The sequence below is a fragment of the Cebidichthys violaceus genome, unplaced genomic scaffold (assembly GCF_023349555.1).
Source record: "Cebidichthys violaceus isolate CVI_PGR_0920_01 unplaced genomic scaffold, fCebVio1.0.p SCAF_1, whole genome shotgun sequence".
Lineage (NCBI taxonomy): Eukaryota > Metazoa > Chordata > Actinopteri > Perciformes > Stichaeidae > Cebidichthys > Cebidichthys violaceus.
Genome location: NW_027176262.1, coordinates 25,158,488 through 25,218,292, shown reverse-complemented (window position 1 = coordinate 25,218,292; position 59,805 = coordinate 25,158,488). Strand labels below are relative to the sequence as shown.

At 46.3% G+C, this 59,805-nt stretch overlaps 6 protein-coding genes and 5 non-coding genes across 13 annotated transcripts; 1 reads left to right on the top strand and 10 right to left on the bottom strand.

Annotated features, from left to right (window-relative positions):
- Positions 1–3,748: 3,748 nt before the first annotated feature.
- On the bottom strand, positions 3,749–3,912 carry LOC137877096 (U1 spliceosomal RNA). Its single transcript, XR_011103508.1, has one exon. It is a non-coding gene; the product is annotated as a U1 spliceosomal RNA (small nuclear RNA).
- Positions 3,913–6,017: 2,105 nt separating this feature from the next.
- Positions 6,018–7,878, top strand: aamdc (adipogenesis associated, Mth938 domain containing). Of its 3 annotated transcripts, XM_068716663.1 has the most exons (4): positions 6,019–6,127; positions 6,690–6,847; positions 6,941–7,036; positions 7,396–7,878. In XM_068716663.1, the coding sequence occupies exons 2-4, from the start codon at positions 6,710–6,712 to the stop codon at positions 7,534–7,536; spliced, it is 375 nt and encodes a 124-aa protein (XP_068572764.1). In that variant the 5' UTR covers positions 6,019–6,127; positions 6,690–6,709; the 3' UTR covers positions 7,537–7,878. The 3 variants fall into 3 exon arrangements, with proteins under 3 accessions (XP_068572756.1, XP_068572764.1, XP_068572763.1); XM_068716655.1 differs by having other exon boundaries at positions 6,018–6,127; positions 6,690–7,036; XM_068716662.1 differs by lacking the exon at positions 6,019–6,127 and adding an exon at positions 6,158–6,317 and having other exon boundaries at positions 6,690–7,036.
- On the bottom strand, positions 7,735–19,765 carry ints4 (integrator complex subunit 4). The gene is made up of 24 exons (XM_068716645.1): positions 19,656–19,765; positions 18,757–18,951; positions 18,525–18,642; positions 18,115–18,221; positions 17,866–17,980; positions 17,468–17,553; positions 16,344–16,394; positions 15,939–16,027; positions 15,525–15,645; positions 14,659–14,730; positions 14,370–14,544; positions 14,034–14,239; positions 13,701–13,843; positions 13,180–13,295; positions 12,125–12,258; positions 11,804–11,958; positions 11,389–11,482; positions 11,194–11,274; positions 10,242–10,372; positions 10,037–10,096; positions 9,196–9,355; positions 8,965–9,108; positions 8,394–8,514; positions 7,735–8,242 (listed from the first exon to the last, which is right to left on the bottom strand). The coding sequence occupies exons 1-24, from the start codon at positions 19,707–19,709 to the stop codon at positions 8,043–8,045; spliced, it is 2,928 nt and encodes a 975-aa protein (XP_068572746.1). The 5' UTR covers positions 19,710–19,765; the 3' UTR covers positions 7,735–8,042.
- A 430-nt stretch (positions 19,766–20,195) lies between these two features.
- LOC137876840 (uncharacterized) lies at positions 20,196–24,531 on the bottom strand. The gene is made up of 3 exons (XM_068716640.1): positions 23,805–24,531; positions 22,870–23,338; positions 20,196–21,609 (listed from the first exon to the last, which is right to left on the bottom strand). The coding sequence occupies exons 1-3, from the start codon at positions 23,857–23,859 to the stop codon at positions 21,267–21,269; spliced, it is 867 nt and encodes a 288-aa protein (XP_068572741.1). The 5' UTR covers positions 23,860–24,531; the 3' UTR covers positions 20,196–21,266.
- Positions 24,532–25,868: 1,337 nt separating this feature from the next.
- Positions 25,869–28,927, bottom strand: kctd14 (potassium channel tetramerization domain containing 14). Its single transcript, XM_068730579.1, has 4 exons — positions 28,816–28,927; positions 27,589–27,813; positions 27,303–27,437; positions 25,869–26,464 (listed from the first exon to the last, which is right to left on the bottom strand). The coding sequence occupies exons 1-4, from the start codon at positions 28,867–28,869 to the stop codon at positions 26,153–26,155; spliced, it is 726 nt and encodes a 241-aa protein (XP_068586680.1). The 5' UTR covers positions 28,870–28,927; the 3' UTR covers positions 25,869–26,152.
- Positions 28,928–29,964: 1,037 nt separating this feature from the next.
- rps3 (ribosomal protein S3) lies at positions 29,965–34,393 on the bottom strand. The gene is made up of 7 exons (XM_068716636.1): positions 34,335–34,393; positions 33,353–33,483; positions 32,859–32,952; positions 32,151–32,245; positions 31,015–31,202; positions 30,661–30,863; positions 29,965–30,041 (listed from the first exon to the last, which is right to left on the bottom strand). The coding sequence occupies exons 1-6, from the start codon at positions 34,362–34,364 to the stop codon at positions 30,664–30,666; spliced, it is 738 nt and encodes a 245-aa protein (XP_068572737.1). The 5' UTR covers positions 34,365–34,393; the 3' UTR covers positions 29,965–30,041; positions 30,661–30,663.
- Positions 30,301–30,438, bottom strand: LOC137877057 (small nucleolar RNA SNORD15). Its single transcript, XR_011103501.1, has one exon. It is a non-coding gene; the product is annotated as a small nucleolar RNA SNORD15 (small nucleolar RNA).
- Positions 31,384–31,530, bottom strand: LOC137877044 (small nucleolar RNA SNORD15). The gene has a single exon (XR_011103499.1). It is a non-coding gene; the product is annotated as a small nucleolar RNA SNORD15 (small nucleolar RNA).
- On the bottom strand, positions 32,427–32,572 carry LOC137877109 (small nucleolar RNA SNORD15). Its single transcript, XR_011103511.1, has one exon. It is a non-coding gene; the product is annotated as a small nucleolar RNA SNORD15 (small nucleolar RNA).
- LOC137877050 (small nucleolar RNA SNORD15) lies at positions 33,131–33,278 on the bottom strand. Its single transcript, XR_011103500.1, has one exon. It is a non-coding gene; the product is annotated as a small nucleolar RNA SNORD15 (small nucleolar RNA).
- Positions 34,394–39,844: 5,451 nt separating the features above from the next.
- sb:cb81 (mRNA decay activator protein ZFP36L1-like) lies at positions 39,845–57,626 on the bottom strand. Its single transcript, XM_068705189.1, has 5 exons — positions 57,601–57,626; positions 57,379–57,470; positions 57,121–57,172; positions 43,433–43,652; positions 39,845–42,793 (listed from the first exon to the last, which is right to left on the bottom strand). Exons 1-5 carry the CDS (start codon positions 57,624–57,626, stop codon positions 41,570–41,572), a joined length of 1,614 nt encoding a protein of 537 aa, XP_068561290.1. The 3' UTR covers positions 39,845–41,569.
- Positions 57,627–59,805: the final 2,179 nt, after the last annotated feature.

Here is a 59,805-nt window from a genome sequence, read left to right as displayed (position 1 = left end):
AGGATCCAGCACCGGATTCTGGTGGAGGATCCGATCCTGTGCAAAGCAGGCATTCTTCTCCCTAAAATCAACATTAAAACAGTACGGGACTTCATCAGTCATAAAGAGCGCCTTCTTAACCTGCATGCCACTAAACAGTTCTTCACTATAATGAAAACGACCTCCATCTCATCTGCTGACCTCCCTCCAGCACCTCCCTCCACCTCTCTACCCTCTGATGGAGTATGTGCCCACACCCAGCACGGCCTAAAGTGTTGAAGGGAAGGACGGACATAATCAAGCCACTCTCCCGGCCTCAACCACCACTGCCACTTGTGCTACCGGCAGTTAGAAAACCTCTACCATCAGCAGACCTGTGCCCTCCCTCTCTGCATCCACAGCAACCGCTGAGACTGCTGGCCCCTCCACACGGCCATACTGCCTGCTCCTCCTACTACATCAGTCCCTACAACTCTGCCCACAATGTCTGCTCCTCGTGATTTAAGCCCACCGTCCTGCGAGATCTACGCAGCACAAGGTAAAGAGTCTGGAGCAGCCCTCTGCAGTAGGAGTGAAGGTGTCGCGGTGCATCATCTCCCCGTCTGTACATGCTGTGACCAACCGACCCAGGGACATAAAAAGTACAACAGAAAGGCTTTCTGGCTGTAAAGATGATGTCAGCATCAAAAGGTCTGGACAACACAGTGTACGACAGCTACGAACACTTCACTTCTGTTGTGGACAAGGTGGAGTGATGAGCTGTGGACACCCTGAATATATCAACAAACACAGATCAGAGGTAACGAACCCACAGAGAAAGAGAAAGGTGGAGAACCAGTGGGTGGAGGACTACCTCACTGAGTACGCAGAGAGCTTCTCACAAGTCTCCAGTCTCCTATGGAGGTCTCACTGAGAGTTACAGAAATCACTTGATTGCAGCGAATGCCTCAAAAGGTTGTGCAAATATTAAGTTACAGGGACCATCATTTTTGTCGTACGTATACACAATATATAATAATAAAATATGTACTTTAGGTACTTCTGTGATGTGTCCAGCTGCAACTCCAGCTACTCCATCCTACAAGGTGTGGAGGCAGATACAGGAGAGTCACGTCGAGAAGTACCTTCAACGTCAGGACCTGTACACCACACTCATGATGGTAGTGGAACCGGGAGGGATCGTCTCTGCATCAGGACACTTGTTCCAGGCTCCACCTCCTCCAGAGAGCTTCCCTCCACTTCCTGCTGCCAGAGGCCAACAATGTGCAGGATTACTGGAGCCAGATCCTCTCCACCGGCACCATGCTGAAAATGGATTCCACCAAGAAAGTATTAATCAAAACACATACTTCACATGCATACATATGCAAACTCAACATATTTTTTAGGTGGTGAAGAGGCTGTCTGCGGAAGGTCGAGGCTCGAGTGTTTCACCAGCATCGGGAACGAGCGCTCACAAATAGATTAATTTGTGCTGACCTGTGAACAGTCTGGAGAAGCTGGAGCCGATGTGCCATGGAGTCACGGAGAGGTTCTCGGTGGCCGATCAACTCGTCCCCAAGATCCTCTATGTGGACCGTGGGCGTTGCCGGTCTCAGGGCCCAACAGCGGTGGAGACTTTGTTCCAGCCTTGGGTGGACAAGCAGCCGCAGCAGTTCAACCAGCTGTACAGAACACACTGGGGCATCAGCCTCTACTGCCGCACACAGAGGGACCATCTTGTTAAAGCTGCTGTGATCCAGAGGCTAAAGATGGCCAAGCGCTACGCACCAGCTCAACAGGACGTCAGTGCTCAACAGGCTGATGCACACGCTGGTGAAACTGCTGCCTAACTCGTCCCTGTAGTGGACAGTGGCTCAATCTCCCGTCTCTACGACTACCTGTGCTACTCACTGAAATTCCACACGCACGTCAGAAAAAGTTGTGAAAGGAAAAATTGTTGACAAAAATCTGTGGAGAGATCTTATCTTGAATTTAAAAGTTCAGTCTGGCATCCTTAAAATTAAAAAAATATATAGAAACGATTTAAAACAAATTGTCTTGAAAAGTGGTCCCAAAGAGCTGTACATATGGTATGTTTGATTGTACTTATAATAGTCTTCATTTTTGTTCCATTTGAGTCATAATTATGTTAATTAATACGGTTTAAATTGTCTTAACTGTGTGAAAGTGCTGTGGTGTGTGTGTGTGTGTGTGTGTGTGTGTGTGTGTGTGTGTGTGTGTGTGTGTGTGTGTGTGTGTGTGTGTGTGTGTGTGTGTGTGTGTGTGTGTGTGTGTGTGTTTAGAGTTAGTTCATTGGTTAAAGAGCTCTTCTAAGTCCATAGCTGTGCAGGAGTGTAGTGAGTCCCTACAGAGTAACTCATTCCTCTCCCCCAAACAGATCGGGTCTCTGGATGCTGTCGTGGTGCTCAGAGGAGCGCGACACACAGCACCAGCTCAGTCCACACAGCACCAGCTCAGTCCACACAGCACCAGCTCAGTCCACACAGCACCAGCTCAGTCCACACAGCACCAGCTCACTCCATACAGCACCAGCTCACTCCACACAGCACCAGCTCAGTCCACACAGCACCAGCTCAGTCCACACAGCACCAGCTCACTCCACACAGCACCAGCTGTCCTGTGAGGACCTCCCCTGCCGGCAAGTACGGGAATAGCAAGGAGCCACTGGTGTAGGTGTAATGGACGGCAACATGGTGGTAAAACATATAGTCACTGACCTCAGGAGAAGGACAACTATTGATTGACCCTCCCGTGGCATTTGTTGGACTTTTGACCAAAGCACACAGCACTCTTTATGTATCCGTCTTTGTGTTTCTATATGTCTGTATACTCGTGAATCAAGTATGCATTTGTGGAACTGTAGATCTGGTATAAATTAAATAAAGTTTTCTCAAAAAGGAAAAGGAGGAAAGGGACTCATTAAAAGGAGGCGCTAAGCACCACCGTAACAAAAAGAAGAATGGTTGCTAACGGGGATCCAGACTAACAAACAAACACTCCTCACATTAAATGGCAGAGAAAGAAAAAGAAAATAGAACTCTCAAAGACTAATACAGATGTTTCAATGTTTAAATGGTGAATGAATGAAAAGGTGACGGGGTGGAGCTTCATTTCCCCGTTGGACTCTGACTCTCGTTAAGAAAGAGCTCATCAGGAGACTTGGAGGGATCCTCAACAGAAGAACTGTCTGAGAAGTTCACAGCTCTTCACAGGAGACTACGAGGACAATCCTGATAGATGCTGTACATTGTTAAGCCAGCCTACAAGTAAAAAAAATAAGTTTGAAAACGTAGCTCCGACAGTCTCTAGTGGACGTAAGATCTAACTACAGTTATTACACAGAAAAATACAAAAACACACATTCTGCACATTCCAGTTGCAGAGATAAAACATTGTATATTTATTACTACAGATAAAACACCATAAAGCTTTGCAACGCCATAACAAAAAATAAAATGCACAACATTCCTTTCTTTTGATACGTCAGCAGAAAGCAGACTGGGAGCTGACGGTTCATTTCCAAACTCCAGTGTAATGAAGCTAAACAGCACAATCAAACAAGGCCAGTTTGAGGATCTAACAAGGAAAGAAAACAACGTTGTTCTATCTTGAGACAGTGAACGCAGCACAACAGCAATAGTTTCTAATTTGTATTAAAGTCATGACCTGGTTCACAACATCAGACCCTTTGATTAACTTTCAATCAATCCTCCTCTACCAACTACCTCCCTGAACCAGATCATTAGTTTATTGTTTCACACTTCATCAGGGGAGAGCGCGAACGCAGTCCCCTACTACCAGAAATTATGCAGTCGAGATTCCCACATTTGAGGAATTCGCAGAGGTCAGCTCAGCCGGAGTGCAATGGCAAAGCCTCGCCCTGGGTGAACCACCTTCATGATCATGGTGTCTCCCCTGCCAGGTAAGTATGGGTTGTAAAGATCCGAGGCAGGGGACTCTTTCACAGACACACCATGCCGATTGGTGGTGCCGACAACATAGATATTACCAAAAACCAGATGCTATAAGAGGTCTAGGGACCTACAGAAATGTAATATATAGAGTAAAGTCATGTGTAATAGGGTTGATGAAGAATATTTACATTTTACTTGAAACAGTCACATTTCCCATCATGCAATGCTGCATTTTCATATCAAAGGCCAACCTAAACTCACCAACTGTATCTATTTATCTACAGCTAATGAGCAACAGCTCAACAGAACGTTTAGAAGAGACGAAGATAAATCAAACTGCAATCAAAAGTAGTTTGATCCACATTTTAAATCCAGAATAAAGAATAAAATCACAAATGTTTTCTCCATTGACTGTAGGTTCCCTCACATTCTAACCACTTCCTGTTTCTTTGTTTACTGCTGGTGGCTCCTGACATGCTGACATCTACTGGTCTGGAGTATGAACAACACTAGTCTCTTAAACAGTTATGTGTGTGCTTCACTGTAAGTAACTTACATTACGAAGACATCAGATAATAACATAAAATGTACACAATTCCTTGCCTTTCGTTTGATATGTCAGCAGAAAGCAGACGACACCAACAAACAGACTGAATTGACACTAAACAGCACAATCAAACAAGACCAGTTTGACGATTTACCAAGAAAAGAACACGACGTTGTTCTGCCTCGTGGAGACAGTGAACGCAGCACGTCTCCTTATCTCACTCAACAGTTACTGTTTACAGTGACGCGCGTGTAACGTCGCCTCCTTGCAGCCTCCTGCGCTTAATACGACACTTATAGCATTTGTAAAAAAGTAACTACGAGGTAACCAACAATAAGTAAAGAGCGGTTCATACGTTTTATATTAAACTGATCCAGGAGCGTTAACAGTTACTGGTTTGATTCATTTTACAGTGACGTGCGTTCAACATGTCTCCACTTCTTTCTCTTAAAACGAAAAATATGAAAAACAGTCTAGAACACAATATCTACACCGAGTATCAACAAGTTCACTGATCATGAACGTATTTGCTTTAAACGCCGTTCATCCCATTCACACCCGAAAAACTGTCATTCCACCGTTGGACCACTACGTCAAATGATCTTCAAACCATGGAGCTTCTCCTGGAATAAGTCATCCCAGAAAGTGAAACAAACATTTACAGTCGATGTAAATTCAGGCAAAGACTTATTTTCATAAAATAGGAGTCAAGCAGACTAAAGTTTCTATGACAAAAAATGTCCATAAATGCTAACCTCTAACCTCACAGAGAAGCTAGTGTTAGCTCTGGTGTTAGCTCTGGTGTTAGCTACGGTGTTGGCTAGCGGGGAGCGGCTTCACGTAGCTAACGTCACCACTTTAACTGGAATTGAAACGCAATTGAGCCAAAACACATTTGAACACGCGGTTCAAATTGCGTTTCAATTCCAGGACTATTTTGAATTAGTCCTGTCGATAAAATAACCAACATTAGTTCCTAATTTGCATGAGCTTTGTACCTGTTCGGTGACAACGTAGCCAAAGACACACCTGAAGGTGAAGCTAAAAATCACTGAGGCGACGCCATGAAGGACCCCAAAAAAAACTCGACAGACACTGTTGGCGCGAGACGCATCTGGCATGACAAACGAGATGTGAATTAGTTAATTGACTTACCGAAGGTCGTTCTCATGTCAACAACACAGTTAACCGGATAAAGCCCACCTCTGAGGCCTGGTCGTCCGTCGCGTTGACGGTCAGCGCCATGGTCATCGGTCCCGTTATGCAAATGAGTTCCTCACTGCCCCTAGTGGGTCAGTCCGGTACTTCAGCACGGGATCGTATGACGCAACAGTTCACTCATCAGGAGAAAGCTGATTTCAGCTGATTTCAGCTGATTTCAGCTTCTTTATTGTGATACATGTAATTGCAGTTCATTGTTTCGCTATTTTTCGCCACCACTGTTGTGCTGTACAATACATTTGCTTCCCTGTAGTTGCCACATATGTCTAAATGTATCTGAAATTAATTGAATGGAGTTTTATTTTTTTAAATCTTTAATTACAGGAGGTAGAATCATTTCCGGAGGGGGCGTGTCTAGTCTGTTGACGTCGACGAGGTAAGCAGCAGCAGAGAGAGAGTAGCTCCATGACTTCACTGTAACAGCGTCAGAACCTCCAACGACAGCGTTACTGCGGCTGCAAATGTAATTGTTTTTTAACCTGCTTCGGTTTATTAATGCAACACACACTTTGTCTCGCGGGTTCTTCTTGGTTTGGAGCGTAGTAAGTGTAGTACGTGTGTACTCAGTACTAAAATAGATCCTGTCGCTAGCGGCAGAACTGGCAGTGGATCATTTATTCCGTCTTTGTAGCCGACTAATGTTCACCTCAGCTGTAAGTTATACACCTCTGTGTCTGTAGCAGAAATATTAAGAACATTAAGTAGCATTAATAAATATTGATTCTTGTCACGTGGTGTAAATTTGACTAGAGCTGGTGTTGTCCAGATAACAATGTTTACAAAGGACGTCACGTTCAAGTTCTTCATCTGTCAGACTCAAAAATACTTATTAGATGACACGAGCATCTCCACTCAGGTAGACACACCTTTAAAGGATACTGAAGACAACTTCTTCATAGTTTTATCAGTGGTGGAATGGAAGTACATTTACTCAAGTACTGTAGGCAACTTTAGGACAAATCATAGTAAAGATGTTTTCAAAGCTCTGTTGGAGCCGTATTTAATGACCTGTACATACTCTACAGCCACGTCTTACAGGCCTCACATGGACATGTCCTCTCCAGAGATCGCCTCTCTCTCCTGGGGCCACATGAAGGTGAAGGGATGCCCCTCCAGCTACAAGGACTGTAAGGTCTGGCCCGGAGGCAGCCGGGCCTGGGACTGGAGGGAGACGGGGACCGAGGTGAGTGGAACTGGAACCGCGATACACCCGCGGGACTGCATGTTGACCACAGTGCTCACACTCACACCTACTTTCTTTTTTCCACACACCCAGCATTCCCCGGGAGTCCAACCCGCCGACCTGGAGGAGGTGCTGAAGAAGGGGATAGACTTGTTGGTCATCGGCAGAGGAATGAGTGAAGCTCTGCAGGTGAAACAGACCCGCAGTAAAGGCCCATTTATCCAGGAATACCCATCATCAGTTCATGATGGGACATGTAGTCCAGGCAGCAGTAGCTTCAGCGTTCAGGGCACAGCAGGAGTGGAGCACATTCTCACATCTAGTGCTTCAGTAAAAGTAACATTACTGCAGAGTAGAAGTACTCAGTTACAAGTGATGGATTCAAATCTTTACCTCAGTAAAAGCACCAAAACAAGAAGTACTCTTAATGCAGGATGTCTCATTTAGATTACATTATTAGTTTTTAATTAATGAGCAGTCATTTTGATGTTAAAACCGGGGACGGTGGACATTTCTTTATATTTGTACATGTGGTCGTCTGCTCTCAGGTTCCCTCCTCCACGCTGGACTTTGTGGCGCAGAAGGGCGTCGACGTCAGGGTCCTGCAGACGGAGAAGGCCGTTGCCGAATACAACAAACTGGCTGGCCGGGGCGCCAAGGTGGGGGGGGTCTTCCACTCCACCTGTTGATGACGTCACCTTTAGCCTCGCTGCACCAACTGAGACGGAGGACAGCCTGCAGTGCACCATGTCCCACAGTCTGGGTTTTAGCCCTGCTAGCTTCACGCTCTTCTCAGCGCGACTGCAGATTGAAAACATCTTAATGTCCAATCAGTTATTATGAATCCAAATGCTTCTTTTGAAACAAATTGAAGATGCAACTCCATCTGATTTTACAGGCCAATTTAGTGGAATGTTAAAGCACAACTGTCAGCTGACAGACGTGTGGTCAGGCCACATGATGGTGATGAATGTATAGTTCAGTGCATGCACTTCTGCTTATTTGATACACAAAATAAATTTATAAAATGAGTCATCTCCATCACATGCGTTTGTCTTTATCATAAACTTTTTATCTTAAAGTACAAAAACTTTGCTTGACCATAAATTACGTTAACGCTTCGCCTAATCCTAAAAATGGCCGTGTGTCCGCAGAGTGAGAGCCTCATCTGTGAGTCCTCCGTTACAGAGTCGTGTTAGCGGCGGGCGGGTTTGGGCATGATGTAGACTTTGACGGGCTTGCTGAACGGAATGGTTCCCTCCACGGCGGCCTCCGGCGGCGAGAGGCCGTCGATGCTGTCGCTCCATCCCAGCTTGGAGGCCGGCGAAGGGGAGGAGAGGGAGGCTGAGGAGGAGCTGTAGGCCAGCAGGAGGCGCACCTCGATCTGAGATGGCTCTGAGAGAGAGAGAGAGAGAGAGAGAGAGTGAGAGTGAGAGTGAGAGAGAGAGAGAGAGACACACACCAGACGTTTACCTGTGTGTGTGTGTGTGTGTGTGTGTGTGTGTGTGTGTGTGTGTGTGTGTGTGTGTGTGTGTGAGATACACACCTGTCCACGCGGTGTGTGAGAGGTAAACTTGTGTGATGAGTCTGTGTCGGTCAGGTCCAGGCTTCCTGAAGTCTCCAGGCTTGGGATGGATCACGTGACTCTGGCCGTCTGGATACAGAACCTGAAGGGACACGATGCACAGAAATCAGCTGATTCAGACGGTTCTTTCACATCCAGAGTGAGCCAGTGTGTTCTAGAGAGGTCATGTGGGGTTCAGTAGAGGGCAGTCTCATGGTCAACAGGTTTCTCCACAGACAGCTTTAAGTAAACCCATCTCTTAGGTCCTGAACTCCAGTAGTCAACACTCGTATCATCTCTGGGGCCGGAGCAACAGGAAGCAGAACAACAAACAAGTTACAATCTTATGTGCAAGAAGAGAAGAAATGTTGCCACAGCTTCAGTCCACATTCTGATATCTGAACACCTAACAATTCAACGTTTGCATGTAAAGTACAACTATCACTTAATATTGAACAGCTTGTTGCAAAGGACTGCTGACTGAAGCTGAGCGAAACCCCAAAAGCTCCAGTGAGAAGCTGAGCCTAGTAATATGTCTGTGCAGCACACTGACCTGTACTTTCACAGTGTTCTGGGGATCCTGGACGTGCTCCAGCATCGCATCGATGTCCAGCGCCACCACCAGGCCCGTGGTGAACCTCAGCGGGTTGTCCGACTCCCCCGTCGGCTCTATGATGGTGGCTGTCGCCCGATGGATCTGTCAAAGAAAACAAAGCACTCGGTTCATCAAACCGCACACCGCCGCTGCTGAGTACAAGAACATGTCGCGACAGATTCATCGCACCTGTTCAGGCAGCCGGAGCTGCAGCAGGCCGCTCTGTCTCAGAGTCATCTGGAGGATCTTCACCATCTCCACCGGTTTACAGGACGACAGCCGGGGCATCAGCTCCAACAGCTTGTCCACAAAGCTGTCCTGCAGGTGGGGCAGCTCCGCCAGAAACAGCCTGAGGGATGCAGAAGATATGGAAGGAAGAAACAGTGAGAGGAGAGCATTGAAGCATACATGGACCGACAGTAAGGAGGAGGGACAGGCTACCCAGAGTCCACTGTGCAAACGGTTCATGCAGCGAATTCAACCAGGTTCATTTGTGTCTGCCTCTCCAATAAGACAGAGAATGACTGAGGCTCATTACCCCATTCAGGCTGAACTCAACATGTCAAACAATCCCCAGAGAAAGAGAAGTTAGAAGAGATGACGAGGAGAAGGAAACACCATTCATCAAACACAGAATGCAGGTAGAACAGTTTCAAGGGATCATTCCGGGGAACACTTAAAGGGCCGGTCTGCTTCATTCAGGTCTGTATAAAGACGACTCAAAGAGCTCCATGATGTGACAATGTCTGCAGGGTCAACAATGAAGCATCACACATCTGGAACAAACTCTCAGAAAACTTCATTACTCTCCAATTCCTTTAAATTAAGGCTTCAACCTTTTCTGTTTACCACAGCCACTAATCAGGTCACATGTTTGACTTCTTGCACTGTAGCTTGTATTGTCATGTTCAATTCATTTTAGCTTGTTTTTACTTATTTTATTTGACTCCTGATTTTTCAATCCGTTTCAGCTGAACTATCCTGACAGTTTGGAGAACAGACAGACGGACGTTAACGGATCATTTCTCACCTCTGAAACGACTCGATGTCCTGCAAAAACTTCTCACAGCTGCTGATGAGTGGATCCAACCTGAGAAGGAGAAAGAAACGTCGGCATACAGGTGTGGTCCACATTAAGTGTGTGTGTGTGTGTGTGTGTGTGTGTGTGTGTGTGTGTGTGTGTGTGTGTGTGTGTGTGTGTGTGTGTGTGTGTGTGTGTGTGTGTGTGTACTGACCCTTGTCTGGTGCGAGCGGTCAGGACCAGCTGCAGAGCTTTGGCCTGCAGGCGGACGTGATGTATGGTGGCCACCTGTCTGCTCTCCAAACCACTGTACAGAAACTCCAGCTTGTAGGTTTCCTCTAAGATCTACACACACAACGACACACACAACGACACACACACACACACACACACACACACACACACACACACACACACACACACACACACACACACGGTTAACACAGGCGTGGTAATGCCAACATCAGGGGTGCAACAGATCTTAAACGTTGAGTCACAGACCGGATCAGCACTAACAAGAAAAATGGAGCAAAGGTTAGGGTTATTTTTATATTTTATATATATATATATATATATATATATATATATATATATATATATTACTCATTTCAACCAGTCTGCGGTCAGTGGAAGCCATCAAACGTTCTAAATGTTCTCCTTTCGCTTTGTTTAAGTCATCTAAAGTGATTATAGTCATAAAAAACACAATTCAAAGGATTGAGATAAATAAATATAACTAGTGTTAGAAAGTTAAACTCACTAAAGAAACTACCTTTTGAACACATCAGGATAAGGTTTTAATTTACCTTCTGCCAGTACTCATTTACTCAACAGAGCCTGAACGCAACAGAGGTGAACCTCCGTACGTTAGCCGTTAGCCGTTAGCAGTGCTGCCCACGTCTCCAGCTCTCCTCTTGCTGATTTAAACACAGATTTGTTGTTCACGATGCAACATAATCAGGGAATCAGCGACTACAATAATAATATATGCTGATAACGATCTGCAGTCAAACTTATTTCACACTATGATGATCACACTGTGTTATTAATCCGCAGTTTACATGCATCCCAAACCGTACAGATCGATAGCGCACTAACCAACGTGTGTGTGTGTGTGTGTGTGTGTGTGTGTGTGTGTGTGTGTGTGTGTGTGTGTGTGTGCTGACCTGTTGAGCTGCCGCTGTGGCCGTGACGTTTTGTTTGAGGCAGAGAGGTACGGCCATGTTCCACAGCTTCTCCTGCAGAGCCTGAGGAAACAAACCACCTCCTTCAACTGCTGCTGATGTATTTCTACAACAACAGGGTACACACACACACACACACACACACACACACACACACACACACACACACACACACACCTTCATGAGCAGCAGCTGGCAGCGCAGGTATGTCGCACAGAATTCAGCGGCTCCAGCGAGCTCCGTCTGCAGCTCCCCCAGCCGCCGCAGGTCTCTGACAGACAGACGGGAGGAAAACACATTCAACACTTCAAACTCTTTGGTATGAAGCATATTAATATGAACAATATGTCACGATCACAACAGTAACAGTCTGAGGTACAATCCTCAAAATATGACTTGAGACCATTCAACAGCTGCTGTATACAAAAATGAAAGAGTGACAACTACTATCAGGAAAAGAGTATGAATGAATGAATGAATGAATGAATTAAAGAAGGGCTTCCACATATTGTGTGTGTGTGTGTGTGTGTGTGTGTGTGTGTGTGTGTGTGTGTGTGTGTGTGTGTGTGTGTGTGTGTGTGTGTGTATGCACCTTATCGTGAAGTTCAGCAGGTCCTGGGCTCCGGGTGCTTCCAGGTTCTGGATGGTGCTGACCCTGTTCAGACTCTGTTGTAGGAAGAGCTGAGCCGATTCCACTGAACCCAAACTACAACGCGAGTCCACTAAGTCCAGACCGTTGCCTGGCAACTAAAAGAAAGAGACAGGACCACAGTTACAGGACATCATTGTGTGTGTGTGTGTGTGTGTGTGTGTGTGTGTGTGTGTGTGTGTGTGTGTGTGACAATGGGTCCCGTTACTCGCTGTGGGTGTGTCTACTGGGAGCGATTAGCATGTTTGGACCTTCACTTCTCACCCTGAGCGGCGGCACCAGGTGGGACAGGCTGTCCCTCAGGTAGGCGTAGTGTCTGAAGGTGTGGTCGGAGAACAGCGCCGGCATGGTGGGACACGACTTGGCGGCGTTGAACACCAGCACCAGCACCGCGATGTCTGAGGTCAACAACCGGAGTCAAGAAATAAAAAGAGCTCACGGGTCCAGAGGAGAGTGTTGAGGGGAAAGAAAAGTCAACTATTTGTATTTAAGGCCATAATACTTTAAAAAAAATAGTTTGTAGTTTTCTGCATATTGAGATTTCCTGTCAGTTTTTGTAAAGTCACAACTGACTAAAGTCACATGTCTCTACAATCAGTTTATCAGATTGAACTACGGCAACGGCGGCGCATGAATTTCGCTACATTTTTGTCTTTACTTGTTTTAGTTTTTTTGTGTTCATCATGAACATGTGAAGAAGAAGCGTTGGGATGACGTGCAGAGGACTCTTGAGACGATCACGGTCCACCAACCTGCCCCAGAGATGGAAGCTAAGCTAATCCAGCTAGGACCGGAGGATACTCCACCGTCTCCGTCTCGTCTTCTAATCTCTTTCCTCTTTCTCACCTGTGCCGACAGCTTTGTCTAAATATGACAACAAGGACGCACCGATTCATGTTTAAACTAGATTAAATCATGTGGCACCAAACTTTAAAACTAGATTATAATTAAGAACGTTTAAGCTTTCTTTAAATGTGAGTTTAAATTTTCATTCTAATCCTAGAATCATTTAATTCTGTTGCAACTCAAATTGAATTTAATAGAAACACAATTGAGGAGGTGTAACTTTTAAAATGGCTGCTTTTTAAGAAAAATAATCAAGTTGATCGAGGAGTTAAAGAGGGTTTTCCTCCACACTTCATAGACTACTTGCTGGGTTGTGACAGCACACATGTATCTTGATTATAGCTTGTATACTTAAAGGCCGCACATTCTCTGGACCAACTGGTAATGTGGAGACTCATAGTTCCGCTGCAGCAGAACGGGGTTGATGCGGCCGGTTTGAAGTGTTTCCAGACTTCCGGGCGTGTGAAGGATACAGGCCGGATCGTCCATGTCGGGCTCCGGTGTGTCGAAGTACGGGTGTGTGCTGAGCAGCTCGGGAACCAGCGGCAGCACGAGTGTCGGGTGACGGGAGCCCAGGAACTTCAGACACCTTGAGAAACAAGAAGAAACAGAGTCGTTTAGCTTTAAAGATCAAACTTGTTGCATAACTTTTACAAGCGTCCTGTAGAATTATCAGAAGTACTGATTTTAGATTAATTGAGACTACTTTAAATGACACAACGTCATATATGCTTTGTTGATATAAACCCACCGTGGTATTAGACTGAAACAAACATTTCTTTATTCTTTATTTACAGTGACAAATCTCTCCATCACTTGCTCTTAACATTTTTAACATGTTGACTTCAATGTTCTTCTTTTTATACATCCAAAAACTTCAACATGAAATGTAGTTAATGCGAATGTCGCCCTGTTGTTTTATGCCGTGACACACACACACACACACACACACACACACACACACACACACACACACACACACACACACACTTACTTCCAGACGGAGTTGCGGTCGGTGGGATACTTGTTGAGGTTCTTCAGCAGCTCCAGCAGAGCCAGCTGGATGCACTCTTTAGTGGAGACGTTGGTGTAGCAAATCAACTCGTGGAGAGCTTCTCTGATGTCACGAGACGAGTCCTGGAGACCGACAGCGACCTCATCAATGTGAGCGCAGAACGGGCTTGTGTTCATGTGTAATGTGACTAACAGGAAAAGACTTATTTCAGGGTTAGGGGATTGACCAGTGTGTGTGTGTGTGTGTGTGTGTGTGTGTGTGTGTGTGTGTGTGTGTGTGTGTGTGTGTGTGTGTGTGTGTGTGTGTGTGTACCTCCAACACAGCCAGCACAGTGTCCAGCTGGTCCTCTCGGAGTGTTATGTGGGTGGATATCTCTCTCAGCACGTGGATGGACTGCAGCCTCACTTCCTCGATCTCGTCGTTGAACATGTCAACCAGGAAGTCCAGGCACTTTTCGGCGAAGCTCGTAGACGAGCGAGCCAGCTGGGACAACGCCTCCACCGCCGCAATACGGACCTCTGGAGTAACGTTACAGACGGAGAGAACACCGGTACTGACACTGTAAAACCCGGAAGACATCACGACGACACATCATGTGATCGGGGTTACGTCCGGTTAGACCCAGACATGCGGCCGTGTCTCACGTACCAAACATCTCGTCCTCCAGGCCGTGGACGAAGGCCCCGCAGGCCCCCGAGGCGATGAGGTAAACCGTGTTCCTGTCCAGTTTCTCCTTGGGGGCGTCGTCGGCCCACTTCCTGCCGGAGGAGAACTCTCCAGAAGTGAAGAGCTCCTTGGCCCGTTCGTGGGCCGTACGCTTCCTCTGAAGCCCGGAAACAAGCGAGTGAGTGGAGGCGAGCTCATTAGCATCATTTAGATTTCTCGTCCACAGATTGTTAATAAGAAGGCATCTTGTGAACAAACTTCCATGACTCACCCTGAGATCTGACATCAGCTTCTTATCCAACGTCTGCTCCAGGAAGTGAGGACTGACCTGCAGCATCGAACCCTGACGCACGAGGAAAGACTCAACAAGTTTCATTTACGATCGTTAAATAAAGAACGTAACATCACCGGCTCTGTTAACATGATGTCGTTCCCCCCCCCCCATTCAGTTCTACACGTCTGTTATGTGTGAGAGAGCCACCATGCTCACGTGAGACGTAGCACCTGGTGTTTAAGAACAAGTTTAAAGAATTTATTAAAAACATATTCAGACTTTTGGCAGGTTGGAAGTGTTACAGGGTACAGTGTGTATTATTAGCAGAAATATAATATGAACAAGTATGTTTTCTTTAGCGGATAATCTATCTTAGAATGAGGCGTTTATGTCTACGTCGGGAGCGGCTCCATGTTTCTACAGGAGCCCAGAACGGACAAACCAAACACTGGCTCCAGTGTTAAAGGGGCTCTAGTGATGAACCGTCTTAAGATGGTGAGAAACATGAAAATGTTAGAACGTAACACTGCTTTCTTTTTTGTGTCAATTTGTTTCTTTTCTGCATTTTGACATGCATCGATTTGATCATGAATGTATTCATAGAGACGTCATGATTACTTATGTCTTCCAAGCCGAACAGCTACCGCGGTGCTGACCTCAGTTAAGTGCAGCAGCTAGGCTGCTATCGCGCTAACAAGCTGTGGCCGTGCACGCAATTTAGGACCGCGATGTCACGGCTCCAGCCTCCGATCACTGCGGCACAGACTCTGGCTCCAAAAACATCACCAGGGTAAGATGTCAGAGCCCGTTGGAGACGAGGAGACCCGTTGACTTCACACACAGTCTGAGGTCACATCACTCACCAGTGTTTTGGCGGCCTGCACCCGGACCATCCAGGAGCCGTCGCTGACCATGTGACTGATCTTCCCAAAGGCATCGTCGACGAGCCGGATCTCCTCATTGGACGACGGGATGGGAACGATGCTGATTGGACAGATGGAAGTAGTCAGACAAAGCTATGAGGAAGTCAATGGAGGTCAATGGAAATGAAAAGGAACACTTTATTTACTATAACATATTTGACATTTTGGTAACTCACGAACCAAATCAAAATATCAGCAATCAACATTTCAAGTCAATACTATCTAGAGCATCATGGGAAACTAAATGTAAGAATCTCTCTTTAAAGGCAGAGAGGATTCTTACAGAGAGGATTCTTACAGAGGAGTAGCACTTTACTCTACAGCAGGTCACTCTCAACATCACTCTCCTCTCACCTTTCCGGGTACAGCTGGCTGAGCACCCAAACCATCTGCACCGCCGCAGAGCGCACCTGCTCGTAGTCATCGATCAGCAACCTGCAGGCCTGCAGACACACACACACACACACACACACACACACACACACACACACACACACACACACACACACACACACACACACACACACACACACGTTACACGCTGATGATTATGAAGAGCTCACAGAATCCCTGAAGACCTTTCTCATGGCAGACAGTCTGTTAGTACCACTACTGTATCATCATTCACCCACAGAGAGAAATCCGTTTGGCAACAGTCAAAATGTCCTCCATGAGGAAGGTCTGTTCACTACGGGACTTCCATTATTTCTGTGGGTTTCAGTAAAGGTGCAGGTGACAGACAGGTGACAGTGCTGTTACCTGGTCATAAATGATCTCATGAATCTTCATGCCTCTCTCATGCAGCTGCAACTGGAAAGCAAACGCACAGAACGGGCTGTTATATAAAGAAAATGATCACTGGTGTGACATGAGAGCGGTGCTGGTGGAGTATTGTGGAGAGTGCGGGTGATGGCGGTGCTGGTGGAGTATTGTGGTCAGTGCAGGTGATGGCGGTGCAGGTGGAGTATTGTGGAGAGTGCGGGTGATGGTGGTGCTGGTGGAGTATTGTGGTCAGTGCAGGTGGAGTATTGTGGTCAGTGCGGGTGATGGCGGTGCTGATGGAGTATTGTGGTGAGTGCGGGTGATGGCGGTGCTGGTGGAGTATTGTGGTCAGTGCAGGTGGAGTATTGTGGTCAGTGCGGGTGATGGCGGTGCTGGTGGAGTATTGTGGTGAGTGCGGGTGATGGCGGTGCTGATGGAGTATTGTGGTGAGTGCGGGTGATGGCGGTGCTGGTGGAGTATTGTGGAGAGTGCGGGTGATGGCGGTGCTGGTGGAGTATTGTGGAGAGTGCGGGTGATGGCGGTGCTGGTGGAGTATTGTGGAGAGTGCGGGTGATGGCGGTGCTGGTGGAGTATTGTGGAGAGTGCGGGTGATGGCGGTGCTGGTGGAGTATTGTGGAGAGTGCGGGTGATGGCGGTGCTGGTGGAGTATTGTGGAGAGTGCGGGTGATGGCGGTGCTGGTGGAGTATTGTGGAGAGTGCGGGTGATGGCGGTGCTGGTGGAGTATTGTGGTCAGTGCAGGTGATGGCGGTGCTGGTGGAGTATTGTGGAGAGTGCGGGTGATGGTGGTGCTGGTGGAGTATTGTGGTCAGTGCAGGTGGAGTATTGTGGTCAGTGCGGGTGATGGTGGTGCTGATGGAGTATTGTGGTGAGTGCGGGTGATGGCGGTGCTGGTGGAGTATTGTGGAGAGTGCGGGTGATGGCGGTGCTGGTGGAGTATTGTGGTGAGTGCGGGTGATGGCGGTGCTGGTGGAGTATTGTGGAGAGTGCGGGTGATGGCGGTGCTGGTGGAGTATTGTGGAGAGTGCGGGTGATGGCGGTGCTGGTGGAGTATTGTGGAGAGTGCGGGTGATGGTGGTGCTGGTGGAGTATTGTGCTCTACCATGGCTTTGAGGGCTGCAGTGCGAACTCTGGGGTCCTGGTCTCCGAAGTAGTCGCTGATGATGCTCTGGACGTCCCTCACTCCTCCTGGAGCACCGAGAGGAAAACACACAACAGAAGTGTGACAAACCATCACACACCAACTCACACACAGTACAACCATGACCCGTGAATGAGAGTTCATTCCAGTTCTGACATTTCAAAGCTTTCGAGTAATAATGAGATGAATTTTGTAAAAAGGTGCGCGTTTACATTTTCTATGACAGCCTGGTCTGAGGCAGTTCTTAAAGTATTGATGAATCCCGGATTGGTGCGTAAAAGGCTTTGTGAATAAGGCCCACTGACTCTTTAAGGAAGGAAAGTCACAGGTCAGCCATCATGCAGAGCGACGCCACAAACCTGATGAGGTGCCAACTCCCTCGTTGTCTTTGGTCAGCGGAGCGTCCACCGTGCCGAGACATCCGAGGAGCTTCAGACACTTGTTCCTCACCCCGAAATACGTGTCAGACAGGTGCTGAGAGGAGGGAGGAGAACAAAGAAACACACAGGAGGTTTGTTGCTTTGTGCAGAAAGTCCCGTCGAGTCCGTTACGTCTCTAAAGAACACTTAACGGTGAGGTGCCGTCTACGAAATGTCCGCGTGTGTCACCTTGCAGGCCATCTCTATGAGCCTCTGTCTGACTGCAGGACTCTCGGGTAGCTGAGTGCCAATGACCAGCAGAGTGTCCAGCAGCTGGGCGAGGACCTGATGGGACTCTGCAGACAGAGAGGAGCAGACACAGACATCAGCTTTAATTAAAACTCTAATAAGGCACAACATTTCACATCTCTTCAGCCAGACACATTTCATAAATTCTTCCTAAATCATCAAATTGTTCCGTGAAAACACTCAGAGAATATTTCAAGGAGATCTCTTTCCCAACTGCTGACAAATATTATAATTCACTTCCAATTATGAATCTAGTGTGTGTGTGTGTGTGTGTGTGTGTGTGTGTGTGTGTGTGTGTGTGTGTGTGTATGTAACTATGCGGGTTCAGACTGTGTGTGAACGCGTCTTACTCTCATTGTTGAGCGTGTTGATGGCATCGTCCACGATGCAGTCGGGGCTGAAGCCCTGCGTCTTGGACAGCAGACCCAGCAGAGAGGCGATCTTCAGCCTCACCGAGTTGTCCGTCTCCTGGGAGAGGACATCAGCATCAGATGTGCTTCGTCTGTGCAGCTTAGCTCAGACTGAACCAAGTGAAGATTATTCACACGTGCTCCTGGCTACGACCCACACACAGTTCATTACCTTGTAGTAGTGCTCCAACAGGATCCTGACCACGCCCTCCACGCTCTCCACCTCCACGGGCTTGCGTGCAAACTGCAGCAGGTACTGCAGGGCATCGGTGGGGTTGGTGGCCTTGCAGAGGTCAATGTGCAGAGCTGCAGACTTGCTGGGTTTGGACAGACGCAGCTTCTTGGCTGGAGCTTCTTCATGGGGAATCTGTCAGCATGACACAGAGCTATGTTTGACAGAGAGCAGGCCACGTGATCTCTCCTCTGTTCAGACCTGCTGATTCAGCAGCGCTCTGTCACACGTCAACATTAACAAACACGGGCTCTATTTTCTTCTCTGTTTACATACTTTCACTGTGTTTTAATGCAGAACTTTTACTTGTTGTTAAGTATGTTCACAGCCCGGTATTAGTAACGTACTTTTACTTAACGTTACTTCTTCCACCACTGACAGTCAGCAAACACACACCGGGCTGCTCTCTGTTACAGACTCACCAGTGTGAAATGAGTCTAATACAGGCTATACGTCACACAACCGGATTTGATTCAACTATTGCTCACTTCTTTATCTTCATCTTAAAATCAAGCTAACGAGTGTTATCAGTTTTGAGGTTATTAACGCTAGCTCATCGGCGTTCAGGCTAATCTCGTCGCATGAACGACAGTCAGCTCCCTACGCTCAACGACTAGTACGATAATATCATACATACAGTATTTATTGAGTATTCACGTCACAGAGATGACCTGCGCTGCGCTGCGGCTGTGAGCGGCATGCTGTTGTTGTGGTTGGGTTAACGTTGGTTAGCCATTTAGCATTAGCTAACAGGCTAGTTTGCTCTCTGGCGCAACCTTCAACGTTCACGCTGGGTCCGTTCACGGAGAGGAACGATGAAATGGGGTTCATGTGCTCACCTGTACAGTTTTAGAAAACTCCTCATAAACTCGCTTTTTCAGGTGCGCTGCCATGTTCACACTAGATGACTAGCTACGTGTTGTATTCAGCATTCAGCCAGCGACATACATTTGTCCCTTTGTACTTCCCGTAGCTACGGCAAGAAAGGTAAAAGGCGTTTTGTAAATTACTCGATAAATTGATTTTTTACTACGTAAATGAAGCCAGTGTGCACAGAGGAACGTTACAGCAATAATAACCTTTCAATGAACATAACGATATGAAGACTGCGAACCCATCCTATGAACTTTATATATTGCAGGCAGATCACAGTCCATTTTTAATGTAGTTGTTAATATATTTGGCAAATACGTCGGTACAATTTTACAATTATCTGCTACACTTTAAAACAATGTGATCTTTTAAATTCAGCATAAACTGACATTTAGGATAATGTAAAAGTGTTAATTCAAAATAGTTACTTCTTCTTTATAGTTGTATCTTTTAATAGTTAATAATTAACGATTATGTATTGAGAAAAATGTCCAACCCAGGTTCCCTGTGACTCCTTCGGAGGTTTTATTTTTTCAGTCAAAGTGAATTTACAATGCTGCAAAACAGAGAAACGCAACACATCCTCATATTGAAGAAGCTGCAACCAGTACTAATTATTTCCAGCTATTTGTACGTTTTGTAATGTAAAGTTGCTAATTAGACGTTTACTCAAAGATTCTACAGGTACAACTGAAGGCAATTCAATGTGGATACATACATATGTTCATACATTTAATTATTTAACACTTCGGCAGGATGTTTTTTCTTACATTTGGTTGAATAATTACACACCATCATTCATTAACATGTTTTAATATTATATATTTAATGTATATATCTAATAAATTCAAAGCAAAGAAAAGGAAAATGGTTTCTTCCTCTCAAGTGTTCAGAACTCAAACACACTCCTAATACTATCAATACACAACTACCACTAATTCTACTTCTGTTACATACTACTAACACGACTGCACCTCTTTCAGCAACAACCGCTGCTTGCTGCTCATTAAGTTAATAGCAAGGAAGAGAAGATGACGAACAGTTATAAGTCATTACACCCAGAGGAGGGGAAGCTGCTCGATGCCAAAAACTACAAACGGAAATCAGTCAGATTTGCTCACATTTGAGGAACATCTACAAAGTTGAGGCTTGCTGCTTGCCACCCAGCACAGCTGCCACTGTGAGACATCTAAACATTCAAACAAATGAAATCTCACCATCTTCTCTTTCCTTTATCTGCTCTGTTCAGATCGCTCCAGTTGTTGTGTAATTTATGGTAATAATACTAAATATGATATACGTTTGCTAACTGTTTTTTAAGCTCTGTTATTAAAGGCCTACTGTATTTGTTGCCTAATAAATCTTATGACCAAAATCTTGCAGCATTAAAATATTTAAGTTTTATGGTCAATTTCTGCCGCCACCCAAAGTTGTTTTATTTATTTTTTTTGCAAAACAATTGTTTTGAGAATGAAAATCTAGTGAAGACACATTCTGTTTTGGACTATGCATCTCCCTGTTATTGTTAGCTTAGCTTCAGCCTAACTGTAAAAATATGAATTGCAACACACAACACGTTACAACACGTCTACAATGTCTGTGATCCATGAAGATTTAGGGGCCCTCTTACGGTCCCCTCTCCATGTGAAGAATCCCACTGTGAGCACCATGACCGGCAGAGCCACGCAGAGCACGATGCGGCTGATGGGCAGCTGGACTGGACCTTCTGAGGAGGACGAAGGAGGCGGAGTCCGGGCGGCGGGAGGATTTTGGAACAAAAAGGCAGAAGTGAAGTCCAGAAACGCCGCCCTGCTGTTCTCTCGGTCGCTCACCTGACACCTCCACTTCCTGTTGTTGTCTTCCCTCTTGAGCTCCGTGACCAGAGTGATGTTGCAGCTGGTGTTGGAGATCAGCTCCTGTCTGAGCAGAGGGGAGAAACACTATTTAAAAACACGTGGAGGAGCCACACTGTTGCACTGGGTGACGTGTTCCTTCATAAACACATGCACACACTAGTATATTTGGACTCAATCCCACACACACCGTCCTGCTGCCACAAATACTCAGTAGAACACCAAATGTGGATTAATCCACCGCTGAAAATAGTCCCCAACAAATGCACTAATTCCTCCTGCTTGTTTGATACAAACTAGAGCTGTCTGTCTCGTGACACGGGGACAATGGATGCGGTGCGAAGGTGTGGAGAGGAGAAAGATCAGCTGGAGGGAACTATGGGAAATGGAAGCAACACAAATGAGCTTTATCATCAGAGCTACTTATGACGTGCTTCCATCACCAAAGAATCTCCATCAGTGGTATGGTGAAGATCCAACCTGTGCCCTGTGTCCAACTCCAGCGACTCTCAAACACGTCATGGTGTTTGCAAGACCAGCCTCACGCGAGGCAGATAGACCTGGCGGCACAACCAGGTCTAAGAACTGTCCAGTGGATGTGGGATGCAGAGGGTTTGTGGCTTCTTCGAACGTCAGACTGTTGAAAGAGTAGGGAAGCGACGGTCAGGCTCTGTGGCAGATCATCAAGGCGGTCTCAGAGGCGGCTGGAAGAAGCAGCCAGTGGATTTGGATCAAGCGGAATGACCCATGCTGGGCTCCAACTATGTCAGCAGAACCCACTTGAGAATCCCCACCTGTTAACCATTCAAGCGTCAACCAGAAAGTTGTCAATTTCGGGACAGTTGGGCACGGCCCACGAGCTGAGGGCTGATCATCCTGCAGCAGGCCGCCCTTGGGGAGGGTGTGTAGTGTTGAAAGCCCGAAACACCCAATGACACAAGGGAACATTACTGATGATGTGTTCTGAGCCCAACTGTCCCAAAATTCGACAACCTAAACCGGACCGAGTTACACTCACACCAGCCGGAAACCCCCCCCCTCGATCGTCAACCACTCAAAACAAGGTTCATTTCCTGGAAGTGCTCACCACCACAAGGGACAGACAAACATCATGTCCTATGTTTTTTGATTCTATCTATTATCTATTTTGATAATATTATTCTTTTTGTGTTTTGTATTTCATTTTGTATTATTTATGTCACTATGGTTTGTTCCATCCATCCGTCCATGATGTTTATCAGTTTAAAACTAGGAATCATTTTGGTTCATACAAAGTTATTTTCCTCAATAATGTAGCACACGACACAGTTGAAAGGTGACGGAGAACCTGGTGTGGTTGCGCAGCAGAGCACCGTCCTCAGCCGCCCAGCTGAGGCTGAACTCGGTGGTGGGCCGTCTGCAGAGCACAGCGTCGTAGTAGGTAAAGAGGGTGCAGCTCAGGGCGAGGCGTCCTCCGGGCTGCAGCTCGGTCACGGTGGAGGGCGAGGTGATGGTGAGGACGGACACGTAGACGGCGGCGATGGACTGTCCGTGCTGCAGGCAGACGTAGGAGCCGGCGTCGCCGGCGTCGAGGGAGCGGAGGGCGAGAGAGCAGTTGGGCGTGACGGACAAGCGGCTAGACTTGTCCGAGTCCGCCCGTACCCGCCCCCCGCTGACCTCCTCGGTGTGTTCCCCGTCTCGGTAGAAGGTCCAGGAGATGAAGGAGCAGTTTAGGGAGGCCGGGCTGAGACACGGCAGGAGGGCGTCGCCTCCAATGCTGCTGTACAAGAACACTGCGTCTGTACTGCACCGCACAGCTGGAGACAGTGAGAACAGCACAAACTCATTTTCACTTCATTACATTAGTCTATAATTTATAGAAATCAACATTTGACTACAGCTTTCAAAAGCTGAGACATGGAGGATTTAAAAGAAGATATAGTGAAGATGTCCCTGAAGCTCTGGGTCACTACCTAATGTATGAGGGGGCTGGATATATTCACTAGAGATTAGATGATTTATAGAATACAACACAATTAAAATGTAGAAATCATTAAACTGAGTCTGTGACTGTAAAACCAAACACTGACCAAATCTCAGGGACAGACATGTTGACGTAGGCTGTACTTAAATACAAGTTTGAGGTACATTTATATTCTCTATTTCAGATGATAATATCTCCACATGTATTTGACTATATCACAATAGAGTATTTTTACATAGTTATATATACTTTTACTAAAGTAAAGTACTTCTTCTACCCCTGACCAAGTAAAAGTGTACCTGTTAGAAGCAGACAGAGCAGCAGGACTCTCATCAGGATTTCTCTGGACGTCATGTCAGAGGTTTCACCTCGACAGCTGCTGCTGCTGCTCTTCCTCCTCTACAGATGTTTGTCTCTCTGCTGCTCTTCCTCCTCTACAGATGTTTGTCTCTGCTGCTCTTCCTCCTCTACAGATGTTTGTCTCTGCTGCTCTTCCTCCTCTACAGATGTTTGTCTCTGCTGCTCTTCCTCCTCTACAGATGTTTGTCTCTGCTGCTCTTCCTCCTCTACAGATGTTTGTCTCTGCTGCTCTTCCTCCTCTACAGATGTTTGTCTCTCTGCTGCTCTTCCTCCTCTACAGATGTTTGTCTCTCTGCTGCTCTTCCTCCTCTACAAATGTTTGTCTCTGCTGCTCTTCCTCCTCTACAGATGTTTGTCTCTCTGCTGCTCTTCCTCCTCTACAGATGTTTGTCTCTCTGCTGCTCTTCCTCCTCTACAGATGTTTGTCTCTCTGCTGCTCTTCCTCCTCTACAGATGTTTGTCTCTCTGCTGCTCTTCCTCCTCTACAGATGTTTGTCTCTCTGCTGCTCTTCCTCCTCTACAGATGTTTGTCTCTCTGCTGCTCTTCCTCCTCTACAGATGTTTGTCTCTGCTGCTCTTCCTCCTCTACAGATGTTTGTCTCTCTGCTGCTCTTCCTCCTCTACAGATGGTTGTCTCTGCTGCTCTTCCTCCTCTACAGATGGTTGTCTCTGCTGCTCTTCCTCCTCTGAAGCAGCAAATAAGAAATAAAAGCATCCTTTTCTTTTCATATGATCCAAGGTGTGAAATGCAACAGTGTGCAACTTTTCACCACCGGGGTTTTTATTTAAGAGGAAGTGTGATTGCATCACGTTGTGGTTAAAACTCATCTCTGTGAGTCACTTTGCTCATCGGCTCTAAACACAGCCGAGGCTCATGAATAATATGAATCACTCATTTAGCAGGTCGTTGGTCACAAACCAAAGTATTGGACAAATTGAAATGTTGACACGATGATGACGCTAAATGGAGAGTCAGGATCACAGACGTTATTATAATTACAATGACCGGCGGCAATCCATGCTACACTTAACCCAAAACCACATGTCCTCGTGGTGGGTCAGGGAGCCACCAAAGGGCGCGGGATTCATCCTCTAGGGATCAAAACCCTCCAGTTGAGATATTTCAGTCTGGACCCAAACGGTGAACCGACTGACCAACCGACCCAGACCGTCATCCAACACCTCCGGTCCAAACACTCCTGCACCATCCAGTTCATCTCATACAGGAGGACACTCCACGGCCCTGATCTCACAGTTCTCTACCGGACAGTGTTTGCACTCACTGATCACCGTTGTTTTTCACACTGATCACACAGGAAGTGGTCTGACATGAAACTACGTCGACTGGTCTCCACCAGTCGACGTAGTTTCATGTCAGACCACTTCCTGTGTGATCCTGCTCTGCTCTGCTCTGCGGTTAATCCTGAATCCTGTTGACGTGCGTGTTCAGCGTTTCAGCGTTTCAGCCTCTCTTCGTTTCTTATAATCAGAGTGGTGTTTGCTCAACGCTGTGGCAGAAACCCCCCTGGTATCACGCATCATTTTGGAGAAACAGATTTTCACTTCATATTTAATTTTTAAGAGCTGCAGTCACTGGTAACTTCTCATAATTAAGATTTCACACACACACACACACACACACACACACACACACACACACACACACACACACACACACACACACACACAGCGTATGATGTTTCTAAAATCTCATCCATTCACACAGATCCAAACATATATGAAGTAGTTAAAATAAGCTCCAACTACGATATTATGTACAGCTCACATATCAACACCTGCATTATAACAGAATGAAACTACAGTATCCTCTCTGTGAACACTTGTGTAATCTTACTGACATTTAAACACGTATTCACTGGTTCATCTGTATTGCATCATACTGTCCTGGTGTTCGTGTTAATATGTCCATTCCCTGGTAGCTGGTCCAGGTACGAGACCAAAGAACGACTTCTAAACCTTCGGAAGTGAAACAACCTTTTTGGTAAAGTTTAGTAGTTGTCCTTTATTCAAATAGCTGCAGATTTCACTGACATTACACAGGATATGAAACAATGAGCATATTGATCAACTAAAACAAGACTAAGCATAAGACAAAGGCCTTGGTCTGGAACCACCACCGTTGATATTCATTACACTCATGCTGTGCTGACCCCTTGTGTACAAATCCAGACCCACATAAAGGAGCCTCACGTGTTTACAGTGTTTAGGATCGACTCGCCGCGTCTGTTCTTCAGATAGTTCCGGTCTCCACCTCTGCTCCGGGTCGTCACCACCAGGTGAACGTGAGTTTGTGGAAGAAGTCGTAGCTCTTGGACAGGAAGCTCTTCTCCACCACGTGGGGCTGGACGCTCACCCTGTAGCCCTGACTCTCGATGTCCGTCTTCACGCAGTCCAGCAGGTCCCCGACGGACAGGGCGGCCTTCCAGGGCCCGAACGTCACCACGGACTCCTTGTCCGCCTCCAGGCTGCCGATGGCGTTGTCGTAGAAGCCCAGGTCCTCCTCCGTCCGCAGCACGCAGATCATGATGGTGGAGCGGCGGGCGGCGATGGCCTCGGCTCTGGCGATGCGAATCAGCACCTGAAGAAGAGCGACATCACTGCGTTCATCCAGTAGATCACAAACATGTCTCTGAAGCATCCAACAACTGGAGAAAAGCCACTGGAGCTACTTTACTGTGAATGAGTTACTTTACATAGATAACAGATCATGTAATCATTCTGGTTATTGTCATATTAAGGCTACAGTCTGTCTTTCTATCGAGTGATTAATATACCACATCTCTTGTTCCTGGAAATAATAGTATTTTCGAACAAAAATAATAATAATAAAATAATAAAAATAACATAATAATAATAAAATAAAAATAAAAATAAGAATAATAAAATAAGAATTCAATAATAATAAGTTGTATTTCAAGTGAATAATAATACTTATTCCGGATTTTTTTGTTGCTGAAAATAATAGTATTTTCAAATAATAACAACAACAATAATAAAAACAATAGTAATAATGAACAGTTATTAAATAATGATAATAAAACCCACTACCATTCATTTTTTCACAATTCAGATAGTGTGCTCTGAGGCCAATCTGAGCTTTTGATGTTACAAAATGTTTATGAAAATATCTGAATAAAAATGTCAACAAGATCAGTCAGTGTAATATATTGTGATGATGACACTGAAGATATGTACATGGGGATAGTTTTGAATGACTTCTGTAGTGAAAGTTAAGGGAACAATCTCAGAAATGTGCAAATATTCACTTTAAAAGTGAATCAGCCGCTCTGATCAGTGTCAGCAGTGAAGAGAGGTTGTTATTGAGCCTGAGCTCAGCTGTCTTTGTCTTCTACAGCCGACACCTGTAGACAACTCACACTCTCAACACACCAGAAGCACACACTCCATCAGCTGACCTCGATGTTTTCTTTGTAGTGCGGGACTCTGGAGAGGAACTGCTGCCTCCCCACCAGCTCCCCGAACAGCTGGGGAGTTTCCTCCAAGCGCTTGATCAGCGGCTGGATGTTGTAGAACACCGCCTCCCTGTGAACCTGCGCACGCACACACACACACACACACACACACACACACACACACACACACACACACACACACACACACACAAATATATACATACTGTATGTAAAACCATGTATGTTCCTGAAGTGACCGTCTGTCTAGCAGTGATGCTGGCGGTCAGACCTCCTGGATGTTCTCCGCGGGCAGCCGGTCCGATCTCAGGAACTCGAGGACGGCCCCGAAGTGTGACCCGTCTCGGTCGATGAAGTAGCGGCCCTGGGCGTCGGCGCGCGCTCTGGGCGGTCTGCTGATCAGCTCGGCCAGCTTGGAGTCCGGGTGTCTCCTGAGCGCGTTCACAGTGGTGCTGAACAGCTGGCCCCCGACGTTCAGCTGCACCACGGGGGAGTGCTGGAGGGGGGGGGGGGGGGGGTTCTTATTTATTAATACAGAAATACCAGAGATATGTTAAAGGTCATTTACAAACTGAGTTTAAAGGCGTACAGTTCTGTTACGTCACTCTGAGATGAACAGTTTGGGGTTTAAGAAGCTAAAGTGAGAGAAGACATTTCATACTGTCGATTAAATGCCGGGAAAACACCTGTAGCTGCACGCACTGGTGCATAACACCTCAGTAACTTTAACACACACACACACACACACACACACAGAACACTGTTCTGTTCATGTGAAGGTGAACACGTTCTATAAAGAAGAGGGGAATCCATAAATGAATGATCGAAACACTAATGTTGAAAGACATGGATCACTAGTCTCTGTCAGAATACAGTCATATTATTGACTCTGTACTATTGAGGCTCGTGACGATTCTGTTAAAGATACGAGTCTTAAATCTGTTTGATCAAATTAAACAAGTTCATTTAACTTAAAAACAAAGCTTCATGCAGTGATTTGAACTCTGACCTTTTGAATCACTTGGTTTCATACTGAGGTGAACATAAACAGAGTACATTTCCTCAGTAGTATTTGATCTTTGAGATGTATTTCATTACGTATACTTCTATTCTACTACATTCAGAAGAAGTACTCTTAACTCCACATTTGTTCCATTTTACTGTCAAATACTTTGTTGAATACAAATTCTCACTGTGGTACAATTTACGTGTTAAAGATCTTCCAGCGCGAGACGCACTCTTTACTCTCTCAGGTGAATAACTGGGGAGTTTCCTCCTAAACTCCTGTGACACAGGACGACGATGAACCGCCTTCAAGGAAGTGCTTCACACCTGAGTAGATCGCAGGTATCAGCTGTACAGAATGGGCTCACTAGGATTCCTAAACGCAGTGCTGTCTAACCGGCGCGCGCGTCCATCCACCTGTTCAGCTTAACTTTAGCTCTCGCTGCTCCACTCACTATACAAGCCGCCATGTTAATAGTGTGGTGTTTCTTACTGGTTCTGCGGGTACAGCCTGCTTCTCAGATGATTTGTAGTCCGGCAGACTCATCTTGACCCGTAGAGGTACCTGGGAGCTGTGGTTTGTTTGTAACTGCTCGACAGGTAGGAGGCAGGGGGCGGGGCCTGAGCCGGACCTGACTCACTCGGTAGAAATGTCTCTGACCGATTCCACTCCTAACTCCTGCATCACGTGTTTCATTATGCTAATCAATGAGAAAGCAGAAACACAGCTGGACTGACTACAGTGTCTTCACTCGTTACGCCCGTTATGGTTTTATATATTATATAAATATTATTCATTATATAGTTGATGTTATATGGACATCACAGTAGCATTAGGATTGTAACATATTTATGCTTAAGGACCACGACCACTGTTTAGTGTTTGTAGAGAAAGAAAGCACATCCACAAAGTACAGGTGTGAGAACAACGATTCTCCTTCAGCCATGATTTAATACCTTATTAAAAACATTACAATTGTGTTGCAGTTTTAATTCAGTTGGTAGACAGGTCCATAGTTCTGCTCCTTTAACAGAAGACTGATTGTCCAAATGAGGTTTTGCATAAAGTAACAGTTCCAGTTCTGAGGCCTGAGTTCACTCTGCTGGTGTCTTATAATGAAGCCATGAAGCAGGAAGGAGCATCACCATGAAGGCATTTAAAGCAAGCTTTAAGTTGGAGCTCATGAAGCTTTCAAAGATAAACGTTTCTAAGATCTGACAATGGTTCCATCATATTTCATGTCTGGTTTGCATTCACTTTAATCTTTCTGTTTTGACTGTTCAACAGTGTAGGACGTTACAGATACATGATGCAACATAAATAGAACTAAAGGTTTATGAATGTAAGACCATCAGCAGCATGTTGATAACTGATCACTGTTATGATGCCTCCAAAGTCTTACCAGTTAAACAGAAATGAACACTTCAGTGAAGAGTGATTGACTGTAGCAACATATACACGTTCATCTACATAGTCAAATTAATCTTATTGGCCAACATCTTTATGGTAAACTTGTAGAGTGCTGAGTGAGATTTTATTTATGTGCAAAATCATCTTTTTGCGTTAAATGTAACATTTGAGTTTCTATCAAACTGACTTCAGGACAATCAAACAGTAACAAAGTGACCACAACACAGTAGATGTATTTTCCAGAATTTATTGTTTTTGTACACAAAAGTCAGAAGGTCTTTGCTTCCATCTGGTGGAACACTGCAAACCTGCAAGACAAAAGACAAGCAGAATCAGAAGAACATTCTGACCAACACGGGTTATTACTTTACTTTACTAATGACTAAACCAATTAAAGGCTCCAACCCAAGTCACACATGTTACATATCCAGTACATTAAGACATGTTGGGATAAAAGCAGCAGTTTGGGTAGAACCTGGTGTCGTTGGCAATAACTGTTGGGAGTCGATCCACCAGCTTTGGTCTTTATAGCCATGCTATGAACAATCTGATTTGTGCTGCTTCAACCCTTCTCAGACAAATGCCTCGAATGTCTTCAACCAAGAGAGACTCTCTGCTCTGAGCAGAACCACAGAACGTGAATCTGCACCAGGAACCCCCAGAACCAGAGTCCTGTTCCGACTCGTCATCGTATCATCACTGAAGGGACAGAACCTGTGGTCCGTGTTTCTGATACACATCGTCCGGCTGGAGAGGAAACCGTCTTTGACATGAACAAACACCAGTTTTACATCGTTTTATTCATTTAGTTTCTTAAAATAACAGCTGGTCTACCAACTATATTTATCCAACTGAATCATTTGTATTTTATGTTTAACTTGATTTTATTCTAAGTCCCTGAGAATTGAGAATCACTAAACCTCTTACCCTCTATGCGGTGGGTACAGGTGTTCCCTGGGGCATGGGGGGCGCCTCTGGCTTGGCCCCCTTCTGCTCAGATGTGGGTGTGGTGGGCAGCTGCTCATCCTTGGGCTCCACAATGCTGACGTGGTCGGGCAGGGGCTTCTTGGGGCCGATCTTACCGCTGGGGTCCCAGGGCAGCATGATTTTGACCTTGATGCCCAGCACACCTGAGGATGAGCAGGAAGCACATCAACGAACAAGTTCGAGCACAAAGGAGAACCCAAAGCTAGAAGCACAAAGGAGAACCCAAAGCTAGAAGCATGGAGGAGAACGGGAACGCATCGCCCGCTAGAGCGCCCCCGGTGGAGCTGGACTCACCCTGCCTCAGCAGGACGTGGCGGACGGCTGTGTCGACGTAGTAGTTGACGGGGTCTCCGCTGTGGATCATCAGGCCGTCCACAAACTTCATGGACTTGGCCCTCTGGCCCCTCAGCTTGCCGGACACCACGACCTCGCAGCCCTTAGCTCCGCTCTCCATGATGAACCTCAGAACACCATAGCAGGCCCTGAACAGAGGAGTCAGTGAGGTCACTAGATACAGACGGCTCATTTCTGTCCAAAGAGCTGAAGTTCATCCTGTGAAAAGCTAGTATTCATGTGAAGCTGGTAGAATTTAGCACCATTGATACGTAACAGTAAATTCACTTCACCACGTTACATTCAGCAGCAACACTGTGCTGCTTCAACCCTTCTCAGACAAATGCCTCGAATGTCTTCAACCAAGAGAGACTCTCTGCTCTGAGGGACCGGAGCAGAACCACAGAACGTGAATCTGCACCAGGAACCCCCAGAACCAGAGTCCTGTTCCGACTCGTCATCGTATCATCACTGAAGGGACAGAACCTGACACGACGCAAACTCTTCTTCTTACAGCGCTCACATGAAGACTACGATGGTCAGACATTTACTGAACCTGCAGCTGCTGATGTGCAGGCCTGTGTTTGCTTAGTTGTGTGTATTATTTACTTATTTTACTCTCATCAGATCTTTTTATATTATGACTCAAACATTCAGTGATTTGTTTCAGGGTTGAACATCAGCACCAGTCAAACGATGATCACCGAGTGGCTGCTAGATTATTGGATTCTGTGTTTTACGTCACTATTCAGAGATATGTTCTTAATGGATCATTATCACAGATTAAACATCCAGTAGTTATGGACTCTTTGGTCCGCCTGCTTCACGGTGCTTTCAATATCAAGAACCTCCACGAGAAGCTCGTCAGAGGAGGCCCACAGTCACCGATCAGTCACTGAGGGACCGGAACAGAAACGTGAACGAGTCCAAGACCATTAAAGCCGGACCCCTGCAGCAGAGACGCCGGTTTGTCATGTAAGCTACACATTTTAAGTGGCGATACATTTGAGTAAAGATAGCTACATGTCATCTTAAAAGATAAAGAACCTGTGGAATGAGTTCTGCAGGAGGCAGTACATGTGGACCGCACCGCTTACCTACGCACAGCCAGACCTCCCAGCAGCTTGTAGCGCAGAGACTCGGCCTGAGCGATGGCACACAGACCACGGGTGGCAACCTTCTCAGCATACAGCTAGCAGAGGACAGAGAGGGGCAGCGGTCAAACATCCTGAAGGCTGGCAACGCAACACTGCAGGTGAGCTTCAACGGTCCACTGGTCAGTACCGGTGCGTGTTCAGAACGTGAACTTAAAGACAGACGCATGAATGTTCTCTAGACGTCACACGCTCATGAGATCACTGCTGCCCTTCTACCCTTCTCAGACAAATGCCTCTGTGTCTTCACGTGAAGAGGACTCCCTGACCTGAGGAACTGGAGCAGAACCACAGAACGTGGACCTGAACCAGTAACCCCCAGAACCGGAGTCCCGTTCCGTCTCGTCATCGTATCATCACTGAAGGGAGGCCGTTTAAGATGTTGACGTCTTTGCTCCTGCATCATTTCATTCTCAAAATAAACGTCATGCGTCTTAATATTTGACTACAGTCAGTAACTATCAGCTGTGTCGTAGTTCAAGGCTTTGGTTTTAAGTGTCAACAACAAACAAAGAGTCAAATAAAACAGTTCTGAGTTGCAAAAGACAAGATAACATCTGAGCAGCTGTTGTGTAAAAAGAGTTGGAGATTTAAAATAGTTTTTTACTACAGTATAAAGGTTTGTTCACATCACTGGTTGGGGGTTCTTACCTCGACGCTGCCCTCAGGGAAACCAAACCTCTTCTGGACCACAGCGGTCAGCTCTCTGATCCGACGGCCCTTCTCTCCCAGAACATTCTGGGTCCTACAGGCGGGTAAACACACCAAGGATTACATACAAGTCCTGGCAAAAGAAACAATGTTCACAGTTCTGTTTGGTCAGTTTTTAACAGCGCTGAAGATCACGACCGAGCCGTGATCTTTGGTTCTGTCCCATTCACTTCACTACGTTACATTCAGCAGCAACACTGTGCTGCTTCAACCCTTCTCAGACAAATGCCTCGAATGTCTTCAACCAGAAGGGACTCTCTGCTCTGAGGGACCGGAGCAGAACCACAGAACATGAATCTGCACCAGAAACCCCCCAGAACCAGAGTCCTGTTCCGACTCGTCATCGTATCATCACTGAAGGGACGCGTAACAAACGCCCGGCTCCCTGCAACAGATTCAACACGTATGAATATCAGAGTAAAATGCAGACTCACCTCGTGGCCAGGATGATGATCTCAGTCCTGGTTGGGGTCACGCGCACCTCCACACCGGAGTAGCCATCCTCAGCAAGCTCACGGGTCAGGAACTCGTTCAGCTCGGCCTTGAAGATACCGTCTGAGACGAACTGAGGAGAGAGGACAGGGTCAGCGTCCCTACTGTAAACCGGACCACCAGAGAGACGGACCGGGGACGAAACGCAGGGACCGTCTGAGGACAGACGAGGAAACACAAAAGGTGCTTCATAACGGAAACGTGACTTCAGCCACTGCTACCTTCACTTCTAGTGAGTTAGATTTAAGTCCAATGGAAGATGAACTCCATATTTAATAACTATACATATATGAACGCACTGAGTACCACAGCGAGCAGCTCAGTAACCGGCTTGTGTTTTACCAGCTGCCTAGTTCTGCACTACCAGAACCACATGATACATGTTTTGAGGTTAAACCTAAATACTGTCCTCAGTCGACTACAGCCGTTCAAAATTAACTCATGTTCACTGTCCACGGCAACCATTAAACGTTTTAATTAACTGCGTATATTTCGTTTATTTATCCAAACTTAACGCCGCTTTCTCTACGATAACGTTCATATGGCTGTGACGCTATCTCACTAGCTAGCTAACGTTGCTCCACATTCTGAACAAGTTCCGTTAACAGGAGACGAGCAGAGACACTTCACGGGGCCTGAAGTCTGGTAAAAATGTTTTAATTGAGTTTTAACCGAGTACCGGGCTCGAGTCTGCGGGTAACGGGTCGTTAACTCGTAACCGGCCGAGGCGGAGAGAGCCATGCTAGCTAGCCAAATGAGGACGCGGCGCCGGCACCATCTGGATTAATCCTACCAGGACCGACGGTTCACAAGTTCGACTAACACCGGAATGAACACGGACCGGTCGTATCCAAACGAATCTGACCCCATTTGTACGTATACCGGCTGTCTGTGTGAGCAAAACGGAGATTATTCAGCGCTAACCTTCCTCTTCTTGGAGATTTGCACCGCCATCTTCCGAAAGGCCGTAGACAGGAAAGGACCCTCAGCGGACACGGAAATGGATTTATACCAAAATCACTAACTTCCGGTGACGCCATGTTCAGGCTGCCGCTGGGACTTGTAGTTTCTTTAACGATGCAGGACGATCATATCTGGACGTAGCCATGTTAGTATTAATGTTATAAGTAGCCCATCTTATGGAAGCCCATTAAAACAAATAAAGATCCTGTAAGTCATAATGACATACTATTATAATAGTGTCTCATAATTATGACTCAGCATCTCATAATAATGAGACTCGTTTCATAGGGTTAGGGTTAAGGCCTATGTGTCAAAGCAACAGAAGCAGGTGGATGAGACAAAGCTGAGCAGATCCAAATGGACACCATCATTGAAGACTACTTTAGACGTGGATTCATAATTGGTGACATTTTAGTAATTTCTGTATACCACGCCTCCAAGTGGGAAACTTGCGCTAATGACCTCACTCTCTCCAACAGAAGAGGTATGAGGCCATCTAATTCAGGGAACTTGTATGGCTGTGGACCAGGTGATGCCCACAGCCAACAGTGTCTGCTGTCTTCAGAGCTTTGAGCTCCAGCAGGGGTTCTTGAGGAGGTCGGTTGCTGTCGAATGAGATCGAGGGCCACGTTGACAGCTTCTTCTACAGACCTGTTAGCTCTGTAGGTAACCTGCATGGGGTCCAGAAGAAGTTTGGGATCCACTGCTCTAGAGCAACGTTCAGATGAGAGGATCCCCGTTGTGCTCCTGCATCAGTGCATGAAACACTATGATTCAAACTACTCCAGTAATCCACAGCTACTGGTTGTAATGTGTCAATAAACATCTCAATAAACGGCAGAAACACACTTCAAAGACTCAATGAAAACATGCAAATGATAAAGAAGGAGGGATGAAGAGGAGTACTTCTATTTTACAAGTTTGAAATAAAGATTCACACAAGAGCACCTTAAATCAAACATGTTACATGTGACACATGTTCAGAGTCATTAATGTTGAGACACATTGTTCTATTATAATTTTTACATTTATTTTTACATTTATTGATGAAGTGTTTGTGAAGTTGTTGTTTGACCATAAATTATACAATCCCTATGTACTGGTCCAGTCTTCATACATGAATTAGTTTCTTAGAAGTCAGGGATTCTGTTGCTGAGTCCAATGTTCCCACTGTGAGATTGAACTTCATTTCCACGGTCCCACTTTACAGCCATGAGGCTCTGCTGAAGCTTTCAGGTCTAAACGTGCGTCACCTTCTGAGAGGAACATTTCTCTCTGTGGAACTGAGACAATCATCGTCCAATCACACTCATGTCTGTCACACACACGACGCAACATAGCAGCATCTAAGGAAACACACACACACACACACACACACACACACACACACACACACACACACACAGAGGGTGTACGTCACTACAGCCTCCACTAGGTGGCGTCACGTCTCTACCTCTCTTCTTGCTCCAGGATCTTTAACTCTCCTCAAATAACACATAAATGCACTCTGTCTTTATGAAGGAGCTAAAGTGTGACGAGCATTCAAGTGACCGTCTGTCACATATATGTCATTTGTCAAACTGTCATTTAAGACCTTGTGTAACAGTAAAGTCATCAAGTTTAGACACTAGTCAATGTATTTTGTTTCATGGAAACTTAACTTTGATGTTGTTGCACAAGGCACTGCACTAGAATGATTCCTTTTAATCTGCTTTCAGCAAACTCTTTGTTCTGATTGGATCCCAGCGGGTCACAGGAGAGATGTTCTGACAGCTCATTACCTCACGTTAGTGAACCGCCTGCTGAAAAGACTTAATCCCTGCTTCAAATGACAGGCGTACAGCAGTAGGTGCTGAAGCTACTGCTGTGTTTCCTTCTTCTGGCTCCTGACAGTTATAATAAAGTGTGTATTACAGTCTTTAAAGTGTGTATTACAGTTTATAAAGTGTGTATTACAGTCTTTAAAGTGTGTATTACAGTTTATAAAGGTGCCACCGTCCTCGTTCCGTCTGAAGCTCTCGTGAGTCTTCAGCCTTCTCTGTTAGACAAATCAAGTGGACATCATCCAAACGTCGTCCTTTAAGTATGAACTGGCCTCTTTGCGTTGCTGTCCATCATTACTGCCCGTGGAAACACAAACAGGGAGTTTTGGTTCAGCAACTTTTATTTTGGAAGATACCTACTTGATTACATTTTTTGCAAACATATTCATGAGCAGAAAGGAGACTGTGGAGGAGTGTTTGGACGCTCCTCTGGGTACTTGACTATGATTTTACAGTGACTCTCACAGTGTTTATGGTCACTGTGAAAACAGTGCCACGTTGTGAGCCGGCACGGTGTGAGCGGGCACGATGTGAGCGGGCACGTTGTGAGCGGGCACGTTGTGAGCGGGCACGGTGTGAGCGGGCACGGTGTGAGCGGGCACGGTGTGAGCGGGCACGTTGTTCCCGTGACATGGATGTGACACAAGGTGATGCTCAGAAGCGGCGGTGTTCCTTCACTGCTCCTCTGCTGCAAGAGGTTCCCAGTGGGACTGAAAGACGGGAACACAGAGGATCCACTCACAGAGGGACGACTGGGCCTTTCTCAATACCAACACCCATTCTTCTCTTCTCTTCTCTCTTTAAAAATGATTAAATGATAAAATAGTTTTAACTTTGTGATTCCGTCAGGGCCAGCAGAGAAGGCTTTGCTGGCCCTGACGGCCCACCTCTGACATGTAGCATGGTACACACATACAGAGCTGTAGACAACCCTTTGTTTGCTCACAATGCTCCAACTCTAAAGACTCAATGCTTCTTCTAAAGTCATGCTACGTCTCTCTGGTTGCAGCGACTGACTGACTTCACTGTGAATGTTAACGCTAGCTGAACTTGAGCCGGAGGTCGCTCACATATTGATTCCAGAATCTACTTCAAATTTATCTTCAACACAACTCTGCTGTTTGATTTGTGGGACATTTCTAATTCATTTCAGTGACCCCTACACACACACACACACACACACACACACACACACACACACACACACACACACACACACACACACACACACACACACGCCTCTCTTAAACTTCTCCTCAAACTCTTCCGTTCCCTCCTGAGCGACCCGTTAATCAGTAATTCTTTTTTCTCTCACTCCCCTCTCTGTTGAAGCTCCAACACAAACCTTTTCCTGCTGCGGAACTCCTCCAAATCACTTCATTCACCCATCTCTAACCCCCCCCCCCCCCCCCCCCCCCCCCCCACACACACACACACACACACACACACACACACACACACACACACACACAGGGAAGCTGCCCCTCCCCCTCTCTCCCAGGATGATTCCAGTCCATTCCCATTGAGCTGCATTAGCATACAGATGTTCCACTGAAAAGGGAAAGCAGGGAAACACAAAGGGGCCCGCAGGACCAGGAGGGGAGGGAGGGGTCGAGGGGCTGCACAGGGATGGCCCTTGGCCTTTTTAAGGTCTTACAGACACACACACACACACATTCATGCACACCCACAGACACACACACCCACATACACACAAACGCGGGTATTGAATGGTAAGTAGCCATGGGGGTTGTGGGAGTCTGCTCCTGCCTCACTCTACTGTTATTCATTCACTAGAGGGAAATCCTCAGCCTGCCTCAGCTGAATGCCAACACACACACACACACACACACACACACACACACACACACACACACACACACACAAGCATGCGCAGGGCAACCTCCTTTGCCTATGCACTGAGACACAATGCACACACACACACACACACACACACACACACACACACACACGAACATACACTTGTTGTCATATTTAATGGGAACACAAACAGCTGTAGAAGCTCCAGTATGAGATCAATAATAATAACAATAACTTAGTTGTTGTTTGACGTTAGTCGTGTATCTTAAACACTGTTAGGTGATTCAGGAGGGACAGCAGGTTCCAGTCTGTATTTAAACCTAACTTTCATTTTATTGCACTTCTTCACACAATTATTTTGTATTTTTTACTCCATTATTTGTACTTGAAAGCTGCAGTTACTTTGCAGATGAAGAGTTGACATTATTAGTTTATAAAATACAGTTTGTTGCAATAATCAGGCATTTATCAAAAAGTAATGCGTTATAATTTGTATTTGATCCGCGTCATGGTGGCTCAACGTGGATTCATTCGTCACATAACTTCACTACTTATTTTAAACCAAACCAGTCTTTTGGTGAACACTCGTGTTGCTGGACATTTGGTAACTTCATGAGATCTCATATGAACCGTTGATGAGGACACGTTGCAACAGTAGATAAAATTAGCTCCACCTCCATCAGCTACATTAAAATTGAGGTTTCTACACACACACACACACACACACACACACACACACACACACACACACACACACACACACACACACACACAAGCTCACGGGGGAGGACGTCAACTTCTGCTCCACTTTGTGTGAATAGATGGAAATCAGTCACAAGTATCTCTGTGCCCCATTGTGTGCTCGGAAGTCTTTGTTCGAGCATCTGTTGCCCAAACATTCTCCTCAGTGTCACTCACTCTAAATTGGTCTGTTCAGACGAGTTGCAACAAAACTCACACACACACACACACACACACACAGAGGGGAGGGCTGGGAGATTCCCTGAACGCAAGTAAGAGAAAGAATTAATCTTTGTCCCTTTTGTGCGTCAATGAGACGCAGATGATCGTAAAGGCTCGAGAAGCAGTGGCAGCGATTTAGAGTGACGCTCGTGGGAACGCGCCGCTGAAAAGCAACATTTGCGTCGCTTCGTCTTGTTAACCACAAAGATGTCCTCACGCTTACAAAGATGTCCTCATGCTTACAAAGATGTCCTCACGCTTACAGCACGCACAAGGAGTCCGACTCCTGCCACTTGATTTAAATCATTTATTGCAGTTTGGACTTAAAGAGTAGAAGAGAGAACTGAGCGAGTCAGAAGAAGAATTAAGTTTCCACTAAAATCAATGAAATCTGAGAAGAGTTGAACTCTGAAAGCTACACTTCTGATGTTCCTGCATCCTCTCATATTCTGGATGTTCCTCTACATCATACAGAGAAATTCTGTCTCTACAGAGAGTTTAGCTGCCTTTAACGGCAGCGCTGAGTCAGGGTTCTGATCATCTCCCTCAGAGTCAAAGACAACTGAATGAAAACGTAAGAGCTGAGGATCATTGTATTGTAGAGAGGAGAGTGAGCAGAGGGGGACTGACGTTAAGACAGACACTCTGTGCTGTTGATGTGGATCAGTGTTGGATTTTATTCTTTGTGTAGTTGTGTTGAATGCTATTTTGCTGGAGTTTGATTCAGTTATTTTATATAGAATGACCTAATCTACAGGAAAACATCTGCAAACATCCTTGATTTAATCACATAACGACACTCTTCCTGTGCAACGTACAACAGAATGAGACAACGGTGCAATGAGACACAAGACAGCCGAGCGCTCACTTTTCAAAGACTTTTATTTTGAAATAAAAGGGGACAATATATTAAGATAAAGAGCTAGGATATCAACATAACCCATGGAATGTAAACAATAAATGCACTTAAATTATGTAAAAAAAACAACAACGTATCAAACACCACAATATAGGTTTTAAATAAGGCTTTAAGTTAACAAAAGTTACAAAAGAACGGCTTGCTGCCGGGTCCAGCTAACAATAAGCTACGGCGACGAGAAGCGTCTCCGGACTCCTCGAGGCGGTCAGGGTTGACTTCACGACGGGAAACGAGCAATGCCGATCTGACCCGGCTTCATTAGAACCCGCTTGATTTAACCCGCCACTCGTAGAGCTCTCGAGCTAGCTAGCGTGCAACGGAGGTCGACCTACAAACACATCGTCATCGAGGCGACTCCGAGAGATAAACTCACTATAAACAAAGGTCAACAGCGACCACAACGCAGCGATACAGAACTTTCTAACATTAACATTTCATTTGATAGCTGTGTAGCTGCCGACCGTTACGCGTTTTATCGGCCGCTGTGGTGAAGCCCTCTTTCCCAACAAAGAGGTTCTTACAGTCAGAGGTGTGAGGCTTCACGGAGAGGAGAGCAGACTCGCCTGATGCTCACAGCGACAGCAGACGCCGTTGCTCTTGCTGTCGGTGTGAGAACCCAGCAAGTCCTGATTTCTGCCAGGCCTATCAGCCAATAAGGCAACATACGTACATACAGAATGCCAAAAATGTTTCTCTTCCTCCTCTTCTCCCTCCTCTCCGCGAGCCTTCTTAAAGCTACTGGATAGCGTACAAACCAAGCAGATGGACTTCATGAATGCATCAGTAAAGCATCACTTCTCTGGTATTATAAAACACAATGCATAAAACACAACCACAAGTCAAACAATGCATCATACAAGAAAAGCAATAAATACGTCTCTGAAAGTGTTAAGCTATACTCCCAACACGGTCGTGGTTAAAGACTAGGCTAGGCGTTACAGTACTAGCAGGTTAGGGGAGGCTAACATCAACTTTGGTAACTAGAGTCAGTGGGTCGTCTACTAAAGGCAGTGAAGCTGAATCCTCGCCAGGCAGTAAACATGGCTGACCAATACAATCACGTAGCCACGGCCATACATCCGATCAGGGAATCAATCAGTGGCAGCATACGGTTCTAAGAGGTCGAGTCACACACTTGGAGAGCTACTATGACTGAAGTGCTGCAGGCTGGCGTCCCTATACACTGTAAGGAGGACAAATGAGATTAAAAAACAACATGGCTATAGTGAAGAAGAGTGGAGAGCACACCAGGAGCAAACAGCATTCATCTTAAACATCCTTCTTAAATCAGGGTAGAGGGAAGTTCTCACCCAGCAGGAGTAGCATGTGGGCTAACATATCGAGCTATGTGAAGTACCCTCAAAGTATTCTCTAAACAATGGGTATACAACAGTATACAGCAGTAACAATGGCATAAAAGATAACTTCATAGAAACAACAATAAAACAAAAAAGAAAGAAAAAAGAAGTCAGCTAAAACTGGACAAACACTGAGCAGCGCTACGACTGCTTGGATGAGGAATGCAATATGCACAAAGTTCAGTACGTTTACCGGGCTAGACTCAGGGAGGAGCTGAACACCTAATGTTTGAACCCGACATCCTCGTCACATTGAATAAAACAATTGGACTGTCTACCCCCCGATGAAATCCAGCCCTACAGTAAAACCCTTCACTCGTCTGTGACAGACAGCCGGCTGAAGATGGGGAGGCGTCGGCCCTCGAAGCTCGGCGACTCTGTGCCGCTGGAGGAAGAGCTGAGGGAGCAGGAGGAGGTGTAGCCTTCCTCGGAGAGGGAGTCCGCCGACGAGCAGCGCTGGAGGCCGGCCAGGCCGTTCAGGGAGACCGGCGGCTGCTGGGGGAGGTGGTACGCGAGGTTCGGGTTTTTGGAGGCGAAAGCCGAGGCGGGACACCTGCTGCCGACAGAATCGTTCACTGCGTAGAATCGCAGAGCCAAATCGCCGGCGTCCGAAGCCAGGTCGGGCATCCTGGAGAAAGGGTAGGGGCAATGCTTCAGGGCCCCCGGCTCAGGGAAGAGAGGTGAGAGGAGCTCCGGGCTCCCTGTGGAGGACGGAGGAGGGGAGACGGAGGAGGCCCGTGTGAAGAGGAGGGAGGACGGCTGCGACTCCTCAACTGGTTGGAAAGTCTGCAGAGAGGAGGAGAACCCTGCGAAGCTGAGGCTGTGACGCAGCAGAGGAGGCCTCATCTTCTGCTTCTGTGGAGGTGCGCCGGCGTTGCCGTCGAGGATCTCGTCGGCGTTGTGGATGAAGTGGCAGCGGGCCCCGTACGGGCAGAAGCCTATCGTGTGGAAAGTGCGGCACGGCTCCGTCTTGTACTTGGGGTGCCTGCTGAGGCCTCTCATCTCGTCCATGCCGTGGGCGAACTGGCACTTGGCGCCGTACTTGCAGGTCCCGCTCTCCTCGTAGGTGCGGCAGAGTTCGGTCTTGTACCGGGTGGAGATGTGAGGCGAGGGGGCCAGGGGTCTGGAGGCCAAGGGGGAGGCGATGGAGGAGAGGGAGGCGTTGCTGAGGGAGAAGCCCGGCGGCGGGAGCAGCAGTTTTGGGGACAGGTTAGCCATCTGGTCCTCTCTGACGTTGCCCTCGATCATGCTGACCGAGCGGTCGACCCTGAAGGGGATGTGGCTGAGGGTGGAGCGGGGAAGCTGACTTTCCCCGCTCCACCCCTGGCTGGAGGCCACGTTGAGCCCCCAGACGGCCGCTCCGTCGGTCACCTCAGAGCTGCTGCCGCCGCCGCTGTTGTTGAACTTGGAGTTGGGGAGGGTCACGGGGCACAGAGAATGGCGACGCTGGAAGCCCAGGACTCTCTGACCGTGCTGCTGCCGCTGCGGCTGCGAGCCGGTGGACGAGCCATCTGTCGCCTCCAGGCCACGGAAATTCTGTCACACAAAAGGAGAGAGGAGAAGAATAGATGTGAGCTTTCTGCATTCCTGGAGCACTGGAGCGAGACTGGCTAGGCCAAGTCGAGCTGAAAGGAGATTTTACAGCTTTAATGTTGAGACGGCAGTAAATCATAACAGGTTCATTTTCAGTTCCATGGAATAAAAAGAGAACGATTTTAAACAGATACACTTGTTGAATCTGGGCTTAACTGGACTGCAGAGTAGCATGCAGGAAGACAAACACATCAATCTCCATGAAGCATTTCATTGTGTTGTAGTTTACAACGTTATTGTTGTTTGTTCTCTACAGATAATGAAAGAAAACCACAAAAACATAAATATTAAAACTTTTCTTGTGGTTTCAAACTTGTTGTTTAGCAAAACCTATTAAAACTAATCGAGAATTCAAACAGAATCCAAGAATTCAACTTTCTTTCAACTTGTGATGAATGCAGTAATTTAAAGACGTTTACCGACTGAAAACAATGAAATGACTGATTCCATTATTATAATGAGGCCATGAGTTACATGCAGATAAAAACAGTTAATCAGGTCTTAGTTCATGCACTTCATTATGTTTGAGAAGTGAGAGCCATCACATGTTGGCAGTTGAGTATAAACGGTTGAAGTTCTCACCTTGAAGAACTCCTCATCCAGTTCCAGGAAAGGCGTTAGGAAGTCGGAGGGCATGGTTGGCTCCGCCGTCCTCGGCGAGTGAAGGAGCTTGATGTCTGGTCCCACAGTGGAGGAGGGCTGGGGAGGACAACAAGGTTCTGGTCTCTGTGGAGCGGAGACGGCAGTTTGGCCCTTTTTTGGGGAAGGGAAGGGGAGAGGAATGAAGGAGTCGTCAGGTCCGCTGAGAAGGAGACAGAGAGCAACGTGACCCCCTCGGAGGAAAGTTCCTCGGCCATCTGTTGGAATCTGCTTAAATAGTTGGGGAAACCCACCAGTACACCCCCCCCCCCCACCCACCCCCACCCCCCCGCCTGTGTTCCTCAGGGGGCAGGGCAGGGAGTGTGTGTTAATGTGTGTGTGCTGGGGGGGGGATGGGCTCCTGCATTGTAATGGTGTGCTGGGGGGCAGGGTGGGCACAGAAAGAAGAGGAGGGAGTTGAATGAAGCCACTTTTCTACCCATTCATTACCAAATCCTTCAAGATGCATTCTTCTTCTTCTTCTTCTTCTTCTTCTTCTTCTTCTTCTTCTTTATAAGAAGAAGAAGTTCAGGATCGATACAGCTAAGGAGATAATGACTAGTGCTGCACATACCACAACACATCTAACGTCATTAGTGGAGTAAACATATGCAGCACAGTGGTTCAAATTAGTCACAACTCTACTTTACATGTACAGATTAAACGTTAAACCCTGATTCAGTGAGGGAACAAACAGGCTGCTAGAAGAACTGCAACTTGATCAACACAGTTGATAAAAGATTCCTGAGGCAAGACACTACAAGCTAAACCTCGAGTTCCATATCTTGTCTCCTTTCAGACCAAACATCCAGAACATCTGCTGCAGTGTTTATTTCACTACTTTGTCTTTTTCTCCTAAATTCACCAAAGGTTAGCATAAGATAATGCCTCATATGCATATTGAAGCATTTCATTTAATGTAAGTGATGCACATATTCAATGTCTTCTAAATGTAGTTACATTACATATCATGGCTGTTTTCTCAGAGTTCTCCACTTCATTAGCACACACATACACCAAACTCCACACCTTCATTCCTCTCTATATGATGAAGGTTTCTACTGAAGGGTTTGTTCATAAATCATTCATAACCTGATTTATACAACATTCTAGTCACAAAAAAATGGCGAGAATGGATTTTTTTAAAAGCTTGTTCACCGTATTGTTTGATTTGTGGAATGATAAAAAGAGATTCTCTCTAATGTCATCAAAATGAATCAAGAATGTTGAACTTGACTCTATCATGGTGACCATATTCACCTCTAGTCTCTCCTTCCATCTCAAGAAACCAGCTAGCTGTAGTCTAACTGGACGCTTCGAGGTTTCTGCAATAAACAGCAGTGTTAATATTCTGTTCAGGCCATGTTGTTGACGCTTTATTCAGTCTCTACTCGATGGAAAAGTGTAATCCTGACCCATGGTATCAGTGCTACTCCAACAGCACACAAGCTGAATGCATAGTTGTGTGTGTGGAGTTCGTCTTCATCACATCCGTTATCTGCTGGAGTTCGTCTTCATCACATCCGTTATCTGCTGGAGTTCGTCTTCATCACATCCGTTATCTGCTGGAGTTCGTCTTCATCACATCCGTTATCTGCTGGAGTTCGTCTTCATCACATCAGTTATCTGCTCACACTCTCGTTGATTGTCAACTCACAGGTGTAGACGGAGCGTGAATGTGTCAGACTGAGGTCTGATGGAGGCGTACCACACCCGGCTGTGTGTGAAGAGCTCTAGTTAGAGGTACTTAGAGGTACTAAGAGGTACAATATGTATTGTGTGTGTAAAATGTGTTGTAGGTCCCACACAAGGTCCCACAAGGACACAAAGCACAACATAACCAAGTCTTTCTTTCTGTTAACATTTACTTACATATGATGTTGTTCATACTTCTGTCATTCCCACAATGTTTATATGTTTTACAGTGAAAAAGTACAAATTATAGTAAAGTAGAAAACATGAAGAAAATACTGACATTACACAGAAGGAAGAGGTTTAGAAGAGCTTTCCAGACTACATGAATGAACACGTCACTGCTTCATACCTCACATCCATGCTCCCATGTGTGTGAGGGAAGAACAAGTCCTCACATGTGGGTCAGTGGTGATCCATCCACTGCCTCGTCACCTCTTCATCGTCACGGTTTCCCATTTCAAAGCTTGTTGTTGTGTTCAAATGCAAATGCAGGTCAGCGAGGATGGTTCAACGCCGGCAGGGTGGAGAAGTGTTGAGACCAAACTGGTTTCAATGGTGTGAACCTGAGATTTCCAACTCGGGTCCACGGTTGTGCTCCCAGCCACAACAACTCAAAGGAGTCGCCTGTTGGAGACTTGTAGATCTGTCAGTAAAGTAGACTGTGAAGTCTGTCAAAGTGAAGAGAAGGGATCCTTCAGCTGCCGATTGTCTTATTTAAACCCTCTCAGTGTTGACTGTCTGCTGTCAAACAACCGCTTAGTGATGTTCAAATGCAAAAACCCTTATTTGCGCACTTACACACACTAACATCTGGCTTTTGTCTTCAATGAAAAGGTTACAATCAACATTCATTCTGCTGGACGAATGGCTCTGACGAATGATGAATAGCTATATATTTGTTGTTTTTGTCAGTCGACTTCACCGTTCACCTTGGTGACAGGAAGCGTCACCACTGTATGCAATGTGTTATTGTTTGCACATTGAAACAGAGTGAGGAAGAGGAGGTTGTTCTTCATTTGAACCAGGAGCAGATGAGATCTTGTGGATGTTGTTTTCACATTTGTAAAGTACGCTGTCATCGGCGTAACAGGAAATGCAACTCTAGGGACATATTTATGGAAGTTGAACGAATGAAGAAGTAAATCGACGGTTTGATGTTTGGATTGTTTGAGGCTGCGGAGACAAACTGTAAAACATGCAACAGACGCTTCTTATCACAACGCCTCACTGATACGTTACTGCGGTGTGTGAGTGCGTGTGTGTGTGTGTGTGTGTGTGTTAAATAACTGTAATCCGTGTGGTTTCCTCCCTGTGGTCGGTTGGTTTGGTAACAGACGGACTGTCGTTATGTCTCTCTACCTTTTCTGTACTTGAGTCTACCTCGTTCCCTTTCTTTACCGTCTCCCCTCTTCAACGCATTTCTTTCTTTCCACACTTCATATATCATCGCATTTCAAATATCACCCCATCTTTCCGTGTGTTCTTGTAATTTTTCTGATCGATCATGCAAATCATTCAGTTACCTCTCTGTCTCTCTCTCTGTCTCTGTCTCTCTGTCTCTGTCTCTGTCTCTCTGTCTCTGTCTCTCTCTCTCTCTCTCTCTCTCTCTCTCTCTCTCTCTCTCTCTCTCTCTCTGTCTCTGTCTCTCTCACTCTCTGTCTCTCTCTCTGTCTCTGTCTCTGTCTCTCTGTCTCTGTCTCTCTCTCTCTCTCTCTCTCTCTCTCTGTCTCTCTCTCTCTCTCTCTCTCTCTCTCTCTCTCTCTCTCTCTCTGTCTCTGTCTCTCTCTCTCTCTCTCTGTGTTGTTGTGGTCGGATCTAGTGACACAGCAACTGCTCTTACATGACCATCATAACTGTCTGTGGCTGTGTGTGTGTGTGTGTGTGTGTGTGTGTGTGTGTGTGTGTTCTGAATGCACCGTATACAAGTCAAAAGAATGAACGTAGAAGCTGAATAATATCGGCACGTCCTACATGTCTTGATTAGAAAATGATATTCTGAATGAGGCCTAATTCAGAATACTGAATACTCTGAATAATAGAGGAATATTAGTGTGTATGTAAACGTAGTCAATGCACTTTGGAAGAAGACAAAACCACTCTGCTTCTACAGATGATGAGCCACGCTCATTTTTTCTGGCAAATTCATTTTAGTTCTTCCTGCATCTCTGTGTAGATGGTGAAAGGAAGGCCTTCGTAGTAGAGCTCTGATCAGGGTTAGGACTGACACCAACACCAACATGTTTTATGTCCACGTCGTCACATGATGATGGTGGTTCATGTTGTTGAAATGTCACACGGTGTGTCGGTTAGCGGTGGTTTGGGTGGAGACGAGGGAGGAGCCGGGTTCATAGAGGCTGGTACGACGCAGTAACACAGCGTTGGGTACAAGAATTATACAAGTACACAAATATGAGACGTAATATCTGAACAGACGGTTTGTTTACCAAAAACTAAAAAAATCCAAACGGCCACAAATGAGAACGTGAGGAAGACTTTTAAGTTGACTTGACTGCTAACCGGAGGTCCTCCAGCAGCGGGGGGAGGGCGAGGCGAGAGCCACTGTGGATTTAATCCAAGAAATAAACTGAAAACACACACACACCCTGTGCCTTCTTAGTCCTCTCATGCTGGACTGAGGACAGAGGGACGCCACAGGGGACAGGGGACGCCACCGTTCACGACAGGATGAGGCCCGGCTAGCTGGTTAGCATGCTTATCCTACACATTCTGTTCTTGATGTTCGTTCATCTTTTGAATGTTTTAAACTGAAGCTCTGGTCTCATCTTGCACACTGCACCATCATGCATTATTTGCAATCATGCAGAAGATGAGAACTTCCCCCAAATCATTCAGAAAAGAGAGGAAGGGACATGAAAACATAAACTAAAACTAAGACAAAACACACGGTGTAAGTGTACAGCTACACTTATTTAGGCTGTGAAGTTAATAAAGTAATAATGAAAATAACATTACTGTGTAACATACTGCAGACTTCTCTCTCACACACTCACACTCACTCACACACACACACACACACACACACACACACACACACACACACACACACACACACACACACACACACACACACTCACACTCACTCACACACTCACACACTCTCTCACCCCGGCGTGGTAGTCGGCCCCCTGTCTGAGCCCGTCTTGGCCTCTTTGTTGAGGCCAGCAGGACAAGAGCTCCATTGTCCAGAAGCTTCTCCATATGTCCCCGTACTCACCACAGTGAAGCGTTCTGGACAATACCGGCACACAGGATCGGATCCAACTGTCCTCCGTGGCTTAATCAAGGCCGTGAGCTCTGCACCGCATCCACTGCACGTTTCAACAAACGGGATCATTTGATGGTACTGTATGTTTATGACGTGGCCCTCAAGTTTGAGTTATGTATTTATTTATTGGTTTATTTGGTAGGGACGGTGCATGTGGATTAAAACATCACTGTAAATGAACCAGAGTTAGTAAGTTATTAATAATGTATTCTTCATAAGCATGCAGAAACAGTCATACAAGAAGAGATAGTATTAATATAAGTAGAAACATCATTCAGGACATCCTTATGCTACATTGTAAAGTACTAAGACATGCCACACAGAGGCTAGTAAAACATATGATACGCAAATAAATGAGAGACACTTATGTTTACAGAAGCATGGACTGAAGACCAAACTGTGCTGCAGGTAGAAGAGGGAGGTCTGGCAGCTATGAGACAGACAACAAAGCGTGCTGTTGAACTGGTCAGTATGAACACAATGTCCTGTGAGCTTCTACCTCTGGACCCGAAGACGTGAACCGTGCAGATGGTTATCGTTTTACCTTTTGACGTTTTGAACTCAAAAGCAACATGTTTTTATCCTGCTTATTCAGTCTGCATCCTAAAAAAAGCCAGTTGGACATGAAAGATCAAGCGGGACAGTTGAGATCAGGAAAGGCGCGCGTTGCTCTTCAAACCTTTAATTGCTCCGAGTGCATCTGCTTACCGTTCCACATGAGCTGTTCACTTACTGAATAAAACCAATCGGTGCACGTCCCATTCATCACATTACATTACATTCATCGCCACCTCCGGCCCACCTGCCCATTGTCATGGACGTCGGCTCTTTTAGGTCATTTCCATGGTAAGTGCCCCCGTTTGCAGAGCCGCAGCCCACCGTTGTAACCCGCTGTGTTTGTTTGTTGTGCCGGTTCTCAGCTCCCACTTCTCTTCCTCCATTGATATGAATGAGGGCGTCGTTTCAGGCCTCGTTTCCTCCACCTCATCCAGTGTGTGTGTGTGTGTGTGTGTGTGGACATTGTGCTGTAGTATTGAGCTGACACCATGGCCACATACGACCAAATAAAGATAATTTTTTTGGCATTTCTGCATTTATTAGATGTCGGGATAGACAGAGGTATTAAATGCATCAGGGGGCTTTTCAGTTCAACGTATTCTCATCCAACGGCTCGTAGGATATCGTACGAGTCAATTTCAGCTTCTTACATGATACGGTCTTCACAAAATGAACTTCTGTTTTAACAGGAAACTACTCAGTTAGGTTTATGCACCAAAACTACTCGGTTAGGTTTAGGAAAAGATCATCATCACATTGTGTTTATGGCTCTGCAGCTGCTAACGGGCCACAAATACACTGGATGCTTCGGTTTCCAACACAAGAGAGGATGCGGCCCTCGAGTTGGTAGAACTTTCCCCCGTCGCTCCACTCGTTCCCCACAGTGTTCCTCACAGTGTTCCCCACAGTGTTCCCCACAGTGTTCCCCACAGTGTTCCTCACAGTGTTCCTCACAGTGTTCCCCACAGTGTTCCTCACAGTGTTCCTCACAGTGTTCCCCACAGTGTTCCCCACAGTGTTCCCCACAGTGTTCCTCACAGTGTTCCTCACAGTGTTCCCCACAGTGTTCCCCACAGTGTTCCTCACAGTGTTCCTCACTCAGCTCCAGTAGTAACAGCAGCAGTAACTGGTGACGTAGCACAAAGCACAAGTGCTGCTGCTGTTACCTGCAGCATACCTGAGTTTAGGGTGGCTGTTAAACTGCTGATTAGAGTTACGTTTCAGGTATCCTGGTTTACAATTTCATGACTAATAATTATAATAATAACACCGTTTTGAATAGTCCGAAGCTAATCAACCAACAGTTTATCAAGGGGCTGACTCAGAGATATGACCTTCATTCTGTGCTGGGACACGGTGAGTATTTTGCTCTTTTTGTACCCTGTGAACAAAACGGTCAGCACCACCAGTACTCTGTATACGCCAATGAAGCACAACAGGAACGCAGCAGCTGATTTATGGGTCATTTTCTCAAGTGCCAGGAAATATTTCCAGCCCTGATAGGAGATTTTTAAACGGCCGATTAAAGTGTAAAAATTCTAGAGATTAACGGCGACTACGGTTGAGGAACGATCGTGTCGCCGAAGCCGAGAGATGAATGGTGACCACGGGCGGTTAGGGACTGTTATACAGAGGTGGATAAATCACCCGGTGAGGTCGCACAAACAGCCGCGTCACGAAACAAGCTGTGAAGGAAGATATCTCACTTTGTTCTTTGGCCTCGCTCCATCCATCGAGCCAGCGTCCTCTCTTCTAACAGCACCTCTACCCCTAAAGAACACGCTCTGCTGTGTGCTACAGTGAAACCATCAGGTCTCTGTCTGCAGATCCACACTCTGGATCTGGTTCTGGATTTGTGTGTTTAGAACAAGTTGTAAAAACGGAATCCAGGTGAGGAACCACAGGTGAGAGATGACGAGATGATGAATATAGGCCACCAGAAACTCTCGAGTACAGGCGTGTCGCTCCGAGCTCCCCTCATCTGTGGGACTGATAAGCTAAAAAAGAACTTAGTAACTCAACCAACAGACTGTACTACGCCGTCTGAGCCGACTGTTGTTGATGTGACACGTAGAAACATCTGTGTAAGTTCATCTGCTGCGAGCTACAGAAGTCGAGTCAACTGTGTTTTATGTGGCCCAATATCACAACTCACAGGTTTGCCTCAGGGTCTTCTGCTCAGCATGAGCCACCCTCTGTACTCAAGAGGCTCAATTCAGATACAAAAAACCTGCAATAACTGGAAGAAACGTCAGGAGGATCAGCTGAGAGGATCCGTCTCCTTGGAGGGACAGACAGGAAGTAGATGAAGAGAATCAACCAAACGTCATTAAACTACAGGATGATTGTAATCATATAGAGTTTGATAGCTGGATGGCAGTGAGGAGTATCTTACATATGATTGATTGATATCTTACATGGCTTTCTTAAATCACTGTAACTGAACACTGTTACTCAAGTGTTTGATACCCAAGAGAGAGATTTTCACATTCAGGCTCTTGTTGACCGTGACCGTTTATTTCTAGTCATCGAGGTCCACACCCACGCTCCCTTTCCCTCCCTCTGATCCTCCACCAGGCCGTATGGCTCCTTAAATCCTTCAATTGACCAACTGGACTCAACCCCCACTCTGTAACACACCCACACACACACACACGCACACGCACACGCACACACATACACACACACACACACACACACACACACACACGCGCACACACACACACACACTTTTTTTCTTTGGACATTGTTCCAGGAAGCAGGATCGGCCGCTGCTTCCCTTCTCAAGAGTGAACTGAAGAGGGGAAGTCAGGGATTCCTTGTTGGTGGAGAAAGAGGGACGTGTGTGTGTGTGTGTGTGTGTGTGTGTGTGTGTGTGTGTGTGTGTGAGTGTTTGGGGGAGGAGGAGGGTGGTGGGTGAGCAGAGTGTTAAGAGCGTCCACTGGATTATGTTTCGACAAAAGCCTGGACCCCCCGCTGCTGTAATTTTCCCGCCAGTCAGCTTCCTGTTTCCTGGAATCTGGCAACGTGTCACACACACACACACACACACACACACACACACACACACACACACACACACACACACACACGGGCCACTTGGTGCCAGCTGCTCCCTATGATGCAACAGCAGAGGGACCAGCAAGCCCTCGGGGCATCTGGTTAAAAAAGACTTCCTTTCATCTCGTCCCTGGGAATAATCCATACGTTATTTCATCACGTCGCTGAGAAATCGCCTTAAAAAACAGAGAATTTGCAGAATCCCTTTTCACCCTGTGACAATACTAAAAAGATTACTGTCAGTGTTTCTGATGCGCACAGCATGTTCAACACGTGGTCTGTTATTTAAATAGTTGGCTGTGCTGAGAATAAAACCTAGAAGTGAAACACATTCAGATGTTTCCTGTATTTCTTAATAATGTTTTAACAAAACTTTCAAATTACAAAGTCAACAACTCTTTATAATAATATCTATTTATAATAAGAAAGCAAATGTTAATGTGTTTCTTATCAAGCTATCGCTGCCTCTCCCAAATATTACAAGGGAAATAACAAGGTCCCACCAGTGAGGAACAGAAAGATCGCAACATGGCCTCCAGTCTGTCATTGAAATCCGTCGATGAACGAAAAAGTCAAACACGCAGATACAGGTCTACCCTGCTCCACAGCGCCACAGTGAAACGTCAGAGTGAGGGTTTGGAGACGGACGTCTCTGAAGACAATCACCCTAACAACAGGTCCATCGTACTGTAGAACACGTGTGTGACACTGAGCAGGGCCTGCTGAGGATGCTGCACTACAAACACCCGGGTGGACAAATGCCGGCCTCTCCGACACACACACACACACACACACACACACACACACACACACACACACACACACACACACCTCCAATGCCAAACTGTTAACTGCCACAACTGGTGGACGGTTGTTAAGGTGTGTGTGTGCTTGAGACAGACTGGACCTTGTTCACTTCAGACAGCCCCAGTCTGCTGATACAGTGTGAAGTAACGCACACAGACACACACACACACACACACACACACACACACACACACACACACACACACACACACACACACACACACACACACACACACACTCACCGGTCTGGGTGTGAGTCTTAGGAGCTGTTGTATGGTGCTAAATGAGACCAGTCTCCTCAGCAGCTGCTGCTGCTATGTTATTTTAACAGGGGCTGACGAGTGTATGTGTATGTGTATGTGTATGTGTATGTGTGTGTGTGTGTGTGTGTGTGTGTGTGTGTGTTTGTGTGCAGCTTTTGCCCTCAGCTGTCAGTCGCCAACGCTCTTTTGTTTTTGAATGACATCATGTAGTCGGGACAGGTAGCAGGGGGAGGGGCTTATGGTTTATTAGTGGTTTTGTTAATAGAGTGAAAAACATCAGCACACCTGTAAACGCTTGAAGACAGATCAACCTTTACCTTTACTGGAAGAACACACGTCCTGAAGGTTTCAGTGGACTGTCAGTGAACAGGAAGAAGACGTGGAACACGTGGAACACGTGGAACACCTGTGTGTCAGACATGCAGCAGTGTGTTCTGTCACTCTGGTTTGAGTTACAGACGGAACGTCTCGTGAATGCCACGCTGTTTGGAAACAGACGGTGTTGGACTTTCCCCTCCAGAACCATGAAATACATTTCACTTGATTTGATAGAGGGGGGTTTACATGCTGAACTCAATGAAGGCCAGTTAATATCATTTGACTCCAGAACATGTAGAGCATGGTGCTGGTTTGACCCCTGACCTGTGGTTGAACCGTGGTTGAAATCCAGCGCAGTGAAAAGGTCCTAAAAACATGAACATGTTGAGAATGGGGTTCTGGTTTTCATCTGTGATAAAATAAAGTGGCATCGCTCTTGATTTACAGAAAGAACCACATTCATGAAGCAGAACGAGCTCCGGTCTTCCCCCTCTCCGCATTATGCAGAACTCACAGTGGCATTGCAGGAATTTGGGCCGTGGAACAGTATAATATAATAGTAGCAGTATAATAGTATAATATGAGGTCAGAGGGCTTAAAAGTCCTTTTACATTTTGCAACATAGCCTCATTGTCCCGCTCAGTCTCCCATTCATCTGCTGTGATGGAACTCCAAAGAGTGAACACGTCTTTAAAGAGACTAAGCTGAGAGCACCGCTGTCACCTCAGCTGGGACACGCAGTACTCCGCCTCCTGTTGACAGTTTGTTAAAACAATATGTGATGAGTCAGGCTGCCGAGGTATGAACGTCATAAACAGGCTGGTTTTGTTCTGAACTGAACCTCCCTCGACTAACTCCACTGCAGAGGCCTTTGCACACTACGTCTGCTACTTTAACTGAAAAAGCTCTGAAAGCTCCACGTCGGCTGATGGTCAGGAAGAACGGGATCGTAATGGCCGTGTTCCCGATTCAATTGATGTTTCAACGTTTCCAGTCATGAAGCGATGCTGTAGCTCCAGTGTCGGCTGGTGATCTTAAAATGGAATTTCATATTTATAAAAGATGAAAAACAACTTCAGACCTACTGTGCAAGCTTTGTGTGCCTGACGAGCTTTTCAAATGATGGATAAAAAACATGCAGACACACTAACAGGAGGGTTTTGTTCCATGTGGAGTCACAACACATCGGGTCGGTCGTAGGGCATCTTATGATTTCTGCTCGTAACATGCGTACAGCCTTTTCAAGATGAACTTTTAGGTTCACGGTTTAATCGTGGTCTGGGAGGAAATAAATATGATCGTTACATGACAAATAAATCCAAGTTGACTTCTCGTTTCACACGGGGAACCAGCGGCGGCCTCCTGGGTTTGAACACCGATGTTTGTGGGACCATCCTGGTTCCAGGTTACATCCGAATCGATCCCGTGGGATATTTAGCAGTTACAGTGCATTCAGTGGGTAACGCTACGAACCTTGTGTAAAAACAGCCTGCATGACAAAGTAAAGCCATGGCATCCTACCTGCTTTCATCACTTGCTTGTGGCGATGAAGACTAAGAAAGCCAAACACGCTCAGCAGCATTAACAGCCTTCATCAGCCACACGCCTGAGAAATGAGTGTGTTTATGGACGCAGCCATCCAGCCATATCTAACGGAGTCATTACCATAACAAACATTAATTCCCTTTGGAATTCCTGCCCTCTTTTCGTACAATACAAGCCGACAGAGTTAGTGCACCAGTCCGCTGAACTGTTCCCCTTTCCGCCGCTATTGTTCCCGGTTTGTTTTCCACGCCGGGGCCTCCCCCGACCCCATTACTTCACAACGGGTCCAGTCAGAGTCATGGTGTAGTTGTATTGTTACTGGATGGTGGACAGTGAGGCGACTCAAAGAGTCAGGTGTGAGGATTTAACCTGAACCGTCTGATGTGTGGATCAGGAGGTGTGACTGCTCTGGTGTAACCAGCAGGTAATCAGACAACACGTTCAAATGGACCAGCAGGAGGAGGAGGAGGAGGATCCAACAAGCAGCGATCTCTCAGCCACTGGGCCGGGTTTGATGTGATGACAGGGATTAATTCCGCGGTTATTTTCAACCCAAAATAACCTTGTTGCCTAAACCGAACTGAGCTGTTTCCTGTGAGGATGGAAGTTTATTTTGAAAGGGCTGTACGCCTGTAACCAGAGGAAAATGACACGTGTTGCTGACTAAAGTCATTTTAGCTAAGATACCATAACATACCACACCATACCATACTGTACCATACCACACCACACCATAACATACCACACCATACCATACTGTACCATACCACACCACACCATAACATACCACACCATATCATATCATACCACACCATAACATACCAACTGTTGTATGAGGATACGTTGACTGCAGGAACCTGGTTACTGTAAATCCAGGTTCACATGCAGCAGGTCACAAGGTCATAAGGCCTCTGATTCAAAGAGAAGAGAGAGCAACATATTGTTCCATTTCTTTTGTGCGTTGCATCGTGAGATGATGACGTTCTTCAAAAGCGTCAGTTTCAAAATGTCCGGACAGGTCGAAGAACGCCTCAAAGCAATCCGCCCAGTCGTGACATGTGACCCATCTGTTACACTTTGTGTTCGAGGGGACGGTTCAGTTTCTCTTTTGCTCCGTGACGGAAGAGAGGACACACACACCTCTCTAACACAAGCAACGGTGTGTGTGTGTGTGTGTGTGTGTGTGTGTGTGAGAGCTACACGTGTGTCCTGTCAGCAGGTCTGCAGACCAAACACACTGTGACATAATTATGACAGGAAGAGAAACAGGGTCCACAGAGGTGTGTGTGTGTGTGTGTCTCAGTCAGGGGTGGTCTGGTACACTTTCAAATCTCAATGTCAGACATAAAAACAAACACACACACACACACACACACACACACACACACACACACACACACACGCCACCTTGTACACTGTGTCCTTATGTCCTGTGTGAATGTGTTGCCATGCGTCTGCCATTGACCTGAACCAGTGCAACTAACTGAGCAGTGTGTGTGTGTGTGTGTGTGTGTGTGTGTGTGTGTGTGAGTGTGTAGTTGTGTTGATAAACAAGTGAGCTGCTTTGACCGCATCCATTGCTTCACATTGATAATCCGAGCAGTTAACAAGACACAACGGGTGTGACAAGGCTTCCTCAGCATGCGTGGGTGTTTGTGTGTGTGTGTATATGTGTGTGTGTGTGTGTATGTGTGTGTGTGTGTGTGTGTGTGTGTGTGTGGGTGGGGGGTGCGGTTAGCTGTGTGGTATTGTTAGAGCGACGAGGGGTTAACGAACACAGCTGCTGTCAGTTAAAAGAGTACGGCCACAACTCTGCATGTGGTTTACTGTTGACTGTATCAGTGTGTGTGTGTGTGTGTGTGTGTGTGTGTGTGTGTTCCTGTACATGAACATGAACATGCTACGGATCAACTTCACACATCACTGTTTATTAACACTTATAACCTGCAATTGCAGCGTAACGACTTTTTTTTCAGTTTGCATTTGGAACTTTTGCTCAAAACATGAAATCCTGCGATTGGCTGACGGTGGCTCTGGTTTAGAGCTTCATGACCGCTGACTGATGGTCTCTTACTGTCCGTTTAGACTGGAGACCTCACTGCTCGTCTGAAGGCTGCAGTTTGTTCGCCGAGGCCAGAATCGGGTCACACTCTGGACACGACACACAGAGACAGACAATGACTCACGCACTCATTCACACCTACGGGCCATTTAGAGTCATCAATCAAACGCAGCAGCGTGTCTTTGGACCGTGGGAGGAAGCCGGAGAACCTGGAGAGAACCCACGCTGACACGGGGGGGGGGGAGGGGACATGCACACTCCACACAGAAGGGCCGTTTAGCCCCGGGAATCGTACCCCGGGGCCCCTCTTGCTGTGAAGGGACAGTGCTAGGAACTGCTATTTTGAGGAGAGTTGAGAAAGCGAGGGACCGGACCACGTGGTGCGCTCTGTGTGACAGGAAGAGAAAAGAAAAAGGATCAGAAGTTCAGATGGTCCGATGGTCCGAGCCGACGCGTAATGAGTTATGAAGGGCCACACGGGCGGCGCTATGGAATATGCATCCACATGGCCTCTGACCTCCAGCGTAACATCTGACACACCATGCTACCTGAAAGACAGACAAACATGACCACAACCTCCGCTCTCCTTCACTAAAGGCCTCGTGGATTTGGGTTAGAGTGGAACAAAGCAGAGGAAGAACGGGAGCAGCGATCGACCAGCGTGTCTGAACCAACAAAGAAGCTCACACTCCAGCGCCACATCAAAGGGAAGATGATGTCACTGTACCACCAATAAAGACCCTCTGACAGGATGGAGGAGCAGGTCGTAATGACGGGCAAACAGAGAGACCAGGACAGTGTGTTAACTTTACACTGTTGGCTGTGTGTGTTTTATTTACTGTTTCCTGCAGTAGCAGAAGAGAGGCGTCCTTTAACACCAGAGTCATGTTGCTTCCTGTCTGTGAAGTGTGTGTGTGTGTGTGTGTGTGTGTGTGTGTGTGTGTGTGAGAGAGAGAGACAGACATAGAAACTGACAGAAAGGAACTGCCTGTTATGTGAAACACACACACACACACACACACACACACACACACACACACACACACACACACACACACACACACACACACTTATCAAATACCTCTGGTTAGTACAGACAGCTGGTCGGTTGGCGGGAAAGCAGAGGCCAGCTGTCACTGGAGAGAGAGAGGGGGGGGGGGGTTACATACACCAATAGCCGGTAAGAGAAGAAGAAGGAGAAGAAAGAGGAACATCCGGAGACAGGGAGTGCATGTATAGAGAGAAGGAGGCGACAACAGATAAAAGAGGAAACAAAGCGAGACGGTGAAGGAGAGGAAAGAAGCTGTAAAAGGAGGAGGAGCGAGATGATGGACCGTGACTGTGCAGCTCGTGTTCTCCTGTTAGCTTCACCATCAGCAGAGGAAACTCCTCATCTAAATCAACTTCAACAGTCTCCTGCTGCTGGACTCACAGCTCTAACTGGACCTAATCATCAACACAGCTGCAGCTTTTGAATCCTCTCTTACGTGTTGTTTGTATGTTTCTGCACAAAGTCACAGACAGGATTAATCACATGTACACCAAATAAACGTAGCTCTATATACTGTATGTAATGAAAACATAATGTAACACACTAAGCCATCAGGACACCTCATCGTGTCTCATAACTTTGTATTATTAGCGATTAGATCCAGGAAGTTTCTGCATGTTGGTTTACGGTGCTTTTGTTTTGTGCAGTGGGTCTATTTTGTAGGATCAAATGACTTTAAACTTTATTCATAACTAACGTGCTGAACGGGCACAAAATACAAAGTAGTGTGCAGAGTGTGACCCAAACTGTGAACGGGCCGTAAAACCCAAACTATGAGAAATAAAGACGCTTAAAGACTTTGTCCGTTTAGACCGTGAGGCTCACTGCTAAATTACAGCAACTTCATCATCATCGCAGCTCGCAGGTTAGGGTTGCTTAGTAACGGCAAGTGCGGCAGTCGTGAAGGGGGGGTGTCAGAGACAAAGACAACAGTGCACAGGGGGAACAGTGGACACGACCAGCTTGGGTAGAATAATCCAAATCCTCACAAAAATGAAGCTTTTTTGTTGTGAGTGAAAAGTCCTGCGTGAAATAAAAAGCTGATTCAAAACTCAAATTGTGAAATGAAATGTTGTGTTTTCATGATTAATGATGAAGGTTTAACATTAACACGCTCACAGGTCTCTGATGATTCCATCCTCCTCTTCTTCGTTCACCATTCAGACAATAACACACCTCAATAACCAGATCTCTGTGGCCCTGAATCCCACCCAATCAGATGTTGAGTCCTTCTTTTATACGAACAGGAAACGTGTTAAACGTGTTAAACGTGTTAATCGTGTTCTTAATATAATGAAAACTTGCTGTAGAACTCAGGATTGCATGAAGATGTGTATTTTGTATTTTGTATTTTGTATTTTGTACTTTTGGAATAATATTCAGCTCTTGTTCTCTCTCTACAATAAGGCCTTCATTCAACATCCAGCTTCAATGAGGTTAATTATCTGTCGCCTAATGGGCCTCAGGGTCCGCGCACGCACACACACACACACACACACACACACACACACACACACACACACACACACACACACACACACACACACACACACACACACACACACACTCTGGGAACGGAGCAAAGGGATGAAGTGACTCCACATAAATCTTCAACCAACAGCAACAACAGTTGGCTCACACACACACACACACACACACACACACACACAC

Excerpts from the sequence above, each read along its gene's own strand:
- aamdc (XM_068716655.1), top strand. The coding sequence starts at position 6,710 with ATGGACATGTCCTCTCCAGAGATCGCCTCTCTCTCCTGGGGCCACATG. Across the intron at positions 7,037-7,395 it reads GAATGAGTGAAGCTCTGCAG|GTTCCCTCCTCCACGCTGGA; the intron begins GTGAAACAGACC and ends GTCTGCTCTCAG.
- ints4 (XM_068716645.1), bottom strand. The coding sequence starts at position 19,709 with ATGGCAGCGCACCTGAAAAAGCGAGTTTATGAGGAGTTTTCTAAAACT. Across the intron at positions 11,483-11,803 it reads CTGCTGAACTTCACGATAAG|AGACCTGCGGCGGCTGGGGG; the intron begins GTGCATACACAC and ends TCTGTCTGTCAG. Across the intron at positions 11,275-11,388 it reads GCCAGCTGCTGCTCATGAAG|GCTCTGCAGGAGAAGCTGTG; the intron begins GTGTGTGTGTGT and ends TTGTTTCCTCAG.
- LOC137876840 (XM_068716640.1), bottom strand. The coding sequence starts at position 23,859 with ATGACGTCCAGAGAAATCCTGATGAGAGTCCTGCTGCTCTGTCTGCTT. Across the intron at positions 23,339-23,804 it reads GCTCTGTCTGCTTCTAACAG|CTGTGCGGTGCAGTACAGAC; the intron begins GTACACTTTTAC and ends CACTGTCTCCAG. Across the intron at positions 21,610-22,869 it reads CTGCTGCGCAACCACACCAG|ACAGGAGCTGATCTCCAACA; the intron begins GTTCTCCGTCAC and ends CCCTCTGCTCAG.
- kctd14 (XM_068730579.1), bottom strand. The coding sequence starts at position 28,869 with ATGAGTCTGCCGGACTACAAATCATCTGAGAAGCAGGCTGTACCCGCA. Across the intron at positions 27,814-28,815 it reads AGGCTGTACCCGCAGAACCA|CACTCCCCCGTGGTGCAGCT; the intron begins GTAAGAAACACC and ends CCCCCCCTCCAG. Across the intron at positions 27,438-27,588 it reads CCGCGGAGAACATCCAGGAG|GTTCACAGGGAGGCGGTGTT; the intron begins GTCTGACCGCCA and ends GTGCGTGCGCAG.
- rps3 (XM_068716636.1), bottom strand. The coding sequence starts at position 34,364 with ATGGCGGTGCAAATCTCCAAGAAGAGGAAG. Across the intron at positions 31,203-32,150 it reads GGAGGTCTGGCTGTGCGTAG|GGCCTGCTATGGTGTTCTGA; the intron begins GTAAGCGGTGCG and ends TCCTCTGTTCAG. Across the intron at positions 30,864-31,014 it reads CCACGTCCTGCTGAGGCAGG|GTGTGCTGGGCATCAAGGTC; the intron begins GTGAGTCCAGCT and ends GCTCATCCTCAG.
- sb:cb81 (XM_068705189.1), bottom strand. The coding sequence starts at position 57,626 with ATGGTGTGTCAGATGTTACGCTGGAG. Across the intron at positions 57,471-57,600 it reads TGTCAGATGTTACGCTGGAG|AGCGCACCACGTGGTCCGGT; the intron begins GTCAGAGGCCAT and ends CCTGTCACACAG. Across the intron at positions 43,653-57,120 it reads CTGCAGCCTTCAGACGAGCA|CGGACCTGACGACTCCTTCA; the intron begins GTGAGGTCTCCA and ends TCTCCTTCTCAG.